The sequence below is a fragment of the Papaver somniferum genome, chromosome 3 (assembly GCF_003573695.1).
Source record: "Papaver somniferum cultivar HN1 chromosome 3, ASM357369v1, whole genome shotgun sequence".
NCBI lineage: Eukaryota > Viridiplantae > Streptophyta > Magnoliopsida > Ranunculales > Papaveraceae > Papaver > Papaver somniferum.
In genome coordinates, this window is record NC_039360.1 from 157,762,504 (window position 1) to 157,834,592 (window position 72,089).

The 72,089-nt window shown below is 35.8% G+C and overlaps 4 protein-coding genes across 4 annotated transcripts; 3 read left to right on the forward strand and 1 right to left on the reverse strand.

Moving 5' to 3' along the window:
* Nucleotides 1-4,804: 4,804 nt before the first annotated feature.
* Nucleotides 4,805-7,087, forward strand: LOC113361729 (delta and Notch-like epidermal growth factor-related receptor). The gene is made up of 6 exons (XM_026604864.1): nucleotides 4,805-5,025; nucleotides 5,135-5,290; nucleotides 6,012-6,095; nucleotides 6,216-6,341; nucleotides 6,455-6,550; nucleotides 6,738-7,087. Exons 1-6 carry the CDS (start codon nucleotides 4,905-4,907, stop codon nucleotides 6,812-6,814), a joined length of 660 nt encoding a protein of 219 aa, XP_026460649.1. The 5' UTR covers nucleotides 4,805-4,904; the 3' UTR covers nucleotides 6,815-7,087.
* An 11,949-nt stretch (nucleotides 7,088-19,036) lies between these two features.
* LOC113361730 (peroxidase 56-like) lies at nucleotides 19,037-20,563 on the forward strand. Its single transcript, XM_026604865.1, has 4 exons — nucleotides 19,037-19,296; nucleotides 19,410-19,598; nucleotides 19,702-19,867; nucleotides 19,982-20,563. The coding sequence occupies exons 1-4, from the start codon at nucleotides 19,087-19,089 to the stop codon at nucleotides 20,386-20,388; spliced, it is 972 nt and encodes a 323-aa protein (XP_026460650.1). The 5' UTR covers nucleotides 19,037-19,086; the 3' UTR covers nucleotides 20,389-20,563.
* A 39,338-nt stretch (nucleotides 20,564-59,901) lies between these two features.
* On the forward strand, nucleotides 59,902-64,176 carry LOC113357754 (VAN3-binding protein-like). The gene is made up of 7 exons (XM_026601205.1): nucleotides 59,902-60,474; nucleotides 60,930-61,055; nucleotides 62,044-62,488; nucleotides 62,604-62,834; nucleotides 62,984-63,033; nucleotides 63,207-63,264; nucleotides 63,435-64,176. Exons 1-7 carry the CDS (start codon nucleotides 60,121-60,123, stop codon nucleotides 63,644-63,646), a joined length of 1,476 nt encoding a protein of 491 aa, XP_026456990.1. The 5' UTR covers nucleotides 59,902-60,120; the 3' UTR covers nucleotides 63,647-64,176.
* A 131-nt stretch (nucleotides 64,177-64,307) lies between these two features.
* On the reverse strand, nucleotides 64,308-65,959 carry LOC113357755 (protein LIFEGUARD 2-like). The gene is made up of 4 exons (XM_026601207.1): nucleotides 65,517-65,959; nucleotides 65,300-65,413; nucleotides 64,839-64,996; nucleotides 64,308-64,737 (listed from the first exon to the last, which is right to left on the reverse strand). The coding sequence occupies exons 1-4, from the start codon at nucleotides 65,773-65,775 to the stop codon at nucleotides 64,531-64,533; spliced, it is 738 nt and encodes a 245-aa protein (XP_026456992.1). The 5' UTR covers nucleotides 65,776-65,959; the 3' UTR covers nucleotides 64,308-64,530.
* Nucleotides 65,960-72,089: the final 6,130 nt, after the last annotated feature.

Sequence of the window (72,089 nt, forward strand, 5' to 3'; positions counted from 1 at the left end):
TTTGAAGAAGCTTATCTCTGGATTGTTGAAAAGAAATATCTGCTCTGACTTGGTACCAATGTTGTAATTACGATTGTAAAACAGTTAGCGACTCCTGAGTTACATCAGTTAAATGCTAAGATTCTTGAATCTTTTGCTGAACATTATGAATCTGATCCTCCACTTTACCAAATGTCGAATTTCTCCATTTTTGTAATTCCTTATCTAGCACAATTCAGCTTCTTAGTAAATTTTGTTGCAAGTGACCCAAACTGATTATAATTCCATGCCTTTTGGACTACATCCTTAAAAGATTCATGTTTAGTCCATGTTTCAAAAAGTCTGAAAGGTTTATGAAGTTTATAAGATGGAGGATGAGTGGATAATAATATGGATGCATGATCTAAAACCATCGGAATTATATTATTGATGATAGCATCCAAATAAAAAAAGAGCCATGCATTTTATGCTAGGGCCATATCTAATCTGGTATGAACTAATTGTAATGATTTCTTGTGATTGGACCAAGTAAATGAATGACATGTAAATGGAATGTCCCGAAGCCCACATTGTATGATTGGAGGGGTTGATGGCTTATGAGCAGAAAAGGACTTCCTTTCATAACATGATAAAGTAACATTCATATCTCCAAGAATGACCCATGGTAACCATATGCTTTCCTATAACAAGAATTGTACATACAAGTAAACACCCATTGTTGATTTTGCAGTCCAATATGAACAATAAAGTTAACCATATGATCAGTGAAATGCATAAGCTCTATTTTAAAACCATCCTTCCACAAAACTGCTAATCCTCCATCCCTAAGCTTATTGTTAGGAAACCAAACATTTGGGTAAGACATAATATGCAAAAGATAATAAGCTTTCTTATTCTGTTGTTTAGTCTCGGAGAGAAAAATAATGCCAGGGTTATATTGTTGTTTCCCCATTTGCACAATCGAGATGTGTCACTAAGTTGTTGAGAGTTTTCCAGTCTTTGTTAGTGAAGATTGGTGTATAATGACAAACAAAGTAACCTCTTGGGTGAAAAAAGATAATTCAATCTATTAAAGAGCCTATAGATTTACAAATACAAGAAGATCTAAGTTTTAACATCTGTATTTCATAATACAGAAAGTGTCCTACAAGAGGCACTGGTTCTTGATGAGTCTTTGTTATATATGCCACACACTGTTATTGGAAATTATGGATTTCAAATAAATCGATTGAAACATTGTGTTTTATTATAATTAGACAATAGTAGATCATGAATACCTTCATGAACCACTAATACTTGACCAACTGGAAATAAATATTTCAATAAGCATTAAGTTATCTTACAAAAATAGTCTGAAAGTATATTCAGATGCTCAATAGAGATTATCCAAGTAAGTTGCATATGGATCCCAAACTAGGGTAAAGATAGGAGAGATAGTGTCTGCAGATCGGCGAATCTGAGTAGAATTCCCATGATGTCAAATCATCATAAATCGTATCAGGTTGATTAGAAAACCATTGATATGTCTCGTATTTAAATTGTATAAGAGATGGTATCAAAATTGAGGAAAAAGTAAAGGGAAGACTACAACTCTAGATCATTATGTCCATTGAAATTGGTGAGTGAATGAGAACCATTTTGCAAAAATCCTTTCTGGAAAAGTGAAGGAAATTGAAACAAGATGAAACTGAAGGGATAAGGCTTTCTCTTTTCTGATAGATCTGAAACAAAATAATAGGGGGCAGTTCATCAAAATCACTAGATTTGTTTCTAACAAAAAGAAGATTTCAATTATTTTTATTCTAAAAGGAGATTAACAAGATGGGTTGGTGAAATTTTTGGAAAGTTAGCTCATCCAGAATACAATCTTTTAAGTGTTGTCTAGTGTGCTTATTGCCTAGACCCTGAACATTCCATGCAAGAATTCTCATGTTGTCTAGACAAACAGTTTGTTTAAACTGATAGAAAAAAATGGAAAGAAAAATTAGAAACAAGAATAGAGGAAAATGTACACCATGCAAAATCCCAAATTGTAAAGTAAAAAAAGGTGTTAAAATATCAACCTGATCATCCTTCTTTGCTATTAGGCTCCCGATATTATGTCTAATAAGGTTGTCCCAATCACCTTGTTGAGGATAAGGCAGGTAGAGACTAGGATGCATTTGATGTATTGTACTATGAAAACCCCCTGATACATATTTATCCTAATATTCACCTGGAAAGTTCTCATCCTGGATTTGATGTTCTTGAGGTTCAGTTGGTAATTGAACACTTGCCTGACTGATTTCCCCTGAACTTTCTCTAGTTCTTTTTGGCCTTCTAGCTGTAGAAGTTTCACTCCCCCTACAAATTAAGTATAAATGGTGGAGACATGGAAACCATCCTCAGGAATTTGAAATTGCTTCTTCTCTTACCTCTTTTTTCTGCTCGTCTTTTTAGGAGAAATCAAAATCTTATATCCTTATATGTATTTAGGATTATTCCTTCTTGGATCAATAACCTCTCCAAAATCTTATTTAAACTTGATGATGTAACTTGCAATAGTTTGCATATGTTCTTCCTTATCCGAACAGGCTGATTCATCATGTGCAAGAATAAGACAGGCGGGACATAACTTCCATGGCTGTCGTTGAAAATAAATAGGAATCCATTGAGTTACTTTTGTTGCATTTTCAGTCATTAGTCCTCTTAACATTGGATTGGAAATATTAAACTCAATAATAACACTTACAATATTAATATCAGTTAGATTGCCATCTTATGGTTTCAGCTTGAGAGGGTTTCCATGAATGCTTGCAATTTGATTTTCAACCTCAATATTGGAAATTTCAGAAGGAAGCTTTTTGATATCAATCCAAAATTGTTGAGTGAGAAGATACATGTTTTCAGTTATAACCGAAGGAGTCCATTCACGAAACACATCCAAATACCCATCAAAACTCCATGGTCCGTCTTCCAAAACTGTATTGTAACTTTTCCAGTCATAGAAGCGAAACAGAAACATATTGGTGGCATGTCTTTAGATTTGAAAATGACCATAACCCCATGCTATAGTTGCTTTTTGTTCTACCTTATCTATATGCATTGGATGCTCAGACAAAATTTTAGCAATTAAACTAACCTCCTATTTCTTAATACTTGGTTGCAATGTTGATATGTGGATATCGAATTACTCTTTGGATTTGTTCATCTTCTTCTAAGTTAGTATTCCTAATTCTTTCAATGAGATTTGAGACTTCACCCACAGACTTTCTAGTCGACATTGAAAAAACAAGAAGCAGTAAAAAAATGAATGACCAAGAGTGAGACACAATAAACCTAAAGAGGTCTCTATTTAAAGAGCATAACTACGTGTTGGTTTCTTCAGATCTTGCTTGTCACTTCTCTTAAGATCAACAAAGTGATTCATCGAATTTTTATTTTTTTGATCTCCATATTAGAATAAATTCCCTCTACTTGTGTGATCTGACCATATATAAAAGTGTCTGGTAACATTGTTTGTATCAATATAAATATCCAAACCATTCAACCTTTTCTTGTTGATAACCTTTAATAAAAAACCTTTAAGGAAGGGACAACCTTTGGAAATGGAACCTTTAACAGAGTGAAAGATCATCAGCCACCTAGCAATACTTGCTAGACATAGCAAGATGAGTACGAAATCGAAAAATTCAGGCTAGGGCAAAAACAAAATTTCGATAGAATCGAAAATTAAAGATAACAACACATTAAAACATGATAGAGACTTCACCGAAAAGAACTAAATGCATAGATGTTAAAATAGATTCAGGTTTTGAAAATGAAAATTGAAAACTCAAATAACCTATTCGATCACCAAATTAGTCGCCGAGTTAATCGCAGAACAGTCTAGAACCTCCCCTCTGACTCGCCCCCAAAGATAATCTATCAGTATGTGATTGAAATGTCATTAATTAATCAATGTTATTCTAGATGGTTATGACTTTTAAGAAATTTGTTTCAATAAGTAATAAAATCTGTCTCTATAACATTGAAAATTAGAAAGCAAAACATTGAAAACACGGATACTTACATTTCAAAAATATGAGCAAGTTAGAATTAGAGAAGAACCTTTTAACATCTAACAGACCAATGGAAACTTCTAATGAGGCTGCTAAAATAGTTTTTCCACTTTTGTAAACCCGTTTCTTCAACCTCATAACAATTGTAGACATTCTTTGTGTAGCAGGCAGACCCTACCAAAAAAAAGAACTCAAAGAATTAAGATCCTGTTGCTTGTACGTTGTAACCATATTTTGCCAATATTGCTTTTATATGCCTATGTAGTCTAGAAGATTAGCCCTTGAAAGAAAAGGGATTCTTAATGGGATTCTACCAAATTTCCATATGTAGTCTAGATGACCAGGCAGTTAGGTCTCAAATTGTGCATTAATTATTGTTAAATGTGTTCATTCACTGCCTTTTGCAAAGGTTTCCGTGGTGACAAAAATGGAAGACTACTTTGTATATTTAATGTATAAGGTAGTGGACGGCTACTTGCTCCGTTGCCAAAATTATTGAAGTTTCAACCAGAAGTTCAGCCTCATGACACCGTCACCTCAAAATTCTCCAATGTCAAGAAACATCTGTCATCAGGTTTCATCCGTATAACCTTAAAATTCAAACCATAAACTCCACATAAGATATGTTTAAGTTCTTACTCTATGACTAATGTGTATTACATGGCACACGTATTTGACGTAAACCAAATGTTAACCAGAAAAGTAATTTCAGTTTTCAAAGACCTAGTCTTTGGTCCTTAATGTGTTTCTTTTTTCTTCAAACTCTTACGTATAAATAAACCTCCCTCCAACTGAATTAGCACAAGCCATATTCCTTTCCATCTTTTATCAGACCTCTACTCTCTTCTTCTTCTGTTGCATCATCTTCTAATTAATTACTCTAACATGGCTGGTTTAGCTAATTTTATGGCGATTCTCGGAGTTGTTTTGCTACTTCAAGTTAATATTCAATCTGCAACGGCTTTAGATCGTGACGATCTTGCTCCTGCTCTAGCACCCTTCTTGGGTAAGTACTTAACTATACGAAGTTATCAAATCAAAATATAATTAATCGCTCTTAATTTAGTTATTCATTTATATTGATTATTAAAATTTATGATTATGCATCCAAACAGATGAACTGTGCAAGGAAGTAGTATGTGGGAAGGGAACATGTAAAGCATCTCTAGATTACAAGTTCAATTATGAATGCGAGTGCGAAGATGGATGGAAGCGTTCACGTGCTGATAACGAAGAAGACCTTAAGTTCCTCCCTTGTGTCATCCCCAATTGTAAGTATACTCAACTTCTGGTCCTTCTGGACTTTTTCCTTTGTGATCTATTCTGCATGGTTACTTAATTGGTAGTTGGATTAAGCAGAATTTAGCGTGTCAAAACACAAAAGCTAAAATCAATTTTTGGGTTGTTAGTTGTGTACCCCGCTCGTCGGCCCCGGAATAATGTAACAACTATTCCCTCGGTTTTAGTAAAAGATAGATGGTATCATGTGTAATTTGTACATGAAACCAGCCTATCTTTTTGAAATCAAGGAAGTAATTAATTTTCTATAATTTATGTATGATATTACTGTTGTCATTGTCGTAGATGCTTGTCCAATGTCATTGGCAATATGTACGTTTTTGGAAAGCAATTTCCTTTCCGTATTGGGTTTCTTCCCCTATACATGCTTTTCATGCGAGTTTATGAATGGATTATTTCTTTTTTGATATATATGATGAATGGATTATTATCAGCAGTAGTCATTTTCGTAGTTGCTTTTATTAAAAAAATAAGCATAGAAAATTTAGCTGAAAATGAAAGAAACACCGTAAGTCAAGTTTTGATTTTATTCAAATTTTTTGACTTTGTTTGTGCTGTAATTTCAACCAAAATTTGCAATTTTGCCAAGTTACGTTAAGTTCAGTGTATTCTTTGATTTTGAAAGGATAAGTCAAATTTTTTATTATGATTTTCTGTTGGTTGATTTTGTTTCATGCCAATCTTATATCTCAGGTACCCTTGACTACTCTTGCACTGCTTCCCCTCCTCCAGTTGCTCCCATCAATGAAGCTCCAAGGAACGAATCTGTCTTTGACCGTACGTCATTCCACCGTGCCAATCACAGTCCTCTAGTCATATAATTTCATTTCAAGAATTAATCAACAAGATTTTGTCTAATTAACTAAAGAAATAATCTTGATTTTGGTTTCCACACAGCTTGTTATTACGCGTACTGTGGCGAAGGAACTTGTGTTAAATCAATGAAGTATGGGCATAGATGTGAATGCAACCCAGGTTTCAACAATCTTCTTAACATCACTGCTTTCCCCTGTTACAATGAATGTAAGAACCTATTACTTATCCTCCAAATGAATTCAATTTCTTCACTCAATACTTAATTATGCATCAAATAAAAAATGCTGACGAATCCATGGTGTTTCTGGTTAATGATGAAGGTGTCATTGGAAACGATTGTGCAAGCCTAGGAATTACCTCATCCAAGGACACATCTTCATCAACTGGCTCTAAAAGTGGTGACAATTCAAACGATGGTAAGCCCACCTAAATTGTAATACTGCCTTCTGTCACTAATTTCAAAATAGCCCATACAAAAATTTCAAGATTTCAAACTATAATTTTATGAATGATTAGAAAGAGAAGATGTATAGTTTTGTACTAAATAGAATGTGAAATCGATGTATCTAAATAAATTTCTGGGTTGGTGTTTCTTTCTTACAGCAAGCTCAAGTCGATCGGGGAGCTTAGTCTGGTTGACAGCATTGATAATGTTCGTTGCCATGATTCCACGAGCATAGAGTGACGCTTATGGGCACACTTGAGATACCGAGATTGCAGATGGTATAGGCTTAATTCACGATATTTCAGATATATGTATATTTGTTATTACTATCCATAGTTAGTCTCTGAATAAACCGACTTTTCCAGTCGATGATAGTTGCATTTGTTATGTCCGTATGTAAATTTACAGAGATTGTTGAAGTAACTTATATACTGTTATTAGCAGTTATATTTTATAATTGGAGGCATTTTTGTTGTCAGTTTGACTGTCAAATAGAAAACCTTCAATATATATTGGTATTCATTATAATCCCTTAATTTACTTCTTCTATCTTGTGCTTCTGATTGTCTGTTTAAAGCTTGAAGGAGAAATGAAGCTTTTCTTAATAAATTGAATTCGAAGAGATACATATCAGTTCTGTTTATAACAGAGTGAACCCCAAGTAGTTAAAAACTGCTTATCCCTCTCAAATCGTCGCATTAATAAGTTAAGCTCTAGCAAGGGGAAAACGATACAGCGGGATATCAAAAAGTAGAATCTTCATCTGTGTTTCTTTAGTTTTTATTAGGGGTGCACATACCCTATCCATACCCGCCAACCCTACCCTATCCGCCAGTTTTTTAACAGTATCCTACTCTATCCACTATTTGGCGGGTAGGGTGGCAGGTAAAGATTTTCTTAACCGCCAGTAAACGGGTAGGATGGCGGGTATAGGTCATATCCTACCCACCCTACCTAGGGATGCACATACCCTACTCATACCCGCCAACCCTACCCTACCCGCCAGTTTTTTAACCGTATCCTACCATATCCATTATTTGGCGGGTAGGGTGGCGGGTAAAAATTTTCTTAACCACCAGTAAACGAGTAGGGTAGCGGATATAGGCCATATCCTACCCACCCTACCCGTTGTGCAGCCCTAGTTTTTACCTCATATGAGGTGTCTTTCCGTTTTATTTCTTTTAGTTCTCACGTCTACTTTTTTGTTTTTCTTTTTCTTTTTCAAGTATTGTAGAAATCTTACGATATAATTTTGACTAAGATCTATTACAAAACCAACTCCCTTTTGAATAGGAATGCATAATCTATGAAAAATGAAACTACCAAAACCACTACTGGCATCATTGCTAACTAAACAATTCTTCAGACGCTTGAAAAAACATAAAGTATCTTCACCGAGTTCCTCTAAGATAGAGAAAGCTAGAACACTCGGACCATATCCATGTGATACACATTTGTCCAAATATTTGGTGCGTTTTCGATATATCCCATTTCAAAAAAAAAAATGCCTCAACTCTATTGTACAACCCATTCGGTTATAACTAGTTGCTTTTTGAAAGCCAATATACAAGTCTCCAGTCTACAACACTGTCCAAAATGATTTCAATGCACTTAGCCGGAGTTTGGAGTGGGAATTCTAATTCTAACTCTCTGCAGCCAGACACACTGGCATTCAACAAGGAGTAAGGGTCCCACTAGCCTAAATAGAAATGTTTAGCATGCTTTACGACTTGGCGCAGTAAACCCACTTTGCCTTGCATCTGGTTAACGTAAAACTCTTTAAGACCATGTTTGTTTACTTCTGACTCATCTGAGTCATCTGGATCTGACTTGAGTCAGATCTGACTCAATATGTTTGTTTTGAGTCAGATCTGACTCAACAGACTCAAAAATATGTGAGTCAGTGGTTTGCTCCCGTGAGTCAGTAGTTTGCTCCCATGAGTCAGGGGTATTTTGTTACCTGACTCAAACGGGTCTGAGTCAGGGGTTACGTCTGAGTCAGAGGTCGAGTCAGATCTGACTCAAAATAGAAAACAAACGGTCTGACATCTGACTCGCAGCGAGTCAGGGGTTGACTCAGATCCAGATCGCGAGTCAGATGCAAACAAACATGGTGTAAGTATTAAATGCCTTGCCAGTAACCTCACCATGTTGAATGGTAACAGGAATTCACTCTCTCGTCGGCTCTTCCATCTGGTGCTCTAACGTAAAAATCTTTATGTCTTAAGTGCCTTTTCAGTAACCTCACTATGTTGAATGATAACAGGAATTCACTCTCTCGTTGGCTCTTCCATCTGGTGCTCTCAAATTGCTCAATTTTTTAGTAGATCGTACTTGCTGATTGATCGATGTTTTTCATGTGGTTCATTCTTTGTAATATACTAAATGAATAATTTTGAATATCTCAGGAAGCTAACTTATAGACCTGGGGAGCTTATCAAAGCAAAAGTCGAGACTCTATTGTACAACCAATATCGAAGTTAACAGAAAAAGAATATCAAAGTTTGTATGCATATATGTCTCCAGAAACCTCTGCCAACTGGAATTCCTCCAGTTACGAAAGGAATAATTGAACCCTTCCTTATTGAGTGCAGATACTTCATCGTCCCGAGATTCTTTTATAACTCATACCGCATTATAGATCATAGGGATGCCATACATCCAAGAAGAAATCAAAATTCAACGGGAATCAAGGTGAAGCTAGTCATTCCTCCAATATCAGAAGTACCCCACCAAAATTATGGTTGCTAGATGGATGCTTCCACAACTAGTTGTTTCCTCCTCAAACTCATATTTTATTGCTGAAATTACCAATCCCACAGGAGTTCGTCCAGCTATGATAATGGATACTCAAGAAGATAGTTTGGTCAATGGGAATTATTCTAAAGGAAAGGCGATAACCATTGATCAGTCTTTCAAAGAGAAGGGAGATGATATATGATACGAAATATCAAAGTAGGCCATTTCTCCAATAGGTCACTGCCTCTAAAAATTGACGTGGGTCTGTTTCAAACCAATTCTCGTACCATCATAGACAAGGATTTGCCAGTCATCCATAAACATATGGGAAACCAATTATCAGATAAATCTGAGGCTCATAATACTCAACAAGGTTTGTCTGAACATGAGATTTGTGGTCTAATTCATACTTCAAACTCAGTCAGGCGGTTTAAAAGTCTGGCCATCTTAACTCATCTACCATCTTTAACTAGAGAAGAGGTTGTATCTCTTGCTGCTGAACATGATGCTCTCATTAATCTCAAACGAAAAATCAATTCAAGAGTTGAGCTAAGGAAGCATAGTAGAGCTGTTAAACCAACTTTGGACAATATGGTAGTTATTCTGAAATGACGAGGTAACTAAGTACACCACAATCTATTCGATATAAACCTATAAGTCTGATACCTTGCGTAATATAATATAGACATAAACTGTCAATAATATAGCAAACCACAAGGTATACACTTGGTATATAGTATTGGTTTGAAACCGAACACAACTATAGGGATCAACCCAAGTGTTTGGGATTAACGTACAAGTGCAATTAATTTAATTATAACTTAAACAAATTATAATGCAGAAAGTAAAGTAAAAGCACACAACAAGATTTGTTAACGAGGAAACCGCAAATGCAGAAAGACCTCGAGACCTAGTCCAGTTTTGAATACTCTCAGAATTAAGCCGCTATACAAAGACCACTACTAACATCGTATTGTTGAGACCAAGTAAACTACTCATAGTTACCTAGTTTCCTCATTATCCCTGCGCCTACAGCCAATCTAGCCAACACACGTGAATCCTAAGATAAAGTCCACTATCTTAAGTTGTTTGACCCTCTATGAAGACCCTTTATATCGTCTTCCAAACAGCAAAGAACTAATTTGTTTGGTAACGACTCTTCTTATCTCAAGAAGTTAATCAGAGATATTATAGTTGAAGCTTGACAAAGGCTCTTCTGTTTAAATCAATAAACTTCTTTGTCGGGTTAGATCTTCCAAGATCTGGATTAACAAGTTAACCAGATCAAGTCAAACAGACCTATCAGATTCGGATACTAAAGAGTACCACCAAATGATAGCTTGTCAATCTAACGACTAGTCAATCAATCGCCTATAAAAAATTAAACGAGATCTATTCTGATCCCAGCCGATCAAGTTTGTGCACCAAGCAAATCACAAAGATAAGAAACTGTAGATGGTGAAATTTGGATAAGGGGCAAAAGTGTCATTTCAAGACCATAGACAAAATTAACTCTCACGAGACTTATGAACCAGAACACCCACAATTCCTGCATGTCTTCGCGAGACGGAGCTGATTGTGATGCCATGATTCCTAATATACATCCTCGACGAGATACTGCTAGTCATGTAGGTTCTGTAGATGCTTAAAAACGTCCCTGACGGACTTATGACCCAAAACGGAGATATGCATGTCTCCTGTAAGCACGACTCACCCTATTTCAGATCAAGGACTGATTCCTAGTACATCATCGCGAGATACACTGGTCATGTATGCTCTAGGCTCTAACTCGGCTTACTAGAGTCTCATGCCTTTTCACGTGACTCATCCTAGTCATTCTTACAAATCGTAGAATATATCTCTATCTCGGCCAACTCGGCTAAAGAGAATATTTCTCTCACTCAACACGTCATCAGAAAGGATGACTCAGCTTCTGATAGACACATTTTTGTGTCTAATTTGTCCTCAATGTCAGTATTGTTGGAACTCTATTTTTGTACTAATATTGTGTTTTTATGTATTTTTAGGAAATAAACATTTTTGGAAAATTTGGCTCGAAAAGTTGATTTTGGTACCCGGAGGACACGTGTTATTCGGACTCCGAAGTTTGGATAAGGGGTAACCTAATTACTAAGGGGCACCCCCAGGTCACCCCAAGGCATCTGCTATTCGCACCCCAGTCCAGGATAAGGGGCACCTTCTTCAACAATTCAAATTCTCAAAATTGGCGGGAAAAATGTTCACACACAGGAGAATTTTCGATCGAAGAAATGAAGTAGTGTTAGGTCGATTTAATGGCTCAAACTTGGTAGGAAGATGTGATATAGCTTAAGAAACACATTTTGGGCATCGAATTAGATCGGATTTGGCTGGATAATCACCAGGTGATGAAAACATCAAGAACAGTTTTGGCGGGAAAAATTGTCTTGAACTGCCGTGACTAGGGTTGATGATTCGAAGGTGTTCCAGTTAGATTCAATGGCCCAAATTAAATGGGTTTGTTCCTAGGGCCTAGACAGAGCTGGTATGTGTGTTTTATTCGGTCAAGTTTGGTTAGATAATCGGTGGGAATCAAAACAGGGAAGATATTCTCAAATAGGGAAGATATTCTATTTTTGGAATTGTTGGATGGAAGAGACGTGCATGGGTTAACTCTATTGGCTGGAAACTTCTCCTACAACTCATAGATGATGCGTGAAAGAGATAAACCAGGAAACAATCCGTAACGAATCAGAGAAATAAAAAAAAAATATCGGAAAATATTCTTTTATGGCCGGATATTCTTGGAGTTATTACAAGGATTGGAGTGACCTGTTGTGTATAAATAGGTCCCTAGTGTCGAGAATAAGGGGCTAGTCAAGTTTAGGAAGAATTGGGAGAGGTTTAGAGCACTACAGAGCAAGAAAATCCAAGTTGCAGAGAGTCTGGTTCTGCTGCTGCTGCGAGGAGGAAGAACGTGAAGAACAGACTCTCCAGGACAGTCGTTTATAAACAGTAACATCGACTGTCTCGTTTGGGTCGTAGGTCTTCAACGACAACAGCACTTCACCTCTGTCGTTGATTATGGACGCCTTATGTTGGTCGCAGAATTCTGTTTTACATCATTTTCTTGTCTTTCTCTCATTGTAAAACACTTTTGAGCATCAATGAAATATTTTGAGAGTTTTTCCAACATGATGAGCGGCTAAATTCTTGGTGATTGAGGCAATGGAGGATCTATTCACTCATGTTTGATTGGTAATATTTTTATTTATAATTTCTTTAATTATTTACTTTATTTAATTCACTTGGATAAATATAAAAAAAAAAAAGGATAAAATGGTTTTCTTAATTAGTTGTGAATCAGTTTGATGTTTTATGCTTAAAATAATTCTTTGATAAATCATGCTTAAGGATTACAACTTAATATTTGGACACCTTTTAAATTAAAAAGTGATTTAATAAGAAAAAGAGCTTAATAATAATTTATGAAATATTATTTATAACCAATCAACTTGGAGTGGTAGTGAATCCTGAGCCTTAATCCTTCTAAATCTTGACATTGCTATTAATTTCCTTCATTTATTTATTTGTTTAAATCTAAAAAAAAAGAGTTACCTTCACAAGTTCGAAAAGAACCCAGTTTTTACCACTATCTACAACAACATTTGAAAATACATCAGCTTCACACAAATATGGGGATAACAATTGGGGTTTTGGTCTGGCGGTCTACGACACGTGTGAGAAATACACGGCTTATTTCTCACTGCAGAAGAGAGTAAATCCGGTGGAATAATGAGATAAACTCAACCTAGTTTATCCCTATTCCCAGGGACTAACGATGTTAAGGATGTTGAGATCAATGACTGATTCCTAGTACATCATCGCGAGATACAGTGTTCATGTCTACTCTAGGTTCTGACTCGACTTACTGAGGTTTCTGAATAACTCCTAGGACATCCCTGCAAGATACGCTGGTTATCTGCCTCCGAGCCTTTTCCACAGACTCCTAGAACATCCTTTCGAGATACACTGGTCTTGTTGGCCCATCATATGGACACACAGTTGATTCCTAGCACATCTCTAAAAGATACGCTGGTAGAGTCACGGAGACAGAGTTGATTGTGATGCCATGATTCCTAGTATACATCCTCGACGAGATACTGCTGGTCATGTAGGCTCTGTAGATGCGTAAAAACGTCCATGACGGACTTATGACCCAGAACGAAGATATGCATGTCTCATGTAAGCACGACTCACCCTATTTGAGATCAATGACTGATTTCTAGTACATCATTGCGAGAATACACTGGTCACGTCTGCTCTTGGCTCTGACTCGGCTTACTGATACAAGGTCTTTTCTATCTCTCCATGAAGAGTCCCAGCTGACCACAAAGAGATTTGGATCCGTTAAGAAAATCTTCGTAGAGATTTTGATCTGTCTGCAAAATCTCGAAGAGATTCAAATCTCTCTGGAAAATCTCAAATAAGACTGAATATTCCCCCATGGTAGTCACGAGCTTCATGTAGGAATCGATCCTCCTCTTCCCACAATTCTTAGGCATCCCATGCCTTTTCACGTGAATCATCCTAGTCATTCTTACAAATCGGAGAATATCTCTCTATCTCGGCCAACTCGGCTAAAGAGAATATTTCTCTCTCTCAACACGTCATCACAAAGGCTGACTCAGCTTCACACAAATAGGGGGATAACAATTAGGGTTTTGGTCTGGCGGTCTGCGACACGTGTCAGAAATACACAGCTTATTTCTCACTGCAGAAGAGAGTAAAGGCGGTGGAAAGTAAAAGTAAAGACACAACAAGATTTTGTTAACGAGAAAACCGCGAATGCAGAAAACCCCGCGACTTAGTCCAGTTTTGAATACTCTCATACTTAAGCCGTGATACAAATATCACGGCTTAATTATGAGAGTATTCAAATCTGGACTAGGTCCCGGTGTTTTTCTGCATTTGCGGTTTCCTTGTTAACAAAACTCTGGTGTTTGTGTTATTTTTTTTTCCGCATTATATTGTTTATCTTTATAATTGAAATATCACAGGTTGTACATAAATCAATCAAAGTAGATACATTCATCCTTGTTTGTTGGATACGACTTGATTGATTCTTGGATATTTATTTTTGATATCCTCCAAGTACTCTCACACCTAGTAAGGTTCACGAATTAGGTTCTGTCAACTTTCTGATTGTGAGAGAAAGAGATATAACTGTGAATATTATTTCTTGATTGAGATTCATTAAGTTGAACTCTCGGAATTGTACTTAGGTTTTGTCCATACAGGTTGCCTAAGAAAAATTTAGTGGTGTATTTTGGTACCCCCACGTTTTCATCCTTTGAAATCTGAATATGGTCCAGGCTTTTAAAAAGCTGGGTTAAGTAATTTGGCTATGCCGGCCAGAAATGCTTGGTAATTAGTTAATAGTATAGATTTCTGTTGAATTGGTTCTTAAATCCAGGATGTCTATGGATTCTGTTGAGTGTTCTAGATGTTCTACTCATAATGAATATGTGATGTATTTCCCTTGTTTTGTATCCTTTTGCTAGTCATATCTGGTTTTTGTCTCCTTTTTGTATACATACTTCACACTTTAATGATTAACCCTTTTTGGATTTGATTTCTTCCTACCTCATCGACCACGTGTCTTGCGTTCCTAAGGACTCTTAGTGTTTATTTGTTGTTATCATGTGGTTTATTTGAAGTAGCAAAAATAACCTTATATTTAATGCTAGGAAAGAGAACCATGTTGTTATCATAAGTAGAGCCAAAGCCATGATAGTGACTAGAAAACATAACCCCCTTTTTGGATGGACCAAATGTAACGCTGATGGTGGCCTTGATGACCTATCCTTGGCTAATGGTGCATGACATGTTATGAGAGACCATACAAATAAATCTCCTTTCTGTGCAGTTGGCGTTTGAAGTTACTTCTCCATCAGGATCTCAGACTCCTGCTATCTGGGCAGTCTTAAAAAAAGCTATGGAACTGAAGCTTATGCATATAATTATTGAGAGTGATGCAAAGGATTTCATCGCCTTCAACAAGGAAGTTTGATGGTGATCAAAGAAAGGATGCTCTTTTTAAGCACATTTCTTTTTCTTGTTCTAAACTCGTGACTTGTAGATTTATTTTTCAATCGTGTATTTGTAATGATGTAGTCATATCTTGGCTCAGCGAGTTAGAGTTAACTTTTCCTTTATATTCTGATTTACTACTCCAGTTTAGTTATTACTAGTCGTTGAAGCGGATCAGTAATCTTGATAATAGGCTTCGTTTATAGAAAAAAATTAAACTTACGAGTTGGTTTAGGGCAACTAAATTTCTGCGGGCCCAAATCAGAATGGCCAAATTATCATGGTAATTGTTGTTCTTAATTAATCAACACTTGTATTTGGACGTATTTGAAACACCGACTTCTTAATTTTATTTTGTTTTTTAAACGGTCTGGTATTTAACCAATCAGTTAAATAATTAATAACATAAGGCTAAATAATTACACACAAAAAAATATATCAAGTTAAAATCACCTAAGAGATGACCATTATTTTTTGTCATATCACGAAGCTTTTTCGTGAAGGTAGCATGACAACTATGTTCTCTAAGAAAAGGTATTGCACCTACCCATTTATTTTTTACTGATGATATTATGATTTTTTGTAAGGGTAACATGAAAAGCTTGAGAAATCTGGTGGATTTGTTGGGTTTGTATCAACGTGCTTCGGGTCAGGTGGTTAGTCGAGAAAAGAGTAAACTATACTATGGTGGTGGATCTTTGAGTCGAAGAGAAACTATTGCTGATTTTTTGGGGATGCCTGTTACCACTTTCCCTGATCGGTATTTAGGTGTTAAAATTATGCCAGGTTCTGTTCGGTATCACCATGTTACTAATGTGGTTGAGAAGATTAAGGAGCAACTTACTGGTTGGAAAGGAATGATGCTTTCTTTTCAAGATAAGTTGGTGCTGGTCAAGTCAGTTATAGCAAGCTATTCTATTCATAATATGGTTGTTTACAAGTGGCCATATAAGTTTATTCATGAATGTGGAGTTTCCATTCGTAATTTCCTATGGTCTGGTGATTCGCAGGTGAGTAGGTCTTTTGTTGTTGCTTATGACAAGGTTTGTGCTCCTTATGACGAAGGTGGTTTGGGTATTACTCAAATGAGGATGATGAACATGGATATGCTTATGAAGTTGTGTCGGAGGATTTATACTTCGAAAAAGGTTTGGGATAAATTTTTATGTGCTAAATTCTTTACTCGGTCTGGTCATTTGGTTGGATACATTAAATCTTATATTCTTCCTAGCTTTCGTTAGGTGTATGATGAAGTTCAGTTTAACATAAGGGTGTTGATAGGGGGTGGAAGGTCAACATCCTTATATTTCGATTCATGGTAGGGGGATACTAGTGTTGCTGATGTGATTGGTGTGGATAATTTGGATAGGACAGTAATGGTTGGTAATATGTTAATGGATGGGGAATGGCACTTCACAGACATTGTTGTTCAAAACTTGCTGGATGCTGGCGTTGATATATAGAGTTTACCTAGGCCATTTGGAGGTGCTGATTATAAGGTGTAGAAGCCTGATTATAAAGGGAAGTTCACGGTTTGTTTAGCTAAGGAATTGATTCGTAAGAAATTTCCGAAGCTGGAGGGGGGAAATTTGTTATGGAGACCTTAAATTCATCTATCTCTTGCTGCAATGAATTGGAAGATATTAAGGGGTGTTTGTGCGACTTTAGACAAGGTACGAAGTAGATTTAAATTTCAGGTGGTTAACAAATGTTTCTTGTGTAACATTGAAGAGGAAACGTTGGAGCATATTTTATGGTCTTGTTATTTTGCTAAGAGGGCGTGGCTCTGGATCTCTGAGATTTTTAGTCTCAACCTTCACCAAAATATCTCAATTGCTTATAAACAGGCTAAGAAGAAGAGTCGCATGTTTAAGGATGTTTGGTTGCTTTCCATTCTTGTTATTCGTTCGGAGTTATGGATGACACGAAATGCCTATGTTTATGGTAATCAAAAAGTCAGTTGGCAATTTTTCACAAGAAGGTTTATAATCAGATCCATGAGTATTCGAGAAGATTGAAGGGTGATATGTTTAATAATCAAGATGATCTTAGGGTGTTATCTTTCTTTAGAGTGCATCATAGGAGTGTTAAGTTAACGCAGCCAAAGGAGTGCTTTCATATTCCTCCAAATCATGGAGAATTGATGCTTTGTTGTGATGGACCGGCGAAGGGAAGTCCGGGAAGAGCTGGTGCTGGTGCTGTGGTTAGAGATGTTGGTGCTAACGTTTTGGGAGCTATGAGTGTTGGTTTTGGTATTCAAACTAATTACTTAGCCGAGTTTTTTTGTGTTATTGTGGGGTTGGAATGGGCTTTGAAGTTAGAGAATGGAAATACTTGTATTCGTACTGACTCTATGGGTGCTGTTTTGGCATTTTCGGGTGATATTGATGTAGTTCCGTGGTGTCTAAGGCAGAGATGGGTTGTTGTGAGGGCTAGATATAACACAATACGCTTTGTGCATACTTATAGAGACGCCAATTTTGCTGCAGACACGATGGCTAAGAGGGGTTGTCGCTTGAATGAAGGTGAAGGCATGAGTTATGATGGAAGACCGGGTTTCATTTCTACAATTGACCTTATGTATCTTATTTTAGATTTGATTAGTTTGTAAGTTTATTGGGGTTCTCTGCCTATTTTCTTACAAATTTGTAGTAACTTTTGCTATTTATTAATATAATTTGAATTTACCCAACAAAGAAAAAAAAGACCGTTACTTACTATGTTATGGAGTGTTGTGACTACAAATTCACAGCAGTTTTGGGAATGGAAGATTATCTATGGAGCAGAAAGAGAAATTACACCAAAGGATTCCACAAGGGAGATACAGTCTCATATAGTAGTATATCCCATATAAGTATATTGCATGTTGGGACATATTACCTCTGTCCCTAATTAAATGATCTAGTTAAAATTTACTAGTAAAACTTGTGAATACTAAAACATTATATCCCCACCCATATTATCTTGGATCAACTGCATTTGACCAAAAGTCAGTTTTCCCCGTCCATTTTAGCTTTCCTAGTAAAAATGATTTAATTTATAGCCCTATAGTATACACCAGACTCTAATGGACACGATTAGGACCACAATCCTATTCTTGAAGCAATCTGATCGTCTTTTGATCATATATATCGCTCATAGAAGGGATGCCATTTGCACATATTTACTGTGGGCATTTTCTGTTGAAATTGTATCTGAAAGACAGCTTGTGCTTCGATTGACGATGATACACATTTAGGGCGATTATGCATACTCTTTATGGACGGAACAACCATCACATAAAGCGCCAAAGTAGCAGGTTATTACAAGTTGGTGTAACTGAAGAGTTCACACAGCAGCATCTAATATGTGTTAATGCCAACAACATCAATCACAAAAATTTAACTTTTTAAGTCAACCATTTTCTTGTTAATATGGTAGTTTAATTGCATCATGTCATTATACCACTAATAATTGGTTGATTATTTAAAAATCAGTAACAGCTACAGATAATTGCTTAATTAGCCAGAAAACACGTAATAGCAGCCTTTGGCATTATGGCAAAACTAGAAGACGAGGTTACATGTAATAATACACAATTAAGGTCTCAGTATCTATATAAACATGTTCGACGGTGATCATCTTCACTACAACCATTTCCCTTTTCGTTGCTTAGTTAAGAGTTTTAATTAACTCTTTAATAAGCATCAATTAATCATGTCCACTCTAAGGTTTCTCTCAATATTAGTTCTTGTTCTTGTTGCCTTGGACGCAACTAATGCTCAAGGTCTAAAACTGGGATTCTACAAAAAGACATGTCCTAATGCAGAATCCATTGTTCGTAAGACGACTGCTTCATTCGTTTCACAAAATCCTACTCTCGCCGCTGCGTTATTGAGGATGAATTTCCATGATTGTTTCGTCAAGGTATCTATATTATTTATGAAGTCGTTGAATACAAAATGTTAACTTATACTTGCTTTCTCGGTTAGTTGCGAGTTAAACTGAAATCTATGCATGCATCTCTGTATATATTGCAGGGTTGCGATGGTTCAATTTTAATAAATTCTACAAGCAGCAACCAAGCCGAGAAATCTGCACCTCCTAATCTATCCGTTGTCGGGTTCGGTGTAATTGATGCTGCAAAGGCTGCAGTAGAACAAAAGTGCCCGGGAGTTGTTTCATGTGCAGACATTCTGTTATTGGCAGCTAGAGATGCAGTAGCCACGGTAACTTATCCATTACAAATTGATTATTACTACTTTACTATAAACAAATTGATCAATAAAAATGAGAGAAACAAAAATATGAAATTTTGGATTGATTTTTCAGATTAGGGGACCATACTGGAAGGTACCTACTGGTAGAAGAGACGGACTAGTATCGACCGCAGCAGATGCTTTGGCAAATCTACCCCCAGGAAGCGCCAAGATCACCTCATTGAAGGCTGCATTTGCATCGAAGGGTTTGAGTTCAATAGACCTTGCAGTCCTATCAGGTATACATTCAAGCTAAACCGTGCATTCATTTTACTTTGGCAGCATCCAAGGAAGATTTAACTAAAGTCAAGAAAATTAATCACTTTATCATGGATATACATATGTATTTACAGGTGCGCACACAATTGGTGTTTCCTTCTGCTCATCGTTTACAAACAGGCTATACAATTTCACCGGTAAAGGAGATTCAGACCCAACATTGGACAGCGAGTATGTTACGAGATTGAAGAGCAAATGTAAGCCAAATGATGCAGTTCAGACAGCTGAGATGGATCCAGGGAGTTTCAAAACATTCGACTCAAGTTACTACTCGCTTGTTACCAAGAGAAGGGGATTGTTTGAGTCGGACTCAGCTCTACTTAACGACGCAGTAACTAAGGCGTACGTCAAAAGCCAAGCAACAAAAAGAGGAGCAACTTTCTTCAAGGATTTTGCAAAATCTATGGAGAAAATGAATGCTATTGAAATTCTCACTGGTAATAATGGTGAAATCAGAAAGCATTGTGCTTTTATCAATTAGTAATAGCCAGAATTGGAGTTCATTTCTTGAAGACAGACAGAAGTTGAGATCTGAATGAATAAGAGACAGAATCGATGTCGTATGAGTAGTTGCATTAACGTATTCTTATTTTGAGTTTGTTTGTATTATTATGAGTATCATTGTAGCACTTTGTATTTGTTTTCTTTTTTATATATGCAGAAATAATATATTAAGACTCCTTGTTTGATGTTATCAATACTGGCGAGTGGCGAGTAATATGTCAATTTCGTTCATAACATTGGCCCAAGTATGGCCTTAATCAGCTATCGCGTTTTACCGACTTTTAAAACCCAAGACTGGAAATGGTGTTTCATAGGAAAACTTTGTAGCAATATTTGTTTTCAAACTTCCAGAGTCAGTAATTTTATCAACACAAATTGGGAAATGCTTAGCAGAACTGAGGTTGAAGTTTGGAACAGAAGAAGAAATTTTTTCATCCTCAGAACCACTCATAAAGAAGACTATTTAACATTAAGAAATGGAGGCACTAGGGGTGTATTTGACAAATTGATGGTTCTTAGTGAAGAGAATCCCAACTCATATAATCTCAGATATACAAAACATTATCAAACCCATTTGAGTCTTTCAGGGAGCCAAAAACCTTATGGAAGAGACAGATTTGAAAAAAAATTGGAAGTTAAAGTGACAATCAATGTTACCAGATCTCTCAAGTTTGGCACAGAAGCTTTTGAAACTCCTACTGTGTCTCACTGGATGGAATGTGCTCATGCTCTCAATGGCATCAAATTTTGTAAAGTTTGTAGAGTGCTTGATTATCCTATCCCCCCCCCCCCCTGTCCCTCACCCCCTAATCAAAACAACCCAGATTACTATCATTTACCAACTCCTCAACCAGCACCTCCACCACTAACCCCTAGACAAAAAATTGTGCAAGCAGGAAAGGATATCATCCACAGACCTTACTCCGATGCAGATGTTGCTACTGAATTTGAAGCAATTCTGAAGGATGCTAAAAGATTGGAGCTTGAAAAGTCCATAGCTAACATTGCTTCTACCTCAAATTCCCCTATCATCTTTGGAGCTCAGTCCTTGAACTCTGACTCAACACCCCCTCCACACCCTGATGTTTTAGCCTATCAAATTAGAAACAAAAGAATGGAATTAACAAAAAAGATAGTTGGCTCTTACAAGAAAAAACTTCGAAAGTGGAAAACTGCTGCAAGAATTAATACCAACAACAACAATGATCCAAGAAAGGTTGATGAGGAAGCAGCTGCTGCTGAACAAATTTTTACAGTCACCAACACTCCAAAACACTTCCCTTTCAATACCCTACCTACTTTAGCTCAAATCAAAGCTAACATGGAAGCTGAAGCTAATAAGAAGAAAAAAGCTACATGGAAAGCAAAGAAAAAAAAATCATACCTTTGAGAATCTTGATGATATCTCTCTTAACACCTCATCCACACCTACCATAGATTTCAAGAGAAAGAAGGTCACACTCACTGAAGCTAATACCGCCCTCAACAGTATGGACATGACAAGTGTTAAAAGATTCAAAGACCTAAATGTTACTTCTCAGGAGCAACTGGACAACATGCATCCTTTTACTCATGGCTAATGGAAATTTGGACTCCTCCTCTGCTGGAACAATGGTATTTTCTTTGACCACCTCCCATTACTTTCTCTTTAGAACTCATGATTTATCCTTTATTGTGCACTTCCTGTTCTTTGGTCATTATGACAATATAATTAGAAGACTTATCTCCAAGTATCCAGTTGTGTCCTATTTTTGGCAATTTTTTACTTTCCTAGCATGGAATTGCCAAGGACTAGGCACCAGATATGCTAAGAGATATCTTAATGATAAGCTTAATAAACTGAATCCTGACATTATATTTCTATCTGAAACTAAACAAAAGCATGATAAACTAAAGAAAACAATGGATGACTTAGGGGTCAACAACTTCTGGTCAGTTAATCCAAGAGGGTCAAGTGGCACTGCTGGTGGCTTAGCATTGATATGGAAAAGCAATATCTCCATAGAAATCTTGGATTATTCTATAAACCACATCAATGCAATAATCAGCACTACCAATAGCCCACCTTGGTTATTTACAGGCTACTATGGCAATCCTTATGATACTCAATCCAAGTTAAACTCTTGGAAAATTCTTGAGAAATCTGCAGTTTCCAATAAATTGCCATGGCTGGTTATTTGGGATTTCAACTTTATTCTCCATGATATAGAAAATTTTAGTACTCACCCCATAGATGCCAATGAAGCATCCATTTTCAATGAAAAGATCCTTAATTTGGATCTCATTGACCTTGGTTTTTCTGGTTGCTCTTTTACTTGGTCAAACAAAAGAAAAGGCCATGCTCTTACTGAAAAAAAATTGGATAGAGGCCTAGCTAATGATGATTGGCTTGCCATCTATCCAAACACCACTATCACAAACATGTTATCCATTGGTTCTGATCATCACCCCATCTTACTAAACTCTAACCCTCACTAGAAGAATGGTAAGATTCCATTCAAATTCTTTGGTCCCTGGTTAGATCATGCTAATTGCAAAAAAATCATTGTTGAATATTGGAAAAAGATTACTCCTGGTTCAAGTGCTTTTTTTATTGCCAGAAAACTCAAAGACATTAAGATACAAATTAGAGTCTGGAACAAGGAAGCTTATGGAAACATCAAAACCAATATAGATGTATGCAAGAAACACTTAAATTGGATACATACTCACTACTTCAGAGCAGACAGAGGACAAGTCCTAGCTGATGCTAGAAAACAGCTGAAGAAAAATTCTGGAAAACTAGGAGCAAGGATCAACTCATCAAGTTGGGATATCAGAACACAAGTTACTTCCACAGAGCCACTAAAAGTAGAACAAGAAGGAATAAAATAGAATCTATCCAAAATGAGGAAGGCAACTAGATTACTGAGTATCAAGAGGTTAAGGAATGCTTTACCAATCACTTCTCTCAGATGGCAACTGCTGAAACAATAAACCCCTCCTCTGAAATCATCAACCTTATACCACTATCCATAACCTTTGAGGACAACACAACCCTCAACAGAAAACCTGAACCTGAAGAAATTAAATCTATCTTATTTAGTATGGCAAATGATAAAGCTCCAGGTCCAGATGGGTTCCCACCAAACTTCTTCAAACTCAACTGGGACATCATTGGAAATGATATTGTCACAATGGTTCAACACTTTTTCCTCTTTGGTCACCTTCTTAAGGCGATGAATGCCACCTTTATACCCCTCATCCCCAAAATTGACAACCCAACTTCTCCTAGTCATTTCAGACCAATCAGCCTTTGCAACACCACCTACAAAAATCATATCTAAACTTCTAGCTCAGATAATGAAGCCCTTTCTAAAAAAAAAATAATATCTCCCTACCAATCTGCTTTCATCCCTGGAAGGCAAATATCTTACAACATAGCTATTGCTCATGAAATTATACACACTATGAGATCTAAAAGAGGAAAGAAAAAAAAGGAAATTCTGGTACAATTTGGGAATAAAAATAGATATGGAAAAAGCTTTTGACAGAGTGGACTGGGTTTCTTAATGACCATTATGAAGAAAATTGGGTTTGATGATCAATGGTGCAACAAGATCTATCAATGCATTTCAACCTCCACTTCAGTTGTCCTCATCAATGGCTCCCCTGACAAATTCTTCAAACCTTCTAGAGGTCTAAGGCAAGGTGATCCTCTATCACCTTATCTCTTTTTATTCTGCATGAAATCTCTTTCAAGGACTCTTCTCCATGCTGAGGAGATGGGCATTATCAATGGTATGAAGATCTGCAAAGCTGCACCATCTATCAGCCACCTTCTCTTTGCTGATGATTGCATGATATTATCCAAAGCAAATATTGTTGAAGCTCAAAATATAACGCAGCTACTGCAGATATTTGGCAGCACATCTGGGCAACTAACTAATTTTCACAAATCTGGAGTCTTCTTCAGCAAAAACACTAATTCAGACCTCATTCCTCAGATCAGCAATTCTATGGGAGTTCAAGTGCTTCATTTGGATGATAAATATCTGGAAATGTGTACATGGAATTCTTCCCACTAATGCCAAAACAGCTAGCATACTTCATTATATAAATCCTACATGCACTGTTTGCAATAGTGGGGAAGAAGAAACCATGTCTCACTTGTTCCTGAACTGTCCTGCTGCTACTTTGTTGTGGCAAGAAATTCTTGGTTACTCTCATACTCTCTTTGATAACAATACCATTTTCATTGACTGGTTGAATTCCTGGTTACACCATGGAAACACTAGTACTAACTGCAACATTTATGCCACTACTTGTTGGTATATCTGGAAAGCTAGATGTGATTTTATATTCAAACAAATTCAGCCTAATGTGGGAGTTACTACTCTCCGGATTAATCAGCATCTGTGCAATCATAATAGAATACATGTTATGCAGGATCATATCATGAACAATTTCCCACTCTTACCTGAGGAAACTGACACTACTTTGCAACACAATATTACTCCTTACACTTGGAATGCAGAAGCAGGGTTTGGGAATAATATAAGTATATGCACACTACAAGACACTGAGAACTCATTATTTTAGACTGCTCTAACTATGACAGATTTTGCAGGAAACATCATTGGCACTAGAGGACATCCAGGACACTCTGGAGAAGGGGGAGCCACGGGAGGGGCAGACCTAGCTTTCTAGTGGGCCAAAGAAATGCAGCACACAAACATCGCAATATCATCTGAATCAATGGATATTCTAGTTCGCTTTAAGTTGCTCTACCCTGAAGCCGCTCAAGGAAGATTTCATCTTAATTATTATGAAAGAAGACACAGTCAAGAAGAAAGTAGTAGAAATATGGTCATAAACCCCATATCTTTTGTTTTACTAAATCTTAGTATCATTCATCGTAGTCGAAACATGGATACCTTTAATTGAGCTCTTTTTTGTAAGAACAATGCTGGCGCAGGCTGAGTGGTGCATCCACAACCAATGCCAATACAACTCCTTTGTACTGGTCTTAGTGCCTTTCTAGGCCTAATCTTTTCCTATAAAAAAATACTATGTAGATTGAAATTCTACTTGTAGGGATATCATGGCTCTCCAACCTTTAAGCCGAGATCCCACCTTATAAGTATTAAGAAAGGTCTTAGTGACCGGAATAAAAGCTCTTTTGGTAATATGCAGATTTACATATCTACTACCAGAGATGATTTAGTTGAAATTCAAACCTAATTGACTCTAATTTCATCACTAGAATGAGAGTCAGATTGAAACAGTTTTATAACCTTGAAGAGATATGTTAAAAGGATAAATCGAGAGAAGTGTGGTTTTGGGAAGGAGATACTCCATATTTCCATAGACTCACACTTTTTGGAAGGAAAAGAAATGCTATCAGCTGGATCAATGATACTATTGGTATTGTTCTTACTGATATGAGTAACTCCTTTGTAGATTACTTTAAAAACTTCTTCTCATCCAACCCTCAACAACATAAGGATGCAATTTCTCAAGAACACCTTATGAAATTTTCTGAAGAAGATAAACATCATCTCAATACCCAGCTAACTGTTGGGGAGATGAGAAATGCAGTTTTCCAGATATGAGGGGGGAAAAGCCCTAGGTCCTTATGGCTTTACTGATCTTTTCCACCAAAAGCATTAGGATATTGTGGGAGAAATTGTAATTGACATGACAAAAACTTGCTTTCGAACTGGGCATATTGCTAAAGTTTTTAATGACACTAATTTTGCTTTAATTCCTAAAGTCCCTTTGACTGAGTTGGTTCCCCAATATAAACATATAGGGGTTTGTAATTTCATCTCTAAAATCTTGTCTAAAACTTTGGAAAATAGACTAAAACCTTCTATGAACAAACTGATTTCTCAAAATCAGAGTGCCTTTGTTCCAAAAAGGAGTATCTCTAATAATCTCCTTCTTGCTAATGAGGTTACCTACACTGTTAACCATCATAAAAAAAAAGAAAGAATATCAGCCATTAAGCTTGATATGTCTAAAGCTAATGATAAATTGTTATTGACATGACAAAAATTATTTTGAAAAAGTCTTAACAAAAATGGGCTTGTCAGACCATTGAATTAAACTGATCAACCGATGTTAGTCTATTGTGTCTTATTCTGCCCTATTAAATGGTGTCCCAACTGGTTTAATCAGTCATGAAAGAGGTTTGAGACTGGGAGATCCCATATCCCCATATCTCTACAGCACCTGCTCTAAAGCTATGTCAGCTTATATAGATTTCCCTGACCTGAAAATGCCTTGTTAAAGGTATTAGGATTTAGAAGAATGCTTTTAATATTACCCACCTTCTTTTGTTGATGACTCCTTTCTGTTTTCTAAAGTTATTGTCAAACATTTTTAAACAATAAAAGATTATTCTCAAAAATATTGTTTGGCTTCTAGCCAAGAAATAAAATTTGACAAGTCTGGCGTTTTGTTTGGTAAAAACATCCCAGAGTATCTGATGAGTGTATTGTTTATCTCAGATGCTAGAATTTCTTTGGTTAAACGTATTGGTCTAGTTATCCCTTTATACCAAATTTTTTTAATTTCAAAATATCTCTGTAGGAAAATGCATTCTCATCTTTGTAAATTTTGGTGGGGGAACTTTGGACCCCAAAGATAGAAAATTGCACCTGCTTGGTTGGGATATCTTGTGTTCTCTTAAGTATGAAGGAGGTTTAGGATTTAGGAGACCTAAGTTAAATAACCTGGGCATGTTGACTAGGAGTGCTTGGAAGATCATTGAAAATCCAAATTTGAGGTTAGGTTTTGCTCTTAAAGCTAAATACTTTCCTAAGACTGGCATTTGCTAAATGCTCTAGTAGCTGCTCTTGGACTTGGAGATGTCTGTATACTATAAAAAGAGCTTATCAAACTGTTTATCTCTTGGATAATAGGAGATAGGGAATTCGTTAATCCTCGGTGTGATAAATAGATACCAAATTTGGGTTTTGGTACTCCTAACCCCCTGGTCCCTCACGACCCTAGTGTTAAAATCTCCTACTTCATTAATCATGATACTAGAACCTGAGATATTAGTAGACTAAACGCATGCTTTGATAATGCTTATGTTAAGAATATTACCACAATTCCTTTAAGCTAATTGTGCACTCCAGATAAGAAATCTTGGGATCTTTCAAAGAATGAAAAAATATCTTCTAAATCTGCCTACTTGGGACTAAGAGGGTCCATATCTTCCCCTTGTAGTAAGCTTTAAAAGTGCGTTTGGAAACTTAGAATCTCACACCGAGTTCAAATGTTTATTTGGAAAACAACTAAGAATCACATTCCTCCTAGAACTGTTCTTCATGCTAGAATGCCTATGGATTATGTTGCGTGCTCTAGGTGTTCTAATCCTCATGAATCTGTCGTGCATGCTCTGGCTATCTGTCCTTTTGCTAGTTATGTTTGGTTGTTGTCATCTATTTATGTGAATACTTCTGATTTTTAGGATAAACCTTTGCTTTAATGGATTGTGTTCTGTTTGTGGATCCTACTACTAGGTTACCTAATGAATGTTAATGTTTATTTTCTTCTATCTTATTGTCTATTTATAGTAGTAGAAACAATGTGATCTTTAATGATAAGAAGGAGACTCATTCTGCAATTATTCACAGAGCTAGAGCTATGTTGTTGACTAGAAAACCTAAGTTACAAATCCCCACCAGTATTTCTCTCAGTAGTCATGATAAATGGATGCCCCTCCATTTGGCTGGATAAAATTAATATTTATGGTGCTTTTGATGAAACATCTATGGATAATGGTGCAGGATATGTGATGAGAGATTTCACAAATAAAGCCTCATTTTTTGCTTCAATGGTGTTTGATGTTGAATCTGTTGTTGATGCTGAAGTGAGAGATATCTGTGTTGTTCTTAAAAAATCTATGGAGCAAAAACTTACTCATATCATCATCGAGGATGATATAAAGGATCTGAAGGACCAATATTCATCCAGGAAGTTCGTTGGGAATCAAAGAATGGATATTATCTTTAAGAAATTTTATTTTACTCATCTAGCTTGGTTGCTTGTACTTTTACTTTTCAACCATGTTTAAGTAAGTCTGCAGCTCATACTTTAGCACATTGCCTTTGTGTTCTAATTTGTACCTTCAATATGGCTTAGGTCGATTGTTGAGGAGGATCATTAGCCTTTTTGAAGGATTTCGCTCGGGTTTGGTAGAATATTATAAAACCAGCACCGTTTATTTTAGAGCAGATAACAGGTGACGTATCATTTCATTGTATGGCCTTTTGGTATATCTACCATGCAATGTGAATACTTCAATCAAAAAATCTTAACAGACCGTGTGAATAAACCACAAAAAACTGCTTCTCACATGATATATCTTTTTGTTGGGTCATAGCATTCATCCGGGACCCACCATTCCCCCCCCCAAAAAAAAAAAAAAAGTTCATTGTTTCCCTTTGCGGGGCTATTTTGGAAATACAATAGTTTTTTTTTGTTTTTCACACGGTTTATTAAGAATAGTATTCTCGTCGTCAATGTGTCCAATGAGGATATGTTAGATAGTATATTAGTACTTCGGTTAGACTCAGCGACACAAGCAACAATTGTTAAAGGAAAAAATTATATAGCCCATAAAGTAGTTGTGGATGAACCCGTTGGTAACTAACAAGGATGACTCAATTATGTCTCCCTCGAGACAAAGGATAAGAAAAAGCTTCAGGGCCCTGATAAAGTAGCATGACGTAAGCATGTTTTAGTTTTTTTTTTAATCTTCCTTTCTAGGTCATGAAATTTAACCAAATTCACCATTTTCAATCATAATCAAGCAATTGTCCATCCTATTCTTCAATACATTTGTCGGAGTTACTTACCCAATCACCTTACTTGCTCAATCACTAACAGATAAACACCTTTTTATATTCATAGAAATTCAAGAACAAAAGACACTTGAAAAAGCAAGTTTAATTACATCCATAAAACTGAAAGAAAGAAGATTACAACCACTATTGCTCCGACTAATAACCAGTTCCATTACAACTTCTCTGTCATTCCTAGCCGAAATTCAAGTTGTCAAGTAAAAAGATATTATGAAACTAAGCCTTTCTTAAACGAACTTTCTGAGAATTCCAGTGTTGCTCCACCAAATCCGTCTATGCAACAAACCAGTCCCAAAATCATCTAGAATCTCATTTTTCTCCTAGAACACCTCCAAAGAACAAGCTTTAAAAAAAAAATGAAACTTCCACATGATGATGGAAACAGAAACCTTTACCTCCTTACCATACTTAAGAAACACAAAATATCATGAAAACCCTCGCAAGTTTTCACGAAGATGCACCAAAAATCTCTCAGAAGTTAATCCAGAAGACTTTTTTTTCGAAGGGTTTGATCATACCTATACGAAAATCACCAAAGATCGTCATCACTGTCGCTACCAAGCTCATATTCATCATAGCAGAAATCACGTGCATCATCACCGCTTGAAGGAAAAAAAGGCATATAACCATCATCAGCATCTGTATCATCCTCTTTTTCTTCACTTTCAAGTTATCCATCCACCTCCATCACAGGGATACTACCAATATCTTGACCAAAAATCTCCTCTCCATCAGAATCTATATTTAAAGGTTCTGACATTGTTCAAGAAAATTTCCATGGATTCTTTTTCTCCGCAAGATAACATTTATACGACATATCCTCAACTTGTTTTTGCTTCGCTTTATTTCTTTCAGCCTCCCTTGCTATGTGTTATAGATCAATTGATGCATCACTGGTATCCTCTTCATCTTCTTATTGGTGTTGTTTTTCATCTTTGCTGTCACTCCCAGTGACACTCCTGGTTTTATTCCGAGAACATCTCCAATCTCACATCCTCTTATGTTTTTCTCATGCTCGTCGGACATCAATTGCATCGCGCTTCCTCAACCATAACTGAAATTCCTCATTGTTCTTGATTCTTAACCGTTCAAATTCCTCCTTCTCGCTCTTTCTGGTTATTTCCTGATTTAGAAAGGGGATTAATCTCTTCATCTCAGCATTTTTTAAACTCCCAATTGCTCTCTTTGCATGTTGCATTTCTGCCAAATCTGTTGGTGGCTCATTGTTATTTCCGTTTACCGGATTATTTTCTGTCATTGTTTTCTCTCTTAATTTTCGATGATTTCTTTCCTTGTCTGGGTATAATTTGAGTTCATAATAAGTTTATCACCCTTTCTCCCTTTAATAGCATGGGTAGATTAACCATAAATGACCATTTATGGTGTATGGTTAAACGTTGCGTCCTCTGGCAGACCATGTTAATTCAATTTCGTATGCATTTTTTCAAAGTCCATCATTACTTCTCGTCTAATCATACTCTAAAAATGTATGTAGACATATCCTATCGATTAGATTCCCATGGCATTGTGATTAAGAGAGGCACTAGTGTGTATCTTCCCTGCATGGTCTCTTATGTTGCAGTAACAAAAAAATTGATTGTTTGCAGATCCAAAGTTCATAGCACCTGTTGAGAGAAACTATGATCCGTTATGTATTACACATTAAGAGCATGCAGTGTACCCATAACCTAAACAAATTTCATTACCTAAAGCACCTTAATCCTTTACCTAGATACTCTCATCCCTAGCCATAAAAAACCAATTACCATAATGGCTAACTTTTTCTCTCTCATACTACTACCATATTTATTGGAGTTGTCCCATATGGCTTTTCTACAAGGTCAGAAAAATACATCCACCGTAAATATCTCCCTACCCTTCATAATAAGCAACAACTTCTTACGACGATAATCTTTGTTTTCTACACCAACATTAGCAGGTTAAAGTTGAAGTCGTGCAACTATATCAGCAATAGAAGTGGACATTCCACCAATAACTTATGTACAAAAAATAGAGTCAAAGATCACTCCTTAAGCGAAAATTTCAATTGTATCTCCACTTCTACTAGCTTCCAAGACAACAATCGTCATGTCTTTGGCGAAACCTATGAACTTACACAACTTCAAGCACCCAACCTTTACTCTCTCTCCCAAATCATCTATTAGAAACCTATTTTTAAGAATGATATGGCTCTCTTAGTCCAACTCCTCTAGTCTAATCAAGTGACATATCATTTTCTCAGCATAAGAAACCGAATTTATTATTCTTGAACCATCTCCTCCAAACTTCACATTATTATCACCGTTCATTTCAAATATCCGATAGTTGTTTATTTATACACTATCTCATGTAACTTCATCATTTCTCTATTGATGAATGCTCTACCCTCATCTCCTCTAAACCCATCTCTCCCTAAACAACGAATTCTCCCTCAAACCTCTCTACCTTACTCGACGGATAAAGATCTTCAAGATCCTTTTACTCAAATGTCTGAAAAACTCATTCTACCAACCAAACTTCTTTATTCCCTAACTGAACCGATCTTCATAGATAAAGCTGCGGTGGTCGCTGAAGATGATAGTAACTGGAAATAGTGCATGATTGGTCATATTTTTAGTGAGATTTTGGTTCCAACCTCTTTTGTTAGAAATTACACCACCACTCAGTGGCCTCTAGTTCAAACTCCTACTGTCACTACCTTTAGCTGAAGTGGATTTCAACAGAGTGAATAATCAAATACCTTGGTATGCTTGAGGCTACCTTATTGTGCTTCGTGTTGTACCACCCACTGGATGGCTAAATAATTGTCAAACTGCTTTCACTGAAGAGATTATGTGGTTGGTGTTGTGCAATGATCCTAAGGAATGTACTTAATTTGAACATCTAAAAAAGTTAACCTTTAAACTGGGTGATCTCGTTGAAGATAAGGAACCATATGGAAACCATCCTCTCAAGAAAAATGTGAAGGTATGCATTAGACTTGTTGTCCAAAATCCTTTACCAACGGGTATTCCTTTAGTAGCAAGAGGCATAATTCAACATTTTCTCATCGAATGCAGATACTTTATGGTGCCAATATCTTTCTGCTATTCTAGCAGGATCATTGATCACAAATAAAGCACATGCACTAAAATCAAACCAAAGCCGGCTCGTGTGGAAAATCTTAGTCGTTCACCATCTCAGTCTAGATCCACCGCCAGAATCAATGTTACCATATGGATGTCACCGCAGCCAAATAAAGCTACCCATTATTTGGATACAATGGAGGATCCACAAAACAACCCAGTTTCTCAGTTTGTCAATGATACTCTTATGTCAGAAGAGAATGAAGTCAATATCTCAAAGTCTAGGGGTAAATCACCTGTAGTGCAAGATCATGATTCTAACCAAGATACTAATTTTATCTACAAAAATCTGAACATGGGTCCTTTTACTAGTAGATCTCCAGCTTGAAGATCTATGAAGCTGGCCAAATAAAGGAGAATACCATAAATATTTCCGAAGCTGGCCTCCCTATCATTCATAAATTGACCACTTGGAGTCAAGGGTTCGTGACCATGCTAAAGTCAATCATTCTCTGGATCTGAAGCAATCATCTAAGAGATTTAAGACAACATCCATCATTTCTCATACCAATACCTTATCTAGGGAGAAGGTTCTTTCTCTAGCTGCTGAACCCGATGCTATCAGTAACCTTAAAAAGAAAATCAATCCTCGTGTTGATTCTAGAAAACTCATCAGATCTGCTAAATCGGCTCAATCTAGTGCTACCTAGTCCAATCTACCAACTCCATTGATTAATGAATCCCCTGAACCAGATTATAATACTCATTGTCCACACATTATCAATCTGTATCTCCTTTCTTCAATTTCTGATACCAACCATGTTGGTCTATCCCAGCAATTTTTTAATCCTTATGGTCTTTTCCATCTTCCTACTAGTCAATCTACGGCGGATCATAATTTTTGTAATAATTCTTCTCATGAGATTGTTTCTTTTGATCTCAATGCAACACAAGGAGGTCAAGCAAGTGTGATTCTTCTAGTTTCGATCCTAATGGAAGTGTCATCCTTACAACTCAGGTATCCTCATCTTCTAACACCTCTATTTTTAATAATGTGATTTCTATTATTGCTTCTTTGGTGCCTTTATTCCCTGTCAACATGTTATGCTGGAATGTTAGGGGCCTAACTAATAAAGAGTTGTCTATCTTGCTGAAAAACTTAAACCCTGATATTGTGTTCATCTCTGAAACCAAAATGAAGAAGGATATTGTTGCTAGAAAACTAAAAAACTTGGGGTTTCTCCGTGCTTTTAATGTTCCCTATGTTGGTAGGATTGCAGATTTGGTTTTAGCTTAGAAACAAAAATTGGATCCCAATGTCATCTCTTCTGACACCAGATGCATATATGTTACCGCCAACGATATTATCCATTCTAAACCTTGTCATATACATTTCATATATGGTGAACCAAACCAGACTCTTAGGGATGTTTTTTGGGCTAGTTAGAGTAACCTTACCCCTATCCCTAGAGGTGAGCCATCTTTCTTTGTAGGTGACTTTAATGCTTTGCTTGGTCATGATGAGAAAATTGGTGGTTTAGAACTTGATGACAATGATTTTCTAAATCTTAAAACTTTTTGTAAAAAATTGATTTACATGATCCTGGTTTTTCAGATCCTAGATTTACTTGGTCTAATATACAACGCGGTATTGATTTGATTCTAGAAAGGCTTGATAGATATCTAATTAACCATGATGTTGAAGTTTTATTCCCAAAGCTTTGTGTTAATAATCTCCCTAGAAATACCTCAGACCATTGCCCCATGCATATAGGTGTCAATTTTGAAGGTGATTGTGACCCCACCTGTAGAGACATTATAGCAAATTCCTGGTATATTCATGTGGAGGGATCTCCTGCTTTCAAACTTAAGGCTAAATTACTTAGCACTAAAAAAAACTCGAGATAACGGAAACAGAAGCTCCTTTGGAAATGTTCAAACAAATATTTCCACCACTATTGAGGAACTTAAAGAAATTCAAATCTCAACATAAGAGATATTTTCTAATATAAAATCACTAAATGAATAATTATATTTCTCAAATATTCATAATAAAGAAAAATAATATAATTAATTATAATACATTTTGCAAGATAATTAAAATAAATTAAAGAATAATGTAGTAGTATGTTGTTGGAGCTTAGTTTGTTAGGCTTCCAACTAGTTAATGTAATACTCTCTATCCAATAATAAAAAATAATAATTAAAGAATAATAAAAATATACAAGATTTTTTTGTTTCCAAGAATACTCCACCTGGAACTTCGAGGGAAATCAAGGACGGATGCTTTGTCTAAAGACATTCCTTTTTTCAGTTCAAGTGTTGTTTCATGTATCTTTGCCTTTCAGCCTGGAACTTGTAACAACACTCAAACCTGTTTTTTGTCTAGACCTCCAAGTTGGCTCTTGCCAACCATCTAACCTTCTTTTAGGCCGTTAAAGAAATTTGATAGGCCTCAACTATCAATTTGAGTTATAGCGCGTTTGAGTTATAGCGCGTTTGGATACACATCCAGAAGTTGTTTTTTGACTTCTAGAAGCGAAAAAGTCAGAAGTTAGTTTAGGTAAACAATTCCAGAATGACTTCCAGAAACAGAAAAGTTAACTTTTAGTGAAGCAAAAACATTTTGCTTCCGACTTCCATTTCTGGAGAAGCAAAAGTCAGAAGCAGATTTGTATCCAAACGCGCTATTAGCCTTTAACCCAGTATCGGCCACTGTATTGATGAGGTTCTTGATGAGTCCATTTATTTTACAATCCTGTTAAGGGGGCGGCATAATCCATTAGAGGGGCGGCAACCTAATATGGTAATTCATGCCACCCCTTATCAAAAAAAAATATGGAAATGACCAATTAACCCTTATTTTAATAATCAAGATTAGTGATGATAATCAAGATTAGTGTTGATAATTAATTTTCACTTATAATAACTCTAAAATCAGATTTTTAGAGTTGAAAAAAAAAGTTGTGAAGAGAAGAAAAAAGACATTTTTGTGAAACCCTAGATTTTGATTCACTCAACCAAAATGAGTGATTCCAGTGACAAATTTGAGATGGGTGAATCTCTAAATTAGTTCCCATTAGCTTTTTGTCACTCAAAATTATCTAAAGTACGTAAAAAGATCGAAACTTTTAAAATTTCAGAAGAACTTACGGTTGGAATTTAGCTCGTTACCAACCGTAACTCTCAGTTACGGTTCCAAAAGTATCGAATACCAACCGTAACTGGTTCAATTTGGGGAAAACCTAATCGTAATACCAGTTACGGTTGGTAGAATGACAACATATAGCAACCGTAACAAATTACGGTTGGTAACTAATGAATCGAGATCAACCGTAATTAACCTACGGTTGGTATGGTTATTTGAGTTACAAGGCGTAACTCAAATACGGTTGGTAACAGTGATGCAATTACAAACCATACGTAAAAAAAAATGAAACATCCAGGACAACTTACGGTTCGTAACTTAAGTAACAAGACCAACCGTAAGTAATTTACGGTTGGAAAAAAAATTCGTAACTGAATATTTTATCTCAAAATCAAGAACTTACGGTTGGTATTTGAGTTAAATGAACCGTAACATCAACCAAATCTATAGTTACGGTTCCAATTGGAGTTATTACCAACCGTAACTCACATGCAACACAGAAATTTCAATTTCAATTTTGATCCAAAATCCTAATTTTTGATACAAAACTAATTTAAATCAAACACAATAAACAAAACCCTAACTGGGTCTTTTGGAAATATAGTATTCAATCAATGATTATCAATTTTTCAAATCGTTGATTAATCGAGGACGATGAAAATTTCAATTTTAATGGAGGAGGAGAGGAGAAGAGAAGATGAAAAAAATCAAAAAAACTGTTTTGATGTTTCTGATTCCATTAAGTTAAAAATAGGAGTAGGGTAATCTGATCAATTTACACCCCTATAAGACATCCCCTAACTAATAAGAGAGACATGGCATGTTCCATTGGAGGGGTTACCAACATCTTACCTTATACGGCGCCTATACAGCGACACTCAAGTTAGATATTTTAGGTGGATTCGATGTTAGAAACAGGGATACAAGTGGTCTAGACTCTATGGATTAGACTCTAGAGAGAGATACATATGAATTACTCTCCATCTTGTCAATGATTTTTACTTTTACACGTCAATCTTTTTCTTTATTCATCTCTCGGTTTCCGTTGCAGTTTAAACTTGGGAAAGAAAAGGTCTTCTTTCTACTGTTCATCTCCTCCCTTCTGCTTTTACTCGTCTTTATCTCTTCATTTTCCTTCATATTCGTTGAATCAATATCAATGCCTTATTTACTTTTGTAACTTTGCAAGTGTTTTATTGTTTCTCTTTATCTTTTGAATCAGTTTTAGAAGCAAAATCATACATGAACATAATCCATGTTTTACATTCATCTTAGCCCCGGAAAGATATGCACATTTTCACATCTTGACGAAATTCTTCACCCAATGGGAAACAAAAAAAACCAACTTCACAACAATAACAAACTAGATTTAGTTAGAAAAATTCGATTGAATATGGTCCCCCAAGTAAAATCATTCACTAGGAGCGCCATTTGTAAACAACTGGTGAACCGTGAATTGGTCCCCTACACTTGAAAGAAAGAATAAATTGATGAAATGTGGTGTGCTAAGGAATGCGACGTTTGCTCGTCCCTTCTTGATGAAAGGCTGGCCATACTACTAATTAGTGTGTGACTACGTTGTGTGTACCCTCTTGGCTTTTCTAACTTAAGGCAGTTTATCTCTATGTCAGGTCTACGTTTTACAGGGGGAGAACAAGAAAAACGTGATCTTGACATAGGTTGCATAGCATTGACCAGCCGAGAACACCTTCACCTCACGAAAATTGATATCTGACCGGTTCTGCTCTGTGTAACATAAACTTATCTGTTTCTGACTTTTGCTCTTCCAGAAGTAGAAGTCAGAAGCAAAACAATTTTACTTCATAAAAAGTCATTTTTTTCGATTTTTAAAAGTCGTTTTGAAATTAGACACTCAAACTGATTTCTGAGTTTTCGACTTTTAGAAATTAAAAATTACTTCTGATATGTTATCCAAACAAGCTATTAGTTCCTCATTCGCGTCAATTGGATGTTCCATGAGGCTGGCTCGACCTCAGAATTTATCATAGGAAGCAAAAATAGAAGAACAAAGGTGCATGCCTTGAACATTCGTACGGATAATATTTTCAACTAAGGTGGGTTATGGCTTAAACAGTTCTTCGGGCTGGAACAGCTCGAAAACAATTAAGCATGCATAATTATTGAGAAAAGATATGATACTAGATTACCATGTCTGTGCCCCCACAGCTTTGATTTTTTAAATACCATGCGAAATGGTTAAGTGCAACCATCATCCTTCCTCATCATCTCACATTTTGATGTCCGCCGGACCTACCTTATCTGGAAAATAACTTCCTCCAACTCCCAAAGTGTTGTTGGTTACTCGGGACTTTAAGACTGAACAAGTGATCAAAAACTTCGGCTTGTCAAGAAAATGATCTTTAACTCCAAGGTGATAAAACAGTGTTGGGAGACGACTAATTTTTTGAAAGAGCACCATAATGCAATATGTATATAATGTAAGACACTTAAAATATGTATGGCCCGTGATACTTGGGCACATTTGCTGCACGGATCTTGTCCCAAGCTTTTGAAGCTAGCTGCTGCTCCCGTGAGGACTTGGATGAGAAACTCAACTAGGGTCCATTCGCATGATCGTCATACCAAAAATAACCATTTATCTAACATAGAGATAGATCTCCAAAACACAGTCTTAGTTTGAAGGCATATTCTCTTATCCAAGAAATTAAAATCTACGAGGATTTAAAAGTTACAGAACAAGGGCATGCGTTTTTCCCTCGGAGCAAAATTAGATATGGATATAGACTTCTAGATGAATTTTGTCTTATGTATATTTTTCATTTCATGAGGAACAAAAGTACATAGGATCTTGTTTTGATCATTGTACGTTTGTGCAACACATTGTTGTGGATGACACATGGGCGAAAAGGAGTGATCAACATCCATTAACCATTAGCCCCTGCCCCTGCCCACTTAAATACCGGTAGCAGCCCTCGTTAAGTATGTGATAACAGAGCCCAAGTTGGACTCCAAAAGGCATGATAGTCCTTTGAATCAGTGATTTAAATATGTATCGCTAATTTGACTATGCGCGCGTGGAATCAGATATGCCACGTCCACAATGTACAATGTCATCATTTTAGACACGTGACATTTTATGTGGCACTTTCTAAATGGTTCCTACCATAACTTTCATCTTAGCTTCTTCTCCATAAATGATATATTTCACCACCGCAGAATCAACTTTTTTTTGGATTTAAAAATGGGTGGTGGTTTTTGTTAGAGCATTGCTAGGTCGAACTCGCATGCGTTGCTATCTCAAGCATGTTTGTCAATGTTAGTGATCAAAACTATAAGTCTTGATTTCTAGCCTATTTATAGATGTCTCAGACTAGGACATATATAGTGTAGTTGAGCTTAGATCTCTCGACGTTCATCTCTTGAAGACAAAGAACTACTAAGGGGAGCTTGTGGAACTTCTTCGATAAAAGGTATGTGGAGACTTGAACTCATCTATCACTTGGAAAGTCTATTTCTACTATCTCTTATAATGAGACATAAGTCGTGTTACGATATAGTTTTCTCTATACACATTTGAGATTTCGAGCTGAGTATATCTCGCTTACATATTTCTCGAAATATGTGTTGGTAAGCTTTCGCTTCGACCAAGTTCATCTTATATCATGAGAAAATTGTCGAGTAGCATCTTACATGGTTTGTGTGATACAATCACTTGATGTAGGCTTGGAATGTTTCGATAATGATTATTTCAATATCTTGGAAATTGCTTTAATGCTAATAGTGTGTGAAAACGGCTATGGTCATTATAGAAGAATGTTTCAATGATTGAAATAAAGGGTTGATAATGTAACCATCTTTGGATATAAGCATATATAGTGTGTTCGCACATTAGTGTAAAAATCCATAAACCGGGAGCCAAGAGTATGCATATGTGTGTATACGAAATTGGTGAAGGAGACGGGTTAAGTATGCGTACGGGTACGGGTACGCATACTGGTGGAAGTTCTCGAACCGAGAATTTCTGCTGAGTTTGGTTTTGGCAAAACTCTTAACTAGTCACCTTAAGTATGCGTACCCGTACGCATACTGGCTGAAGTTTTCTAACCGAAAATTTATGTTGAGTTTGGAAACTTAACAAACTCAAAATCCAGTTGCTTAAGTACGCATACCCGTACGCATACTTAAGTTGGTTACTTTGTCAAATCGATCAGTTCATGAACTTAAACATTTAAATCATAAGGAATGCAATCTTAGCAAACCATGGCTATAATGTTCATGATTGATTCAAGTGAATCGAACCGGTTTGATTTAAATTCTGTTTTCTAAACAATTGAACAACTCTTTAACTAGTTTAATTTGAGTCATTTGAACTAGTTATGGTTAAGATGAATAAGGTTGATATGAGAGTAATCGTATGTCTAACCTCAGTTAACTATTTGTGAACCAATATGGTGTACACGTTTGGGTACGGTTACATAAACCTAAATGAAGTTACATTTCATTTGTGTGTAACAAGCTAATTTCGATATAACGGTTGAAAGATATTAGCTTGGTTGAATCAGGTTTTTCATCTAACGGTGAATATTGAATGTTTTGTTACCAAGGTAACTTGGATTGCAAACCCTGATTTGAAAACTATATAAGGGAAAACTCTAGCAACTGGGAAACCTAATCCCCACACCTCCTGTGTGTTACTAGTTGCATAACTAGAGTCGATTCTCCTTTAACCTTAGGTTTCTTCTCGAGACCCTGTATATTAACGACTTGAAGAATTCATTGGGATTGTGAAGCCATACCCAACTATTCTCTTTGTAGTTGCGTGATCTGATCTTGTTGTTGCTATCCTGTTGAGTGCAATTGAAATAATTGGCTCGAGATTTTATCTCCGATAGGCAAGATAAAAAGTAATCACAAACAAACTCCATCTCATCGTTTGTGATTCCACAATAACTTGTTTCGCTAGTCGATTAAGTTTATTGTGAGGTGATTGATAATACTAGGTTGTTCTTCGGGAATATTAGTCTGGTTTGTCAATTGGTTCTTGAAATATCACTGGTTGTGCGTTAAGATCAATCAATTAGAATATCCAACCTTGGGTTATTGATTTACATTGATTGACACTTGAACATTGGTCTTTGGTACCGTTCAAATTACGCCTCTTGTTTAATCGGGATCGCAGATTTCTATTTGCTGATTGCGGATCGAATTAAGAGTTAGAGATATTAAACTCTTTGGTATACTTTATTCTAGATTGAGTATGACTTTCTAGTTGATTCTCTAGAAAGTGTATTGGAGTAAGTCCTCTCAGATTTCCAAACGAATTGTTGGGTGTGGTTGTTAGACCCCCCATTTTCAGTTTGAATGATTCAGCAAGCTCTAATATTAGCAGATGATAATGTGTTCAATGTGTGACAAAGAATATCACGACACAAAGGCTTGTCCCTGGGTTTATTCAAGATGCAAACATGTATCTTGTAATGGAGTGAGAGCTTCGTTGAAATCTAAAATAGATGGAACTAATGGAAGGTTGTTCTTCAAAGTCTTGAATCTCACTTGGAACTAATTTGAGTGGTTTGATCTTGCTTCTTCTCATACTTCTGCACTTCCAATCAAGCTTCCATCATCACAGAGTTGTATTGTCTGTAAAGGAGACAATCACAGTGTTACAAACTTTCCACTAGACAATCAGCAATGCTTCAAAGACAATCGCAATTCTCAATTAGAATTGAAGGTATGTAAAAATCAACATAATTTCAACATAGCCTACCTGGTGTGCGAGAAGAAAGGTTGTGATGCATTCAGATGGGCTTCAGATGAGTTTCAGATCACGACGTCGATATTTATAAATATTTGCAGTTTATACATCACGATGTTTTCAGAAACCCGAAGATAACAAACATATCAAAAATGTAAAACCAATTTAAACATTATCGAGATCAATCCTGGAACCGATCCTGAATTCATATTTCAACAACGAAACAAGTTTCACAAGTCTACTTCATGACACTATGTATTGTGAATTTACTTTCAAATATAATTCCAAGGCTTGAATTCATCCGGAAGTTCAACATACTAAATAATAATAAATTACCAATTAGTGCAATGTCGATAACACGAAGTTCATAGATAAACTATACCTCGTAAATCCATATACTCAAGTTGTAAACACAACTAGTACATTAATCTTTATTGATACTTTGATCATAATATAATGCCCAAGTCACCAGTACTAAAGTTATTATCAACAAACCTCGCTTTTTATGTTATGTTTTTAATGAATATATACCTGAAAGAACAAAAGATAAAAATGAAACAAGTCAAGTATGTAATTATTAATCTCGGACTGATTGTTGATGTCTTTATTACCTTCGATACGTCTTCAGGTCATCGTGAGTAACCAGAGCAAGTCTCGGCATTTTCATGTTCTTAATCTAACCTAACGAAGTTTACTTTAGTAATCAAATCAAGTGACTCTGAGTTTTGGAACTAAACTTGACATACCAACGCTTGGTGGGTTCAACCGAACAATGCTCTAACACAACCTATTTACCATCAATGTCAAAATGAGCGAAAACGACATTTACTTATGTTTTTTCCTAGAGCCAACACTGTGAAATCTTATACTCACCCATTTATCCAATGACCCTATTTTTTTAAACAATATTGGCATCAGAAATTGAACTCAGTAACCACCATCTCACAAATTCCCAGCCTAAAAATCCATTATTGATACATATACATATATATATGTGTGTGTTTTCTCTTATAAGTCTTTATTTTGGTCGGCTTCGAATTAATAAGAGGTTAGTCACCCTCGAATACAATCACATAGAAATGCATTTTGGACACTAATCGCAGAAGGGGCGAATAAAACAACTTGAAAGACAAAGGGAAACTTACCTAGAAGTGACAATGAAACTATCAATTTTGCATTTTACATTTTCGATTTGGTTATTTTCCCGCTCATAAGTACCACGTGGAGAGGAAGACCAATGAAATTATATTTTATAGTGAACCGATTAATTCATTACGTTTTATTGGCGGTTATATTGTTATAAATTTTTTCATTCTAATCAGGATTTTTTTTTGCTCTAACACTGCTAAATCATTTTTGATGTAGCAGCACAGTGACCAAGTATCTAGTAGCAGGTGACATCACCTAACTGGGAGGATAAATCATAGTTGATTTTTTTTTCTTTCCTTTAAGTAGCCATATGTTACAATTAACTGTATTTTTCTTACGGTAAAAACCTAAGGATTTTCATTGTGGAACTTTTAAGGTATTATACATTTATATTGGTTAGGTTTGATAATGGCATCCAAATATGTGTTCTCTTAAGATTAAAAAAAAAATAAAAAAAATATCTTCTTTTACTTCTGGAAATTTGAAGAAACCAGAGTTACTGCAAACTGTGTACTTTGTATATGATCCAAATGAGAGAAGTTTGAAACTACCTCAAATCCTGAAAGAAGGTAATTTTTTCTTTGCAAACGTTTGATTTGATTAGGTGGGATTTTGGTGTCTTAACATTCTTTGAAAAAGGGGGGGTCTAACAACCACACCCAATATTTTGCTTAGAAATTTGTATGGACTAACTACAATATACTTTTAAGAGAATCAACTAGACAGTCAGACTCAATCTTAATAAAGGTATATCAACGAGTTATATCTCACTTTCTTGATTCAATACTTACTCAAGCAAATAGAAATCTGCGAGTCTAATTGATCACAAGATAAACTACTTGAACGGTACCAAAGATCAATGTTCAAGGATCAATCAATTTTAATCAACAACCAAAGGTTGGATTTCACAATTGGTCGATTCAACGCACAACTGTGATATTTCAATTATATAACAAAATATAATGCGGAAAAGAAATAACAGACACTAGAAGTTTTGTTAACGAGGAAACCGCAAATGCATAAAAACCCCGGGACCTAGTCCAGATTGAACACACACTGTATTAAACCGCTACAGACACTAGCCTACTACAAACTAACTTCGGTCTGGACTGTAGTTGAACCCCAATCAGTCTCACACTGATCCAAGGTACAGTTGCGCTCCTTATGTCTCTAATCCCAGCAGGATACTACGCACTTGATTCCCTTAGCTGATCTCACCCACAACTAAGAGTTGCTACGACCCAAAGTCGAAGACTTTAATAAACAAATTTGTATCACACAGAAAAGTCTACGGTAATAGATAAATCTGTCTCCCACGGAAATACCTACGAGTTTCTTGTTCCGTCTTTTGATAAATCAAGGTGAACAGGAACCAATTGATAAAACTGACTTATATTCCCGAAGAACAACCTAGAATTATCAATCACCTTGTAATAATCTTAATCGACTAGCAAAAGAATATATTACGGAATCACAAACGATGAGACGAAGGTGTTTGTGACTTCTTTTATATCTTTACTATCGGAGAAATCAATCTCAAGCCAATCTTACGATTGTACTCAAATACGATAGAAACAGCAAGATCAGATCACACAACTACAAGAAAAGTAGTATCGGTCTGGCTTTACAATCCCAATGAAGTATTCAAGTCGTTAACCTACAAGATCTCGAGAAGAAACATAAGGATAAAGGAGAATCGACTCTATCTAATACAACTAGTATCACACATGAGGTGTGGGGATTAGTTTTCCCAGTTGCTAGAGTTCTCCTTTATATAAACTTTCAAATCAGGGTTTGCAATCAATGTTAGCTTAGTAACAAAGCATTCAATATTCATCGTTAGATGAAAACCTGATTAGATTCAAGCTAATATCTTTCAAACGTTAGATCGAACTTAGCTTGTTACACACAAATGAAATGCACGTTTATTTAGGTTTGTGTAATCGTACCCAAACATGTACACTTAGTTGGTTCAACAGTAGTTAACCAAATGGTTAGCCATATGAGCACTTCCATATCACCCATATTCTTCTTTACCACAACTAGTTCAAATGACTCAAATGAACTAGTTAGAGAGTTGTTCAATTGCTTAGATCTTATAGAAGTATACAAGACACAATCAAAGCAAAAACGATTTGATTCACTCGAATCAATTCATGAACTTTATAGTCACGGTTTGCAATTATGCATTCCTTAGTTTATATAAGTTTAAGTTCACGAATAATCGTTTTTAGAAAATAACCAACCTAAGTACGCGGACTGGTACGCGGACTTAAGTACCCGGAATGAGTTTGTTTTCAGTTCACAAACTCCAGCAGATTTTCACGGGACGTGAACTTCCGATGGTGCGCGTACTGGTACGCGGACTTTAGTTCCGGTTTTCCTGAGAAGCAAAGTATGCATACTTTGGTTCAAGGAATAAGGACTTACAGACATATGTGTTACTATACAATGTTTATATCCTTCAAGGTTATCTATTCTAAACTCTCATTTCAATCATTGAAACTTTGTTAGAGGATGTTATATGATTGTTATTCACAAACCATTTTTCGTCAAAGCCATTTTCAAGTAATTGAAACTTAATATGACTTTCGTCATTAGTAAAGATGAACTTGGCCAAAGAGAAAGCTTACCAACACATATTTTGAGAAATACATAAGCGAGATAAACTCGGATCGAAATAGCAAATGTGTATAATCATAGTCTATATAACAATACGACTTTTGTCTCAAGATAGGAGATAGAGTAGAAAGACTTTTGAGTGATAGATAAGTTCAAGTCTCCACATACCTTTTATTCGATGAAGTTCCACAAGTTCCTTGAGTAGTTCTTTGTATTTGTATGATGATCATCATGGAGTCTTGAGCTCAACTACACTTTCTATCCTAGTCCGAGACTTAGCTAATAGTAGACTAGAAATCAAGACTTATAGTTTTGATCACTAATATTGACAAACATGTTTGATATAGCAACGCATGCGAGTTCGACCGAGCAATGGTCTGACATTCTTTACATTCAATCTTGATCATTTGAGTGTTTTGTCAAGGCATTAAACCAAAAAGGAGGAACGAAAGGACCTGAACAGGATGCAGACCTAGCTTACAGGTTGAGATTGGTTGAGAGGCTGTAAAATGCTTAACATGTCACATTTTATCAATTAATTTCCCCATAAACATTTAATTGTATGTTAGTTTTAAATACAAAACGTACGTAAATACTAAAGAAAAACAAACGTTAAGAAAAAGTTAAATAGGGTTCAACAGTCAAGTTCTCTGAGACTCGAACATGAAAATGAATCGCGTGGTTCAATTGGACCTTGGTGAAGAAGATCTTAGACTCTCTAAAATATACCAGCAGCTTAAAAAACGGATGTAACAAAATCAATTAAAAACCGTAGGTTAACCGAGTAGTTGATCTCCTAGTTAGGTGACATCACCAATAGTTAAATGCTTGATTTTTTCCCTTCAAATCACCATAAATGACCAAGGGAAGTTTCCAAACCTTCTTAGCTCTTATGATTCACGACAAAGACCTTACGAATAGTTAAGTGAACCATAAAAACCCGTGAAGAGCCATTCTAGATCTTCATTCATCATAGTTTCTTTCATATATGTAAAACTAAAAATTACTAAAGAATCAACAACCTTAAACTTCTTCCCATCCCAAAAACAGATACCACCACACCTTCCTTGCAAAGGAACATCACGCAACCTTATAGTTCTTTTTTCTGAAACTTGTTCAGCTATCTTATATTCTTAATTTTAATTTCAGTAATGATTTACCTCATAAATAGTGATATCTCTTTTCTTAATAACAAATAACTTAGAATTTTCAAAACAAATAGCAAAACCCAAGTACCGAAAAACCCCACTAATTTGGAAACCTATATTCCTTTGCAGAACGATAGTGAAAATATGAAGCCAATTATTCTCATACTATCTCACAATTTCAACACTAATACTTTTATAAATTATGTGTGATAATGAAAATATGAAGCTAGTTTTTGGTAATATGTTATTTTTAGAGTGTTTAGCTTTGCTTCGAAAGAAACAAAAGAAAGTTACAAAAATTCATCATATATCAATTTTTTATTTCAAATGTTAATTTCAATGACTGAGTTCCAAAGCGATAGACAGACAATATTACGTCTCAGATTATGTTTATTTTATTTTTTTTGTAGAAATATAGAATAATGTAACGAATGTACTATCTAAAAAGTAACTTCAAATCTTTTGTTACCGCTTATGTTTTACTAAAATAATTATGCCAAAACTGTAAAATAGTGTAAAAGTAATCGTGTCAACGGATTCCTTTCCTGTTCTTATTAGTAACTTCAGACTTCCTTTCCTGTTCTTATTACTAACTACAGACTCCCGACATCGACAAACTTCAACGAAAAAAGAAGAAAAGCAGGGGACGATTTGATGAGTTGATGGCGCATTGAAATATCATACTCCCTCCGTCCCACTCCTAAGTGACCTATTTGAAATTTGCACAATTTTTAAGGCAAGCAAGGAAAATAGTATTTTTAATCATTTTTTACAATTATACCCTTATGAATAATAACTAGTGAAATTTAAAAATGGTTTATCTCTCAAAATACTCCACGGATGTTCGCAAATTTCATACAATTGAAAAGCATTTTAAAACACCTACGTAACGAATATAAACATGCCTATCAAATTATACATATTTCATATATTATTTATAATTAACTAAAAGGATAATTCCGGAATATCTCATTGTTTAGTGATATAGGTCACTTATCATTGGGACAAAATCTAAAATCAAATAGGTCAATTAGGAGTGGGACGGACGGAGTATTTTACACAAGCCCCATCATATGAACTAGCAATACTTTTATTCCTATGGTATACATGCGCTTAGAGTTATTGAGTGGCTGATCGTAATGAGAGTTCCATTGAATATCTGCACAATCGAAGGAATTCATGCCCATGGTGGGGTATTTGAGGTTTACTGGTGTATGCATCTATGTCTCATCATCCGCATAAATAATACTCCAACCAACGTTAAGGAAGTAGCCTCTTTCTTTCTTTCTTTTTTTTTTTTCTTTTTTTTTTTGCATTTGATAATAGAATTGGCCATTTTTCTTAAATGGAGCAAATTGTGTGGAACCATATACACTAACACTGGAATAGTGGTCGTTGAAGTGCCATTGTTATGATCACTGCAAGGGACCCAAATGGGTTCTACGTCTAGTGTTGTTAATTTTGCTTAAATGCACTAGTGACAAGTATATATATCCTTGTGTTTAGTGTTTGTAGCACTGCCACTAGAATGCACATCAATACCCCAATTATTTGCACACTAATCATCATTAAGCTAATCTCATCATTCTCATCATGGCGTTTTCTTTTTAAGAATGATATTGCTATAAAAGTGATATTCTTTCACCGAAAATTAATGCTTTCTATATATGGATGAATCTTGATTTAGGTATCGGCTAGTTTTCAACTACTATCATCATTGTCCACTAAACTAGGCATGGGGAGTGAAATTGATTTCTTTCAAACTCGTGGCAGTGAATTTAATCTAACATTAGATGCGAGCAACTGCAGGTATAGAATGATTGACATTTCTGACTACGGAAAAATTTAATAATGAAAGATAAAACATACTAATTAGAAATTGATGCACTAGGCTAACTGGTTGCTAGTATAGACTATAGAATAGTACCAGAGTGCAACTAAAGAGTCCAATTATCTAATATTGAGGCACTGAATAAACATAAATTTATAAAATACCATCCTTTAACCAAATACTTGCCTTAAACTATATCCTAAAATGTGTATTCCCATGACCCTAGTAGCCTCGGCCTTAAAAATGAATCTCTATTTATCCGATCCTACTATCCCTGACTGATCTCTATGTGAGAACCTAGTTGATCCGGTTGTAAAACGGCTGAGTCCACATCTTCGAGTCAAGAGAAGGGTTTTTTTTTTTTTTTTAAAGCATATTACGTGGATATGTGGTATCCATAGAGTCATGAAAGATAACTTGACTAATACAAACTAGGACTGGGATTGTCTGGTCCCAAACTTTGGTTGAAAAGTTTCTCATTTGACTTCCGTCTGCCGCATGATTGACCAATCCATCCGCTGCTTGATTTTCTTCTCTGTAGTTGTGTTGGATAGCCGCCTGCGGAATCTGTCGTATTCTATTCTTTATTTCTTCAATCATCCCTGAGATGTGGCAAGGGGGTTCACTTGCAGATGTGAGGAAGAGTAGAAGGTTTTCTGAGTCCGTCCCGAAGAGAACTTTTGGCCATTGCCTATCTGTTGTTGTTCTTGATGCCAGAAACAGAGCCCAAGTTTTTGCGGTTAAGGCTGTTGTAATTCCTAGAGGATGAGCCAAAGCCAAAATTGTTCGTGCTTCAAAATCTCTGCAAATGAAACCTACACCTGCGAAACCCGTATGCCCTCTGGCCGCTCCATCTATGTTAATCTTAATCCAATTCAAGTTTGGAATGGTCTTTCTTGAGTGGTTAGGTACGGGGAATCTCCAGGTAATAAAGGAGCTAAGGATTCTATTGCCACAGAATATTCCTGACCAACCACAAGATCCAGAATAGAAAACAGAAAGAAGGGATGACAGATACTGGTGCCGATTGTCGTAGAATTTGGTAAAAGAGAATGTGTTATTGGAGAGCAGAGACATAGATCAAATTTCAAAAACATGACATGAAACATTTTTAAGAATTTCAAATGAAAAAAAGTGAAAAGGAATCAATTCAGCTATTGTTATGCATGGAAGGAAGAGTAATAACAGCAGAGAAATAACGAATGATCACTCGAAAAAAAGAGAACATACATTTTCAGAAAAGTTTTTATTTTTTAAGCTTCACACTGCTACAGCAAGCACTAGACACAGTAATAGCTAAACAAGCAAATAGGCAGAGTATGCTTCAAAAAAAAAACAGGCAGAGAAATCGAAGATGAGATCAAAAGTGAGAGCTGATGACGTCTTGACAAGGCACGCCACCCCATTTTAAAGCCCCACGCGTCTTTTAGCATGAAGCTCAGAGAACTACAAGAATCAGACAGTATTCATCAGACTCTCTTTTTTAATACATTCCCAGTATCTCTCTCCATCTCTATAACCAAAATTTAAGGACCAGCCCGAGCCAGCTAGTACCTTTCATCTTTGTCTCTGATGATCAGGGACAATAATCTGGCAAGTGAGAAGGAAAGAAAACAAAGTTTCAAGGATAATATTGTCAGTTTTGTTAGGATTACTGTATTTTATAGACTTGTGATTTTTGGTCGGATAGGAATGGTGCAAATACCTGCTGAGCCTGCCTGGGAAGAGGGGAGACGTTGTATTGTACGAGAAAACACAATCACTATACTCACTAGTTTCTCTTCACTACATTCCCAATTCCCACTCAGCCAGTCGCAGTGACTGTAAAAGTAACAACATATGGTGTGTTACTGTCAAGGTGTACACAATGTATACATGGCATTCTTTTCAAGGGCAAAGTGGTTGTGATGGACCCTAGCCATGCACTAACATGCTGCTGCAAAGGAATAAAACTAATAAGAAAACAAAACTATGGTCTTTGGGATGGGGGAGACTTTAAGTACTTGGCTACACAACTTAGATCGATAAATCAGATATAGACATAGCTCTTTTTCTCTTTATATGATCGATCTGAGAATCTGAGGGCCTCTCTTACTCTCTATTTTTTGCTTTTCTCCTAGCTCTTTTGCTTTTATCTTCACTTTGTCTAAATTGCCCTGAAATTCAAATCAAATCTACTCTCTTTTTAGGGCCTTTAGAGCAACCACAGTCATGAGACGGACCAAATACCAAAAGCCAGACTAAAAGTCAAAAAAATTTGGTATTCTGTGTGTTCAAGCGTAGTGGGAGAAGACCAAAATTTGGTGAAGCGTAACTTATACCCACGCTTGATGCGGGACGGAACTTATACCCACGTTTCCTGATGGAGCGTGTTTATAATATGCGTCTTAATGAAACGGAGGTATAATGCGCGCTTGATTGAGGCGTAGGTATAATTCACGCCGGACACGGGACGGAGATGGAAAGTGCGTTTGGTGGGACGGAGATAGAAATTGCGTCTGGGTGGAACGAAAATATAAAGTGCGTCTGGGTGGGACGGAAATACAAAGTGTGCCTGGTGAGCTGTGTTTAATTATCGGGTTTGATTAGTAATTGCTAAAGTGTTATTAGGTATAATCATGTAATGCCCCACAATTAAACATCAAAAAGACGTGTGGTCTTGTTGGTGGATAAAGCAGTGTATGGACCATGCACTGTACTTAATTGGTACTTAATTGCTAAAGTGTTATTAGACACTACAAGTTAAACATCAAATAACCAGGCGCACATTAAACCATTGCCCCAACCAGGCGCACATTAAAACAGCGCCCCATTGGGACGTATAAGACAATTACGCTTGGTCTGAGGCGTATGTATTACATCCGTTTGGTCCGGCGGTGTTTATAAATGCGCCTCACTCATATGCTAGTTTTACCTCCGCCCCAATATCATACGTTGATTATATAAACGTCCGGTGTGATGCGCTCACTATACTCTCGCCTGGATTCATACGCTCACAATACCTCCGCCCCACTATAACGTGATTTAGTCTGGGTTGGCGACCAGATTTGGTCCCAAACCCTAATTATCTCGACTAAATATAGTTTTAGTCCGTTCCATTACGGCTGGTTTTGAGACCAAATTTGAGTATAGTCCCCAAATTTGGTCGTGACTGTGGATGCTCTTAGTAAAACCAAATTTTAACATGGTAGGTAACTAAAAGTTATTGTGAAATACGAAAATTTTGTACGGGTGAGGTAGATATCTTGCAGGTGGATAATTTGTACCACAGCTTCGCCAAAGGTTAAAACCTGTCCACCAAAAACTGTCTGCCAAATAAATTAGACCAAGCATTAAACCAATGAATCTATGAAATGACGGGATGTTCGCTAGTTACGATTCTTTTTTCTCAAACTCAATAAATTTGAAGCCAGATCGCCATGTACCAATGGTGTACACTGTTTTATCCAATTTTTAGAATTGTTACACATAAATTTACCACAAGTTACTTGTTAACTGGGTTCGGTTGTACGATCTGTTTTTTACATGAACAGAGGCTTATGTCAATTCTTATGCAGTTCGAAAACTCCTCCCTCCGCCAATTTTTACCCATTATGGAATGGGTAAAGTGGTAAACTTGATGGGTAAACATATAAATTCATAAGGAAACATTATTTAAATACCTCTCAAAATATTCAATTTTTAAAAATACCCTATCTTCCGAAAAGTGGAAGCAAGTAATACAAGTTGCTTCCAAAAAATGGAAGCAATTTTCCCAAGTTGACCCCAAAAAAATTATTTTTTACCCCTCGGAGGTATTTAATTATTTATGCAAGGCCAACAAAAATGGAGGATATTTATAACATTTCCACAATTTATAAGTTCGCCCATCTTTCTTTTTGCCCTTACAGTAACTCCAATGGGACATGTATATTTTCCTTATTACTCCATGTGGACGGACAAATATTTTTTTTAGCTGGTGGGTCCCGCTTTTATATAAACAAATATTTATTTTGGTTTAATGGGACTGGTTATATATAAAAATATATTAAAGTAATTAACATAACTAACTTAACTAACATTCAGGAGTTTTGTTATTATTTTTCCTCGGTGATGTTTGAGACAGTCGGTGTAGATGGAAATGATCGTCTCAGATTGAGTGATCGACTCAATCTGACACGCGATGAACAAAAACCTTTTAACTAGGGGTTTGTCTATCCGTTTTAGTGATTTGTCAGTCCCATTGTAGGTGGTAAACTGGCAAATCTGCAGATATACTAGTCCTACTGGACTTGCTCTTAAAAAAGGCAAACTTGGTAAAGTCGATTCGAGATAGAGAATAAAACAAGTTTGATCAAAAATCAGATTACAGACATCATGTCTAGGGTAGCTCCACAAAATCATGAGAACCAATTCCCTAATTTACCATTACAACCGTTCTAACTGCCTCAAAAGAAAATAACAATAATGTATCAGGACTAAAAGGTTATACCCCCTCCGTCCCTAAATAGATGATTTTAAATTTTGTCCCAAAATAGATGACCTATATGAGATATTTCTAAAATTACCTTTTAATGGATTGTCGTTATTTTTAAATTTTACTAATAATTATCTATAAGGGTGTAATTGTAAAACATACTTAAAAAAACTTCTCTCTCCTCCTTACCTTGAGAATTATGCAAACTTGAACTTTATCATCTATTTTGTGACGGAAGAAGTATTTGTTTTGCTGGATATAAATTTGCACAAATCACAATGGTGGGATTTTCAAAAATCCAACCATAGTTTTAATGAAGGATTTTTAATCACTTGGTAATGAAGGGTTTGAATCCACCAAGGTTTTTAATTACTTGGTTATAAATGTAACACTAACAATAACAAAGGTTTTTGATCAACCAAAGGTTTTTAGTCGCTTGGAGATAAAAGTAATAAAAGTAACCGATATTTGCCAGAATCGGTAGAAATCGTTCAGAATAGTTAGCGGAATCTTGAGAACAATTGTTGTTGGAGTAAATGATATTGTTGCTAGCGATCTTCATCTTGCTATTGTGATAGTTGCATTTGTTTTGTTTTTTCGATGATGATGATGTTGTTTCGTTATTGTTGTAGCATTCGTAAAGCTTTTTATATGACCATGTACCAATTACATAGAGGCTAATGGAATACACTATTTTATTTACCTTTTAGAATTGTTTTACACATAAATTAAACATGAGTTACATGTCAATTGTTTATTTATTTATTGTACTATCTGTTTCCTAGAAGAACAGAATGTTAGGCCAATTATTATGGAGTCGGCGAACTCCTCATTCTACCAATTTTTACCAACTATGGAGTGGAAAAAGTGGTAAATTCGATGTGCAAACATGTAAATTGCAAGTTTTCTCATCATGGTCAAGTTCTACCGGGGGCGAAAGACTCGACCGCTTGGTCAGGTTTTTATCGTCAGCGCCATAAATTATGCTAGTCGATCTTACCTAAACAGCCATATGGCTTTCCACTTCTCATAATTTCATTTTGAAACATTGTACTTTATTAACACCAACAAAATGATGGCTCACTTCACTTGAGAAGAAAATTTTGGTCTCGTTCGTGCCTGAATATCATTTGCAATTGATGTTGGTAACAATGAGATCAATCGTAATTACTGGGACATGGTATTTCTAAGCTTTGTGGTGTTAGTTACTAACAATCAAAATGCAAGAACAAGTAGCATCCTAAGTTAGATTTTGTCACCTCAACAGTGAGGTGAGAACTTATATTGCCATGTTGTACAAGGTTAACCACGATCGCTATGGAATTCTCCATTGAAGAATGAGTGAACATTATATTAACTTTTAAATCATATTGGACGACTCGGATTTGACTGGTCATATACTAATTTATTATTTGTTTGTATTTTCATAAAACTATGGCTCCTACCCAATGTTTTGTACTCAAAAACAAATAATTTAGTCAAGGAAAGTGCTTCATGATTCAATGTTAATTAAATATTTGAACGTCAAGTGTGGTTCTTCATTGTAATGTTATGTTATATACTAGATTATGTCATTATGTTTTCTTTTAATTAAGTGTTAGTTTATGTGGTTAAAATCGTTCTTTGGGGCTGATTTAATCGAATGTTCGTCTATGTGATTTCTTTTAACACGAGTTACATGTTACACTATTGTTATTCTATCCAATAAGGTAATCGCTAGGTTGCCGAGTTAATATTCAATTCCTTACCGCTTTCGAGTTTTGGCGAGTTCTAAGTCTGATATTTGAGTATTAGAGAGTTCCAAGTATGATTTTTACGAGTTTTGATTTACACGGCCGACTTTTTCTAGTTTAAATAAGTAGCGAGACTCTAGGTCTCAATAAGTATACTCTAATATTGGCAAATTCCAATCTTGAACTCACGACTCCTCATTCCCCAACTGAGTAGATCCGAGGAGAGAATTAACCATTTTTCTTTTAGTCAAAATCAAAATTTAATCAAATGTAAAACTGATTTGGATTTGAACTTTAATTATAAAAATAATTTTCATTAATTAAAAGCCAAGGAGCATGGAAGAATCCCCATATTCTCCTTCTCATTGCAAAAACTGAAAAACTTAAATCAAATAAAAAATAATTATAACAACTCGATCAACGCATTCAATGAGATGCATTTAATGGAGAAACTTGTAATAGAAAAGGGTTGAATTTTATCAATTCCTTAAGGACATCTAAATGAGCTCCACAACAAATATTTGATCCTCGAAAAATTCCCTCATTCCTCTCGAGATCTGGCTACAACTTCAAGATCAGTTTCACCCCTAATTAGAACTCGACTAACATTAGCGGTTAAAGCTACAAATTGGTTAAATTATTTTCTTATTGTTATACATCAACAGATTAACCCACTTACATCATGGTTATTTGGGGTACCGATGTTAGTGTAGAAGTTTTCATGAACGATCTTCCAATAATTCACACTGGGCCTCCGTTATTTACCCCTTGACGGATAATACACTACAAAGTTTCTACAAAGAGATAAATCTTCATTTAGAATAAACTTAATGCTTGGTTGGACAATTATTAAGGAGATTGGGATGAGAATTTAAAGGGTTTGTTGGAAATTATTAGTGTAAAAGGTGTGATTTTGAAATGGGGATGAATGGCATATATGGGCAATGGAAGCAGTCGATGGAAACTAAGGCTTGGCCCTCATACATGGATTCCCCGCCAACGAATATTTTATATCCCCTGGAAACATATCCGTCCAATTGTCTCATCTTTAATATAATTTGTATGTTTTCAATTAAGTGATAATTTGTTATTACTTTAATGTGATTGTGGTTTCTTTTAATTCTAAACTGATTTAGATTTGATATTTAATATAAAATAAATATAAAAAATGAAATAATAACTCATACAATGAATAACAAAATTATATATAATACACTGTTGTTGATGGGCAAAGTCTCGTCCCGGTATGTATGCATAATTGTTGTTTAATAACTGAGAGATACCAACTGGTTGAGTATGATGAGTACCCGGTAGGATGGAAATTCCAACTTCATCTCCATATATCCTAAGACTGTGAGATGTGCGGTAAATATAGTTTGATGTCAATTAATTTGTTCATCTCTTCCACCTGGAATGACTGAAATTGCTACATGCATGGTGCTAATGTTACCCATAGCCTGTCATTCCATATCAGTACCTTGTACCCCTAGTCCAATAGAGATTGTCCAGAGATGATGAAATTGTAGTAGGATCCCCTTATGAAAGTATACTCTGCATCTTCCAATGAAATGGCAGCATAAATTACGATGATGGATCTCTTTGACTGGGATACATGCATGTATAAGCTACAAGTTTTTAAAATTGGTTGGGAAGGAAGAAAATCGAGATTAAGTGTCATCCTATCTGATGGTGATGTAGTTGATCCATCCGAAATGGTGTTTTGAGTCCATATCCATGGTGGGCTTCACAACTGTATAGAACCAAACCAAATATTCACATTTTGGTTAATGTTTTGGACTAATTTCTCATCGGCTTACCAAGGTTGACAATTTTGTAACAACTCTAAAGTTGGCATAAGAAACCTGACCTTGCAGAAGTAGGTTGATGGCTTTCACTATTTTGTTTTACAGTAGAAGTATTCTACTAAAGTACCAACCCCTTTATCCTGTCACAAGATTGAATAACACATGCCGGGTCAAGCTTTTGTCTAAGATCCCCACGACTTTAGGAGTTTCATACTCTTTAAATTCACTAAATGATATGGTTGCAAGATTGTGATTACTTCTACAAAGTTATTGAATTCTCTGACTCATGGAAGATTTGTGACCATTATGCATAAACTTAACCAGACTGCTAAGTTTCTGCTTTAAACTTTTTTATTACTAGAAAAACAGAACCTTTGTTGAAAAGTTTGGTGCACCATTATGGAAGTAACTATACAACGAATACTAAAAGTAGTAACTGTTTTTTAGTATATTACTATTTTTAACATAAAAACATCGATAATGCGATGGATTGTGGTTTTTCCCTCCAAGATACCCTAAAAACCATTGAAACTTCTTTTGTTAAAAGTGCAATCATTGAGAGCTATGTGTAGTTTGGATAAAAGTGCATACCCAAATCATAAATTTGTGATTTTCTCAAATCTTTCGAAGCTTCGAGCCAATAAATTTTTGGCATTACCGGGAAATACAATCCATAACACAAACACTCTTTCGACGTCATCAAAATAATTTGGTGCGTTGTCATAAGTTTATAACATCTTAGAAAAATTCTTTAACCCATAAACGTATAATTTATTGGACTTTAAATTTTCATAAAATGGGAGCACTCATTCAAATTCTTATTACAATTAGGAATTTTTTCCATCTCTAACTTGACAAACAATTCACATTGGTCGAATAGAACTATATCTCTCTCACAAAGTATTCTTGTAAGAAATTACAATCTAACGGTGTAAGTGTGTAACTCCTATAAGGAACAAGTTCATAATTTAAATTGTGCATATTGTAAAATGTATATAAAGTACAAATTTGAATCCAAAAATTGAGTTAGAAAATAAACAAATTTATTGCATTCAAGATTCTTGAAACTGATAATATTTGTAGTACTCTACTAACTTTCCAATATTACTTGACCTATGATTGGATGACGTATTAAATAAAAACTCCACTAAAGATATTTTCAGACCATTTTTTGGCAACTTCAGAAGGTCCTGCATACCTCAAGCATTTCTGACCACCCAACTCTTACTTTGGTATAATAATTCATGCTTCAATTCCGGATATATGATCATGGAATATAACTTCGACATCCACTTTTTGTCTGATTTGAGGGGTGCCCGATAATATCCAATTTTGTTTCTTTTTTACATTGTGAGAAAATTTTAGAGAAAGAATTGTGTAGAGTTTTGAAAGAACCTGTTTATATAGAGGAAATGAGAAAGAACCCTTGTGGATTTGAAAACTAGTCGGTAAAAAAAACAGTCTCCATCGCAAGCAAGAGTCTAATCCACTTGCGGACCAGACTCTTACGCACATAGAAACTCCTACAGTAAGTGGCTAATACCATAGTACAAGAACACAATTTCCCATCCACTTTGCTAGGAAAATTGATGTTTTTTTCTAATGCTCGTAGGAATTGGCCTTACTCACTCGAATTGCATGGTCGTCACTTTAGCTTGAGAGTAGAAGACTTTTAAAACCTCAAGCTAAAAAAAGTTGTTTGGTGAGAATAAATGACTTAGGTTTAAGCCCGTTCCATTTCTTCCCCTTCTCTATATCGCCGCCAATAATGTAATGACATTTGTTATCGTATTAAGTGATACTCAGATTCAAAAAAAATAAAAAATCTAGATAGAGCATGATATGCGAAAATGCTAATTATCCTCTATTTTCTTCCCTAAAATAGGTATGATACAACCATTAGTGGTTCATGATATTCAAGTGGAACCTACCACTTACAGAACTCTCAAATTTAGGATTTGGATGGATGCTACTCAATGGGGGGGAAATTTGGAGAGGAAATTGGGGAACACCAAACAAAGTCAGTACAAATGAACATTCCAAAGATTGTTTTTCCAATTTGAGATTTTTTTGTGCATCTCACTTCTATGTTTTTTTTTCTCTTTAATTTTCCATGTGATTAGTGACATCTGTGTATAAGATTATTAATTTCTTAGTTGGAGATTTGGGTTTTGGAGGAATTTTCTTCGGTGTTTATTTAGAGGGACTTTTCAACGAAAATTTTGTTTCACTTTAACTTAAGTTGGTTTTTCAGATCAATTTTTCTTTTAAGTTTAGAATTTTTTAATTTGTTTTAACAAATTCTATAAAACACACGATAATGCAAATGGGGGAATAAAATAACGAGTTATAATTTTATTAGTTATAATTATAACGAGTTATAATTTTTTAATTTTATTAGTTATATCACATAAAATAACGAGTTATAATTTTATTGGCTGCTATAAAGGATTACTAAATTCCACAAAAATTATTAACACTTAAAGCGACTGCAATGGTACGACTAAACTCAAAGATCAAAGACCAAAAAAAAAGACTAAATATGAGTTTAATCTGTATTGTGACGTTATGGGGAGAAGACCAAATTTGGTCGCGCGTAAAATTAATCACCGCACGAAAACGGGCGTAAATTTGGTGTACGCTTGAATGGGGCGTAAAATTGGTTTACGCCCGAAATTTGAATGGGGCGGATGGTTTGGTGTCCGCCTGATGAGTAAGTGAACGAGCGGATGGTTGGGTGTCCGCCTGATGAATTTCATTTTGAATGGGGCGGATGGTTTGGTGTCCGCCTGACGAAATGTGAACGGACGGATGATTGGGTGTCCGCCTGATGAATTTCATTTTGAATGGGGCGGATGGTTTGGTGCCCGCCTGATGAGTAAGTGAACGGGCGGATGGTTGGGTGTCCGCCCAGCAACAAGCGTACTTTAAATTTACGCCCGACTATATTAGGATTTGGTATTTGGTCGCGACCAAATATGATCTGGGATTTGATCTTTGGTTGGGATTTAATCTTTACTCCGTCCCACTGCGTTACGATCTCATCCCAAATTTTTGGTTATACTCGCCCACCGTGGATGCTCTTAACGAGCAAAAACCATCTTTCAATCATGTGGAGTTTGTATTTCCGCGGAATCCGACGACCTCCTGTAGGACTTTATAATTCTATTTTATTGTCAGGGTAAGCATAAATCTTTCATATGATTTCTGGAATTTAACCTTATGGAACTCTAGATTAGGCCTAGATTATATGTCAAGTGGTAGTCAAGGCAAACCAAGTGGACACTTCACAATCAATTAATGTCACACACAGAAGGATTGGAAACTAAGATACAAGTGTACAACCACAAAATCTGCGGATATTGCACTAAAATTTCATAAAGACATATACGCGCGTGGTAATAATTTAAGTCCATTGTAAGGCCTGAGCTTATCGTTCATCCAATAAACAAAGAGGTATACAAATATCCCAACAAAAACACATTATGTGAAATCATTCTTTACTTTACATCCTCAATGATTAATTCTCTTCTTCTGTAAACATTTGTGCTATAACCTTTTCAATCTAATCCAATGCTTAGCTTAAACCGAACCGGAATCAATAAGCCTTGGTATGCATGCAAGTTGTATGCATCTTGACACTCCAAGCCTTGGTTGTTGAATGATGTACGTTTTTGAGATGAATGCAATAAGCTCCATATATGTTTAGCAGCAATACATAATTAAATTCAATTGCTTAAACTGCGATTAATCTAAAGATCAATTAAGAAGCATAATCAATAATGATATTTGGATATTATTGTGGTACAGTGGCAATAGTGAAAATTATGAAAAAGTATGTACAGAAAACCGTCTAAATCAGGAGTCCAGTAGGGTCGTATAGAGTCAATATTTTTTCTTCACAAAATCCTTAGACTGACATTCCGGCCGATTTTGTCCCTCTCCACCACTCCATCTCCCAAGTCCAACTCTAGTTTCTCCCTCTAAAACCCACACACACTCTTCCTCTTCTTTTCTTCTTCTCTTCTCTTTCTGCCTCTATAAAATCTCCACCCCTTCACCTACCTCTTCCCTCTTAAACCACTTATCCTGCGCACTCATCACACTCTTTCACACAACTCAGTCTACACAACTCTAAGACTGTGATAGTAATAGAAATGGAAGAAATTGTTGGGTGTACTTGGAGACCGGAATCAGTATCACTAACTGGATTCCGACCACCTGAAACCCCAAAGGAACCCATGGAGTTTCTTTCACGTTCTTGGAGTGCTTCAGCTATGGAAGTTTCTAAAGCTGTTACTCCTTCTCCTAATACTCCTAGTTCTCTTTTGAAATCCTTCAATGGTTGTTCTATTGTTAATGGGGGTGGTGGGGGTGGTGGGGGTTGTCCTATTCCTGAAGAAGAAGATATTGGTATTGAGTTAGAAGCTGCTACTGTTTCTGGAAATCCTTTCTCTTTTGCTTCTTCTGCTACTTCTCAACTCGTCATGGAACGTATCATGTCTCAATCCGTAAGTGAATGGGTTTTCCTCTGTTTTTCTTAATCAAAATTTGAAGAACAGGGGGGAATTCATTTGGAATTCTTCTTAATAGTGTTTTCCTGATTAATAATTTATTTGTCTTTTTATGAATAAGAACAGAAATTTCCAAAAAGCAGACTTGTCTCTCTCAAATAATTTAATTTTTTTTAATATCCGTTTTTGGTGTTTCTTCTACTAGGTGAAAAAAAAAATCAGACATGTTTTTGTTGTAAGGTTATTTCAACAGGGTCCATTTCTCTGAACTGAAAACAGAGAGAAGGATTCTACACTATTGATCTTACAAATCATTGACTTCACAAAGTTTATACTGTTCTTTACTGTTAACTTCTTTTGTCTGTTCCCATACCATGACTATTGAAGAACGGAATTGAAATTTTGATGTTATAATTTCTTACTTAAATGGGTTTGTTTGATTTGTTTTTCAGCAAGATGTATCTCCTCGTACTTCTGGTAGACTATCTCACAGTAGCGGTCCATTAACTGGTCCTCAAAGTTGTGGCTCTTTAACTGATAGTCCTCCTGTTTCTCCCACTGATATTGATGATTCTAAGGTAAAATATACTCTTATTTGGTTTTCCTTTGCAATTTCTTTCTGGTTTTTTTTTTTTGTTTGTTCTGGACTCTTGTTTTCTCTGATCTTTCGTCCTTTCTTTCATTCATTGTAAATTTCAGTTCCCAAAGAAGAAACCCATTGTTTTTCATGCTTAAAATTGAATAATCACATTAATGAATTACTTAGTAAATAGTGTAAATTTATTACTGGTACTCTGTTTTCGTTTCCGGATTTCCATGAGGAGGAAGAGAGCATTCAATTTTTTGTTATTTACACAAATTACGACAATAGCTAAAGTTTACATTAAATGGACTGAACTATCCTTACAGAAAACTTAGAAAGACCCATTTTTGTCCCATCATATTCAAAGCTCTTAGAAAACTTAGAAACCCAAGTACTAAATTTGGTGTTGGTTATGGATTTTTATTTTTCTGTTTGTTTCTTTGTTCTCAAGATTAGTATCTTTTGACAAATTTGTAAATTTTTACTGAAGTAAGGAAAAAGTGTCAAAGTCTTAAAACAGAGTTTCTGTTGGTAGCTTGCTGTTGGATGTCGTCAGTAGTCATGTCTCTTTAAAATCACTGCAATGTTTTCTGTTTTTAGCTTTAAAACAGTGACTGATTTATCACAGTAATAAATGTGGACTGAAAGGAATCCCTCAGTGATGTGGGAGTCTTTGATTCTTTTGATTAGTAACTAATTCCCGCATCCTATGCTTGTTTGCATTGACCGTTGTGCAGAATGCTGTATGCCTTCTGTATTCATTAGTATTTATCATTCGCATAATAATACATGTTTCTGTACGTTTCTCAAGTTTGCCGTATGAAGTATGCCACAACATTGTTTAAAATATATGTTTGTATTGATTTTCGTGTAAAAATATCCGTTCTTCTACGCTTTTTCAGTTGTTGCTGTAGGAACAATGCTATGACATTGTTTAATGGTACTATTTTATTGATCATTGTGTTATGATGTTTGTTTTACAGTTCTACCGTACAAACAACGCTATGCCATCACATTATAGAAATAGCAATGGTGGTGGTGGTAATGCTGGAGGTGTTGAAAGAGGAGTCGGTGGTGGTGGAAGTAAGACAGTGGGAAGGTGGTTGAAAGATAGAAAGGAGAAAAAGAAAGAAGAAACCCGAGCTCACAATGCACAACTTCATGCTGCGGTTTCCGTTGCTGCCGTTGCTGCTGCAGTTGCCGCTATAGCTGCAGCCACAGCAGCATCTTCGGGGTCAGGAAAAGATGAGCAAATGGCCAAAACAGATATGGCAGTGGCTTCCGCTGCGACATTAGTGGCAGCGCAGTGTGTAGAGGCTGCTGAAGTCATGGGTGCAGAACGTGAACATCTTGCCTCTGTAGTTAGTTCTGCTGTTAATGTACGATCACCTGGAGACATAATGACACTAACAGCTGCTGCCGCCACTGGTGAGTGATTACCCCTAAAGCTTATTAGGTAATCTAGATATAGACATTTTTGTTAACGACTGACTTGCTTGATAACTATTGGAGACAATTTTTGACTCGTGATTTCTTTGTGTAGCTTTGCGTGGGGCTGCAACCTTAAAGGCAAGGGCATTAAAGGAAGTGTGGAATGTAGCTGCAGTAATACCATTAGAGAGAGGAATGGGCATGGGGATAAGTAATGGTAATAATACTTGTCATTCTAGTGGTAGTTACAGTGGCGAGCTTGTTCCAGAGGAAAATTTTCTTGGTACTTGCAGTCAAGAACTTCTTGCCAAGGGTTGTGAACTTCTCAAACGTACTCGTAAAGGTACACTTTTGTTATAACTAAGCATGTGGCACACATTCTAACTTTAGTGTGATGTAAATCGACTATAGTAGCTCTTTAACTAATCCATATTTGATTTGAAAATTTCTTGTCATTTTTATTTACTTATAAATTTTCGATATGTTTTGCAGGGGATCTTCACTGGAAAATTGTCTCTGTTTATATAAATCGGTTGGGTCAGGTTGGTAGTTCTAAAATCCCTCAAGTTCTTTTCGGTTAGCTAGAGATACAATTGTCTGTAACACTTCCTGTTTCCAAACATGCCTGATAATGTTTTCGAAAATTGATGTGTGGGGACAATGTATAAGAGCATTGCCATCATAATTCTAATTCTTCGACTTTTTCTTTTTGCAGGTAATGCTGAAAATGAAGAGTAGACATGTTGCAGGGACCATCACCAAAAAGAAAAAGAGTAAAAATCTTCAAACTTACTCTTTAATAGTCTTAATGTGAATACTAAAGAATGAAGTGTTCCTTTGCTTCCTAGGGATCAGTGAAAGCGGAAAAAAAAAAGTAAAGTAGAAAAATGAAAAGAAAAAGAAGTGGTGTCGATCACTCATTTTTGTTTCGTGATTTGTGCAGATATGGTGTTGGAGGTTTGCAAAGATATGCCAGCTTGGCCAGGTCGTCATTTGCTCGAGGGTGGAGAATATAGACGGTATTTCGGGTTGAGGACTGCGCAGCGAGGCTTAGTAGAATTCGAGTGCAGGAACCAAAGGGAGTATGACATTTGGACTCAAGGTGTATCTAGGCTTCTCTCCATCGCCGCAGAGAGGAAAACTAGACATCGATGATTCCAGCTCTCTAGCTCTGTTGCACTTGTGGAAAATTTGCTGTTCAGGCATTTTCTTTTGTGTGCCCATAGGGCTCTTGACAATATCTTTTGTGAACTTGGTGGGGGTTCTTTTTGGCTGTTATCTATTGTAAAAAGGAAATGGAGGGTAACAAAGTATATGATAAATCATCTATAGGTAGTTTAGAGCTACCTTTAAGCAGTACTCTTGGAATATTTTGGGTTTTTATTTTGTACAATGAGGGAAGAAGAAAAGTGAACCCAGTCTAGCCGAAAAAAGAAGAAAAACCATGTGGGTTTGGACAAGAAATGGGGAATCTTGGACTGCTATGGTCAAAAGGAGGAGCAAGGAAAACCGATTAAGGTTTAGAAAATGCAAACTAAAAAGAAGTATTTTGTTTATTTAATGTGATATTTGAAATCCTTAATGTAGAGTTTGTCTCTTCTAAAGGGTTTATTAGCTAGTGTGGGTTGAGCTTTAGAATCTTGACATCAATGATATATTGCAGGCACGATGATTGTTTTTGGATAACAAAGGGTTCACTTAAACATGCTTATTGTGACTTCTTTTGAATAAGTGTTTGCTTTTCTAAAGGGAATATATGATTAAGGCCTGAAGGGAACATGATTACGGCCTGAAACCTAGATTCTTTCTTAAGAACTCATAAAGTGAACCCTTGCTCTACATATGTTAAGAGAGAGTGCCTCGAAGGCTCGAAGCACTCTCCAATTTTGATCATGTTACATATTTAAGGGTTGAAAACCAATACTAATATATAACATTCAAAAGAAAACTAAGCATGTTAGTAAGATACATTTGAATTTTAATCTATAAGGTTGGAGTTTTTAACATGTTGTTAAAGAATGAATTATTGTTTCCCGCCATCAACCGTCAGCAACGCCCAAGATGGTAAGTAAAGCTGTGAAGAGGTTGATGATGTCCAAATAAAGCGAGACTGAAGCCCAAATGTAGTCGTCATACGTGAAGCGCTTAATAAGGTTGTCTGTGTCGTAGATGATATACCCAGAGAAAATAATGGCAGCCAAGCAACCGTATATCATGACGGACAACTTTCCCAAGGGAAATAAGAACTGTCACATTAAAATTATTAGCCAAATTTGAAATTAAAATCAAGAAATTGAGTAGAAAGATAAAGTAAAAGAAAGGTAATGTTGGGTCTTTTATGCAGTACCTGAATGAGACCAAAGACCATGAGAACTAATGTGGCAGCAAATAAGAAAGGCCCAAGGAAATTGAAATCATGCCCTCTTTTTGCTGCCCAAAAGGTGTAGAGCGTAAGACTTACGGCCACCACAGCAGTCAGAATTGCTGCCTCCAATATAACCTCGCCTGTAATTGACATCAAAGCAAAAGCAGGTAACAGGTTAGGGTACAAAAAGCTAGGTTTCTGGAATGAAGACATGCTTTGCCTAAGACATTGCATTAAAGTAAAATTTAGGGGATCTGTTTTCTGACGGCATATTCTGGCCTGATAAATTACAAGCAGTATACTTAAAATAGTATTTTTAACCTTTTAGGTGTTAAATATGTACAATCTGACACATTAGCAACATTCTTCTAATCCTTTGATGGTACGAACCAGCCTAATATGAGTATATTCTTAAAACTTAAAAGAAGGGGTTTTTGTCTTACCACTCCTGAACGAGCACGCTAGCCCGAGCGTGAACGAAATGGAAATTGTGAACAAACCAAGGAGCAATAAGTTCACAGGATGTTTCTTTTGATAGAAATACAAAGGACACAAAACTGCACAAATTGTTCAAACAAACAAAAAACATTCAGAAACAAATATCTTTTAAAAAAAAGAAAGAACCTCAATGAAATTCTATATTAAACCATAAAGACTTACTTATGAATGGCAAGATGGCCAGAACAACATAAATAGCTAATCCAGCCGTAGTCGAAACAATGAATTCTGCAATAGGGTGAACCGCAACGACGACGGCGGCAACAGCAACCGTTAAAAGTAATTGGAGCGATAAGATCACGTAGACTTTCCGGATGAATGCCCATCGTAGCTGTGGGTTTTCAAGCATGTTTGGATAAAGTTGTGAATTGCCGGCTTCAATATCACCATTCTTTCCGAATGGTGGTGGTTGCATATTCATAGTTGCTTACCCCCAAAAAACTTGACGTTTGAAAAGTATGAATTGGTGTAGAACTGTTATTGAATTAGATATCTTGGGGTTGCTCTTTGCTTTCCCGTTGTTTGCACGCAACAATAACGATTGTTGTTCTTTGTACGCAGAGAAAATATGACTAGGGTTTTTTTCCAGAAGAGAAAGGAGAGGTTGCGATATAAAAAAATATCTGGCTTGGCGGTTATGTAACAGAAATTAATGCCGATCTTTTGGGAGATTTTCGTCTATGTTTGGTCATGAAAATTGTCTGAAGCAGGAATGATATATTTTTGGGCTTCTAGAAGGAATAGTAGCAGGCATTCTTGGAGGGATAATAAAGAGGGTAAAAAGAAGTTAAGCTATGGCCGATCAAAACTTCTCGAAATTTAGTTAATAAATTGCAATCATTCTTTGGTTCATATGGAAATATAGATGCGAGGTTGTTTTCAGGAAAACCGTTCCGGATCCCTCCTATTTAATTCAACAAATAAAAAATTCCATCCACTCTTCAGTTATTAAGGAAGAGACCAAATCTCAAGGCATCCGAAAAACGAAGATTACCAATCACGTGTGGAACAACATCAGGTCAGATTGGATAATTTTCATTGATGCGTCCTTTACAAAAGAAAATCTATCAATGGGATATGCCTTTATTTTATACTCGACAGACCAAGAAGCTTTTCTACATATTTTAGCTGGCTCTGATTGGGCTTCCTCGGCGTTACATGCTGAAGCAAAAGCACTGTTAAATGCTTTAAAGTGGCTAAAAAATAATATTCTTTCTAGCGTCTGTATAGTCACATACTGTAAACTCCTTCGGGATTCTATCACCAAACAAGATACATAAGCTTCATGGGTTGTTGAGAATACTTACTTGTTGGATAAACTCCCTCAAGCACAAGTTAAACTTATTAACAAGGACTACAATGTTGCAGCGGACTCAGTTGCAAAAGAAGCAAGAATCCGAAGACTTCATCATATGTCATCACACTTGTGTCAACAAGTGCGAAAAGTGAGTATTACTTCTAATATTTTTGATGAAAATGAAATTGTAGATCTTCTGTATTACATTGCTTAAGTTAATATATTAACCTTTTCCATTAAATAAAAAAAAAGTGCCTATGAGCTTGCTAAACTAGAAAGCATAAAGAATACGGTAGTAATACTCTCTTTTTTTTCAATAGATAAAAAACTTATGTTACATGGAAATAACTGGAACTCAAGCGATAGAAACTTTTTTTTCCCGATAGAGGCTCTGTCTCTACCGACTATTTTTTCTCTTGTTTATACATCCCATTCCTTTCAATTTACTCACACCACTTTTTACACAAACTTCATACTATCTGTCTACTAATTTCTTCCATAAATTCCTCAATTTATTTACATTTTATTTCATATTCAATGGATTTTTCTAATGAACTTGTGCAAATTCATATAAGTCGGTCCAAATCACAACAAAAAAAGTATATGCCAATATTACGACAACTTGATGATGAGTCAGATGAAGATAGAGAATTAACCAACACCATGATGCCGATATATTCAGGGCAGATCCCTAGAGCTCCATAACCAAAATAAGTATTCACAAGAAGGTATATCGAGGGAGGGATGAGTTACACTGAAAGCTGATGCACGATTATTTCGATGCTGATTGTGTGTACCCTACTATGATGAAGATTTTTGACGTCGATTCCGCCTACTTAGGTACTTGGTGATAAAGATTATTGATGGCATCAGGTACAACCTCTATTTAGTTATCGGTTTGACGCACTGAATATTAGAGATCCATAATGCTGAACAAAATATTGCCTCGACTCCAAAGATTCTAGGTTACGGCCGTCAACAGATTCTAACGATGAGTACTTTCGTGTGGGAAGAACAACTTTGTACAAGTATCTTTAATTTATTGTTTTGCGAAAAAATGATTTTGCGAAAACATCATTTTGGTACAATGCATTTACGAAAACAAACCGAGGCATATGTTAGAGAAATATTAAAGCAAAACCAGGATAAGGGATTTCCTATGAATGTTATGTAGTCTTGACTGTATGCGTTGGTTATGGCTAAGATGCGCTACCTGAAAAGGAGAGGGTACTTAGTACACCATCAAATTTTTCGTTCGGCAACCTGTATGCATAACCTAATACAACTGCAAGTAGATATAAATTAAAGATCCTTAAATAAATTGTATGTAGAGTTTTTTTCTTATCTCTTCCTAGGGATGTACATGGTAACAGTTATCCGCTAAAACCAGACCAAACCGAACCGATAAGAATAAAACCAGAACGAGCCATTTATTAATGGGATGGTAATGCATAGAAGGATAAAAACCGATAGTAATGGAATGGTAATGGTTTGGCTCAAAAACCGAACCGAACACCAATAGAAAACCGATTATCCTTTTGTACTTAGTTCCTACCGTCGATTTTAAAGTATAAAATCACCCAACCCTAATCCTTCTCCTATTTTCTCTTTCTCCCTCTCTAAATCTCATCGCCTCCCCACCCCACCCCACCCCAACTACTTCATTTTCTTCTTCGTGTTTTCTTTCTTCCTTTGTAAATACTGTATGTCTTCTTCAGAGATATACAACAGTTGGTTCATGTTTTGATTTTGAATCTGCTACTTATTGATGTGATGATGTATTAGAACATGATGGAGAAGATGATAAGATCATATCTTGAAATTTCTTCTCTTTGATGAACGGAGACAAGTTATCTCTTTTTCGCCTCAAACAACCATCTAAGATTAGGGTTTGTATCCATTTTTACGTTCAAGCTTGTATTCTTCTAATAATAATACTACTACTGTTTTCTGATTCATTTCACAGAACTGGATCTAAATATTCAACCGAAAATATGACTAGGTATATGTGTATATTCATTCACTTGTGCTTGATTTTTCTTTTCATTGTTGTTATGATAATGATTTCTTAGTTTTTGTAGTATGAATCAAGTAAGACTATATCAAGGCTGAGAAGCTTGAGAAAGTTTTGAGATCTGTTGCTTCGATTTGAATCAGCTATGCACCTTTTGTTGTATCTAAACCAATCTTTCAGCTATATATGTATTCCACGATCTGAAGCAGGCTTTTCTATTTCATCAACTGATTCGCGTCCCTATAGTTTTACTTCTAATATCTGGCGTTTTTTCTTCTATTTTTGTTTACCACATACTCTGTGACTACAGTGGTATTTCGGTATCAACATTTTGAAAACCATCCTTGTTGCTGACAAAGATAGTCATGGAATCGAGTTTTCTATATATTAATTGTGTGTTTTTTACAATGGAGCACTGCTCCTTGATTGAGTTTTTTTTTCATTTTTGGTCACCATTTTTGTACTGCTATGTTGAATTATGTAAGCTTAAGAATATTGTCAATGTGATTAAAATTCAGGGACATAATCGTTTGGTCCTTTTTTCAGGTGGTCCCAAGTCCGTTTGGTCCTTTGGGAAAATGCGTTTACTGTTTGGTCCATAATTATTTGCAAATATAAAACAGACAAAAATACCCTTCCGTGTTAGTTCCTACTTATTTTCGTACAGGAGTTCATTCTGTTTGATGAACTTCGGAGTTCATTCTTTCAGATGAACACCTAAGAAAACCAAACTAAATCACATATGAAAACAGAGTTCATTCTGTAAAATGAACACAATGCAAAACTTCATTATTATGAAAAAAAAAACAGAGTTCATTCTTTCTAATGAACACACAACAAGAACAAACCAAGTTCAAACTAGAATAGAGTTCATTCTTTAAAATGAACACATACCAAAAATTTCGTTATTATGAATAAAAAACAAAGTTCATTCTTTCAAATAAACACCTAATAAAACCTATATGAAAACAGAGTTCATTCTTTCAAATGAACACCTAATAAAACATATATGAAAACAGAGCTCATTCTTTCAAATGAACACATAATAAAACTTATATGAAAAACAAAGTTCATTCTTTCAAATGAACACCTATATGAAAACATAGTTCATTCTTTCAAATGAACATCTATATGAAAACAGAGTTCGTTCTAATCAATGAACTTCATCAAATTCATTGTCTTCATCATCTTCAACAGTAGCAGCAACATCAACGAAGAAACACATAAATCTTTCGTCCTCTTCATCATCTTCGTCATAATCTTCAACAGAAGCAACATCAAACAGAGGAAGAAAAGCACACAAATCTTCATCGTCTTCATCATCTTTATATCATCTTCGTCGTTTACGGCAACATCATCATCTTCATCATCTTCGTTATCAATCTTCATCTTCTTTGACATCGGCAGAAAAAATTTAAAATAAAAAAATCTTCAAAAAAATCTTCGTAAATCTTCGTAATCAAATCAAATTTTGAATTTATCATCGTAATCTCTGTAAATAATCTTCAAGTTCATTGTAAATCAATCTTCGAATCTCTGTAAACAAATGCAGCAGTAGAGAAGAAAGGAAAAACCGAGAGGAGAGAGAAAGTGGATCTGAAAAATGATTTCTTCTCTCTTAATAATTGAGTTTATATATTATATGATCCCAAAAGGGTATTTCTGCCACTACCAAACGAAAATTACACCATCCATGACGTCATTTCGCGTGGGTATTATCCACTCCAAGCCCAAACAATAATTTCTAGGACCAAACAACAATATATATTTTAAGAAAGGACCAAATAGACAGTTGAATGGGTCAACTGGACCAAACTAACTCTAATATATCATTCCTAAGACTAATTGGTATTTCCTACTTAAAATTTTTATTGTGAAAATTTTCTTTTTGTGTAATTTTTTTTGAACTGTCGGTCATCTAAATCTGACATAATAATCGGTCATTCGGAACCGAATGGATAAAACTGAAACCGGATGGTAAAACTAAAACCGAAACCGTTGGTTAATGGCATAGTTTTGGTTTGAAAAATTAGAAACTGCGAGTAGCGGTTTCGGTTCTGATTTGCTAGAAACTGAGTCGAAATAGACCACGTATAACCATATCTCTTCCACAATCAATATGTCTAGACAATAAAGTCCATGAGTATGATTGTGTAAAAGAGTTCTTGGACGATGTCATAAATCAATATCCAAGATCAATTTACTCGTATCCAGATCAAGAGGATCTGAATTCTAACAAGTATGAAACTTCTAGTCTATCTTTTAAGACACGAATTAAAAAAAGAGAGTAGTCGTATAGAACGACAATGCGACCTTTACATATTGTGATTTTTGTGATATATATGGAATTCAATATATATATCACTTGTTCTTTTTATGCTTGAATTCCATAAAATAGATAGAAGACTGGATAAATTACAAACTACTTTAGGTTCCGGGACTCAAACTATTGAAGGATTAATCTTAGATAACACATTACGTCGAAACTGAGAGTTAGCAGAGTACCCTTCTTTTTAGTTTTTTTTTTTTAAATTTTAATATTACATGTTTCGGGAAGATCAGTTGCTAATCCACCACAGACAACTCAATCCAATAACGATCCAGGGGTACAAAGTTCTGTATCAAAATCATGCTCTGATAAAACTAAGGAAAAAAATTGGATTTTCAGTTCCAGCAGGTCTACTCGGTGCTCTTGGCACATACATCTGCATTGTGAAAGGGTGGTTTATCACGATATGAAGGTGGTTAAAGAGAGAAGGGAACAACCAATACACGAAGGTACAATAAAACCTCTGTATAAGAATATTATTGGGACCACAAAAAATATTCTTATATGGAGGCTATTCTGAAAAAGTGGGGGTCTAACAACCACATCCAATATTTCGCTTAGCAATCTGTATGGACTAACTCCAATATACTTTTAAGAGAATCAACTAGTCAGTCAGACTCAATCTTAATAAAATTATATCAAAGAGTTATATCTCTCTTTCTCGATTCAATACTTACTCAAGCAAATAGAAATCTGCAAGTATGATTGAATACAAGAGAAATCACTTAAATGGTACCAAAGACCAATGTTCAAGGATCAATCAACAACCAAAGGTTGGATTTCCCAATTGATCGATTCAACGCACAACCTGTGATATTTCAATTATATAACAAAATATAATGCGGAAAAGAAATAACACAGACACCAGAAGTTTTGTTAACGAGGAAATCGAAAATGCAGTAAAACCCCAGACCTAGTCCAGATTGAACACACACTGTATTAAGCCGCTACAGACACTATCCTATTACAAACTAACTTCGTTCTGGACTGTAGTTGAAACCCAATCAATCTCACACTGATCCAAGGTACAGTTGCGCTCCTTACGTCTCTGATCCCAGCAGGATACCACACACTTGATTCCCTTAGCTGATCTCA

What these genes read in the sequence shown, in the direction of transcription:
- LOC113361729 (XM_026604864.1), top strand. Translation starts at nt 4,905, where the DNA reads ATGGCTGGTTTAGCTAATTTTATGGCGATTCTCGGAGTTGTTTTGCTA. An exon ending in TGCTCTAGCACCCTTCTTGG is followed by an intron (nt 5,026 to 5,134) that starts GTAAGTACTTAA and finishes GCATCCAAACAG; the next exon opens with ATGAACTGTGCAAGGAAGTA. An exon ending in CCCTTGTGTCATCCCCAATT is followed by an intron (nt 5,291 to 6,011) that starts GTAAGTATACTC and finishes CTTATATCTCAG; the next exon opens with GTACCCTTGACTACTCTTGC.
- LOC113361730 (XM_026604865.1), top strand. Translation starts at nt 19,087, where the DNA reads ATGTCCACTCTAAGGTTTCTCTCAATATTAGTTCTTGTTCTTGTTGCC. An exon ending in TCCATGATTGTTTCGTCAAG is followed by an intron (nt 19,297 to 19,409) that starts GTATCTATATTA and finishes TATATATTGCAG; the next exon opens with GGTTGCGATGGTTCAATTTT. An exon ending in AGACCTTGCAGTCCTATCAG is followed by an intron (nt 19,868 to 19,981) that starts GTATACATTCAA and finishes ATGTATTTACAG; the next exon opens with GTGCGCACACAATTGGTGTT.
- LOC113357754 (XM_026601205.1), top strand. Translation starts at nt 60,121, where the DNA reads ATGGAAGAAATTGTTGGGTGTACTTGGAGACCGGAATCAGTATCACTA. An exon ending in AACGTATCATGTCTCAATCC is followed by an intron (nt 60,475 to 60,929) that starts GTAAGTGAATGG and finishes TTTGTTTTTCAG; the next exon opens with CAAGATGTATCTCCTCGTAC. An exon ending in TCTCAAACGTACTCGTAAAG is followed by an intron (nt 62,835 to 62,983) that starts GTACACTTTTGT and finishes TATGTTTTGCAG; the next exon opens with GGGATCTTCACTGGAAAATT.
- LOC113357755 (XM_026601207.1), bottom strand. Translation starts at nt 65,775, where the DNA reads ATGAATATGCAACCACCACCATTCGGAAAGAATGGTGATATTGAAGCC. An exon ending in AGCGTGCTCGTTCAGGAGTG is followed by an intron (nt 64,997 to 65,299) that starts GTAAGACAAAAA and finishes TGTCAATTACAG; the next exon opens with GCGAGGTTATATTGGAGGCA. An exon ending in TGGTCTTTGGTCTCATTCAG is followed by an intron (nt 64,738 to 64,838) that starts GTACTGCATAAA and finishes TTAATGTGACAG; the next exon opens with TTCTTATTTCCCTTGGGAAA.